This window comes from Myodes glareolus, chromosome 12 (genome assembly GCF_982192425.1).
Source record: "Myodes glareolus chromosome 12, mMyoGla1.1, whole genome shotgun sequence".
NCBI classification, from domain to species: domain Eukaryota; kingdom Metazoa; phylum Chordata; class Mammalia; order Rodentia; family Cricetidae; genus Myodes; species Myodes glareolus.
The window spans coordinates 31,249,243-31,301,254 of record NC_142037.1 but is presented as its reverse complement, the minus strand read 5'-3'; the positions used below and the strand labels follow the sequence as shown (position 1 = coordinate 31,301,254).

The 52,012-nt window shown below is 46.2% G+C and overlaps 1 protein-coding gene across 1 annotated transcript; it reads right to left on the bottom strand.

Moving 5' to 3' along the window:
• Positions 1 to 4,817: 4,817 nt before the first annotated feature.
• On the bottom strand, positions 4,818 to 51,686 carry Nuggc (nuclear GTPase, germinal center associated). The gene is given in 20 exon segments (XM_048422030.3): positions 4,818 to 5,090; positions 8,287 to 8,377; positions 11,402 to 11,538; positions 12,056 to 12,164; positions 13,318 to 13,456; positions 14,687 to 14,844; positions 18,191 to 18,355; positions 22,876 to 23,009; positions 23,799 to 23,904; positions 30,382 to 30,471; positions 31,152 to 31,170; positions 32,829 to 32,884; positions 32,886 to 33,005; positions 37,277 to 37,486; positions 39,755 to 39,985; positions 41,063 to 41,285; positions 41,994 to 42,102; positions 42,614 to 42,718; positions 46,622 to 46,710; positions 51,496 to 51,686. Coding segments are annotated over 19 exon segments (2,391 nt in total). The 5' UTR covers positions 46,665 to 46,710; positions 51,496 to 51,686; the 3' UTR covers positions 4,818 to 4,944.
• Between the last annotated feature and the right edge of the window lie 326 nt (positions 51,687 to 52,012).

Here is a 52,012-nt window from a genome sequence, read left to right as displayed (position 1 = left end):
AGGTTTGGGGTGGCCGATCCATGCAGGGCTGCCATGGGGAGAAGCTCTGAATTTCTCTGAATTATCTGCGGAGATTCAGAATGCTCTCCACATGCAAAAGCCTATATTAGTTGTTTCTCTGTTGTTATAATAAAATATCATGGCGAGAAGCAACTTACGGGATGACTTTATTTTAGCTTAGGGTTCCAGAGGGAGAGTCCACAATGGTAGGAAGGGCCAATGCCATTTCATCCACACACAGGAAGTAGGGCTATAAAACCACAAAGCCCACCTTACGTGACGGGCTTCCTCCCAGCAAGGTTCTATGCCCTAAAGGTTCCATACCCTCCCCAAACAGCACCATCAGTCAGGGACCCAAGTATTCAAATACATCAGTCTATATGGGGACATTCATCATTCAAACCACAGCATCCTGTTCAGCACTGAGTCACCTAGAACTGGCTGTCAGAACCAAAAATTCCCACTATGGACTTCACGTGATCACAGTCTGGGACTCTTTCCCCAACAGGATTACCACACCATGGGTCTCCTACATCATGTGCCTTGCTGGACCTAGTGACCTCTGATGCCTCCCTCCACTTCTAAAGGGAAATGTGATAAAGCCCCTCCATCGTGCTGAGCAGAGCTGATTTTGCCACTTAGCTTGCTCTGGTCAGGGAGAGAAAGGACACTCTGTGCATGCTTTCAGGAACAACTGAGAACCAGAAATGTGCTGCCCAGTTGGCACTACAAGCCCGACAGTGAAGACATCTCAGCACGTGTCATTCCAGGAAGAGTAGAGAAGGGAAAAAACAAAGGTTGAGAGAGAATTTTAAAAAAATTTTTTTAAAAAGGAGTTGGAATTGGTAGCATACAACTATAATCCCAGCCTGTGTGTGGGAGAAAGAGGTAGGTAGATCTCCGAGTTCAAGGCCAGCCTGGTCTACAGAGTGAGTTCCAGGACAGACAGAAAATCTGCAGTGAAAAACAAAAAAAATTAAGGAAGAGGGGGAAAAGAGTGATGAGTTAGTGTCTTTCTTTTCTCTCCTGAAGCAGAAGTTACAGTTGGTGCAAAATGGAAATTTCATTTTTATTTGGATTGTATATTTATCAAAGGAAGGCATGCAAGCACTCTGCGGTGTTTTTAAACAGTCAGATCTTTAAGGATTCCATAAGCAAGAGCTCCCTAAACTCTCAACTATCACATCAAAAACCTGTTTCCCATCGGCGTTCATTCCAGCCCTCACTCTTACTTTTTATAGTTATCTCTTGTATTTCTAAAAAGAAAGAGAAAAAAATTACAAATCAGGCTGGATTTGTAGTCTTTTGTCTTCTCTACATTCACAGAAATTGTTTTCAAATAGATCAGTAGGGAGGCTGGGGAGATTGCTCAGCAGTTAAGAGCATTTGCTGCCCTTGCAAAGGACCTGGGTTCTGCTCTTAGCTAGTACCCACACGGTGGTCCACAACTGTCTACAACCGCATGCCTAGGGGATCTGACAGCTTCTTCTGGCCTCTGCAGGTGCCAGGCACACAAATGGTACAGATATATACATGCCGGCTGTATTAGTTACCCTTCTATCGATGTGATGAAACACCATGAATAAGGCAACTTAAACAGGATGTGTTTAATTGGGCTTCAAGCTTCAGATAGTTAAAGTCCACGCTGGTAGAGCAGAGGCACGGTGGCAGGAACTGAGAGTTCACACCCCAGTCTGAAAGCAGAGGGCAGAGAGAGACACTGGGCATAGTGGCAGTCTTCTGAAACCTCAAAGCGTGTCACCATGGACACACCTCCTTGTAATCCTTCCCAAACAGTTCCACCATCTGGAGATCAAGCATTCACAAGTATGAGCCTATGGGGGTCATTCTAATTCAAACCTTCACAAAGGCAAGGCAGTCATGCACATAAAAATAAACAAATAGAAAGACAAAAGCTATCAGTAGACTCTCTAAGGAGACACGAGTCCTTGACAAAACAGTGCATTCATTCTCTTAGTTCTGGAAATAGAGGGCATTTTACCTACAGGGGATTCTTTGCACGGCTCCTTCTCTGAGGCATCCTAAAGCTGGGCCCAGAACCAACTGGTCTCCAAGCTGATGACAACATCCCAGCAGGCTCTGGGCACATTACAGAGGGCTGAAACCCCAGTATCTAGGGCTGATATTCCAAGCCCACACTGATGGCCACTCTGAGTCCTGCAGGCTTCCAGGGTCTCATAGTGCTACTATTCCAAGTCTCAGCTCAACGCAGGCAATCACACAGTCTCATATTACTGAAAGAGCCCGGCATTTGTTCAAAGACCACAGAGAGGCTCCCAAGCTCCCCTCCCAGCCCTCAAGCCTTCTTTATGCCCAATCCTTTATGATGAAGAGGTGACCACGCTGCCCAGGGATGGGGGTGGGGCTGTCCTTAGCTGGACGCTGGAGAATACTGAACCTTCAAGGACACTGCAGTTCACTCCCAGTGGGAACTCAGGAGTGGAAAGGTCCCCCAGGCAGCTCTGGGTCTGCTCAGCTGCATGAGTCCAAAGTGTTAACTGCCTTAGCATTTTCTGGAAATTGCTGGCCCCACAGTGACGCAAAGCCTCCGCCTGTTCTTTCCTCCCTATTCTTTGACCCAGCCCCACTCTCACCCCGAAAGAAAGTTCCTAGACTGCAGTGCGTTGCAGCTTGGTCTCTCAGAATGGGAGGCTATAGCTCGGAGAGGTCACTTGTCCAGGTGACCAGGCAGAGGATCTGAGGCACTGCATCTGAGACTCTGGACTCTGTCTCTTTGCTACCCGTATTAATCACTATGGTCATCGTTGTCGTCATCATCGCTTTTGCGATCAAATATCTAAGAAAGGGTTTATTTGGGCTCAAGGGTCAAGGGTACAGTCCACAAAAGTGGGGAGTCATGGTGGCCAGGGGAAGAAGCAGCTTGTCACACTGTGTCCACAGCTGGAAAAGGAGGCAGCTTGTCACATTGTGTCCACTGTTGGAAAAGGAGGCAGATTATCACACTGTGCCCACAGTTGGGAAGGGAGGCAGCTTGTCACATTGTATCCATGGTCTGGAAGCAGAGCTAGCTAAGATGAATGCCGAAGCTCAGCTCCCTGTCTCCTCCTTGCTCAGCCCAGAACCCCAGCCCGCGGAACGCTCTCCCCACATTTATGATAGCTCTTCCTTCTTCAGTTAACCCAGTCTAGAAACCCCTTCAAGGACACAGGCTTTCTCCTGTACAACTCTAGATTCTGTCACATTGACAGCCAGCATTACTAATCATCACACTGCCCGAAGATGCAGTGTGGAGACCTCGGACCTGCAGAGTTGGGAATCTGTCCGGATGCTGCATTTCCCTGTCCTGTCCAGACCTGCTGAGTCAGAACCCATCCTCAAACAAGACACCCCCCCCCCCGGACAAACAGCTTACCCATGCGGCTAAAGATTGGTGCATTAGTTTTTCTTCTCTTCTCTGCGGACAAGATACTAACAAGAAGCAATTACTAGAGCAGGGGTTTATTTTGCATTGTTATACAGTGGAAACTGGCTTGAAAGCAAACCTTTCGCTTCAAACAGCTGTCAGTATCTATGCCAATGAGGAGACGAGCCTTTGGGGGAAACCAAAACTGTATCAAATCTGTGCTCACTGCCATGAGCGTCACAGCTTCCCACCACTTCAGGCCTTTTCTGGAGACACTGGTGAAAGTATTAAGATCGTGACTTTGTGAGATTGTGTGATGAAAGGTGCCAACACTTAGAACATCTGCCTGATCCAGTGAACAACTATTTTCAAAATGCCTTATGCTAAAAAACCATGCAGCGGTTTCTAAAATGCATTCACATTATAGAAGATAATCTAGATGTGGTGTTGGACACATGCAATTCCAGAATTTCAGAGCCAAGGCAGGAGAATTTAGAAAAGAGAAAGGCCTGCTCTGTGTGTGTGTGTGTGTGTGTGTGTGTAAGACAACACAATGGATTTTAGTGTAACGAGACTTGAAAAGAAGTTCACTGATTCAGTTTCAGCTTTCATACTGCAGCCAGCCTTTAATAAAATACCACTCTTGGGTGCTGGGTGCTGGGGATATGACTCAGTGGTTAAGAGCACTGGCTGCTCTTGAAGAGGATCCAGGTTCGAGTCCTAGCACCTATATGGTGGCTCACAATCATCTGTGATTCTAATTCTAGGCAATCCAGTGACCCCTTCTGTCCTCCATGGGTGCACCCACATACAAGCAGGCAAATCATCCATATACATTAAAAAATAAAAAGAAATCTTTAAAAATAAACTACCATCTTTCAAGACCGTACAATCAAAGAACTACCCCACTGATAAATTAAAATACCTATTAAAAACATTTCCCTGTATTCCAGTTCTGTATTCTACGTGAAGTGGAATTTTCTTTAAGATCTCAATCAAAAAGACTGGAGCCCAAAAGGGATCTAACTGGCTTCTGTTTAGAAGGGAGGTGAGCACCGGTATTCATCCCCTGCATTTGGACCCCGGAGGATGTGAACAGAGCCTCTGACTCCCAGCCACGTGTTTCCTGCCATGGCGGATTAGTCCCCAGACTCCTGAGCCACCATAACTCTCCTTCTGTAAGTGGCTTTTGTCAGGGTATGCTATCACAGCCGCAGAATGGTAGCCAACACTGTTAAAGTGGGAACAATCTGGTACCCGAGGCCAAATTTTATAACGTTCTGCTTGACGGGTAAGCTTTCTAACGTGTAAATATCTGTCTTCTGTGAAGTGTAAGGTTCTTGTCTTTAGAGCTCAAGAATCCACTCAGGACTCCGGATGACAGATTTTCGGCTGTAAAAGAAAAGTATACCAAAAAATAATGATATTCTGGTTTTATGTTATATAGAAAGTTCAAAAGGTGAGAAATGATCTTTATTCTGTTTCAAAAACACATAATAATAATTCCGGTTATTTGGCTCCAGGCTTATTTTCATCTCTTCAGATTTAAGTCCCCCAAACTAAAGTGCTGTTCCACGGGGCCCTGCTTTGCTGGGGGACATTCGCAGGAGGAAATCTTGCATGCCCTTCCGCAGCTGCGCGTTCTCGGCAACCTCCCTCAGGCTTCTGTGGAGTTTCTCCATCTCCTTCTGCTCACTCCTGACGTCTAGGGAGAAACGGACACGCATGCGCAGTCAGAGACGCAGACACGCAGGCACCCAGTCAATGCTGCTTCAAGAACAGGCCTCTAGGCGAATCCCTCAGTAACCATCACTTAGAAGGATATAAGATCTGGAATAATCAGATAATCCTGTCTCCTTGTTTTATAAACATCCCAGTCAAGCCAGGGAGTCTCTTTGTTACCTGAAGACTTATCTCAGCATGGATCTTGGGGAGGTCACACTTAAAAAGAGCCCTGGGTGACTGGAGAGCTGGCTCAATGCTAAAGGGGCTTATTGCCCTTGCAGAGGATCTTAGCTCAGCATCCACATTGGGCAGTACACAACCTCCAGGGGAATCCCATCATGTATGTATGCACGCACCCCCCCCCCAAAAAAAACCAGTAAAATTAATCTTTAGGGAAAAAGTCCTGGGAACCTTCTGGGCGTTCTCTTAGGCCTCCTCAGAGCCTGGTGAAGGGAGACACAAGGCAGAGGACATGGTGGGACCTGCCCACATCCCCGCAGGCAGATCTCTGTCCCTGAGACCTCCTTCCTCGCCCAACCTCTATTCCCAGTGAACTTGCCTTGCTCTCTTTTGGCACTGAAGATGCTCATTTTCTACTCTGACTCTGATTATGTTCTCACTGTGGTTAGTTTGCTATTTGTTTTGTACGTGTCTTTTGTTTGGTTTTGGTTTTGATTTATTTGGTGAGTTGTGTGTTTTAACGTTTTTGTTTTGAAATAGGCTGTCATGATATAAGCCCAGGCAACCCTCGGGCCTCAGACTCCCAAGTGCAGGAATTGCCAGCATGTGCCATCAGGTCAGCTCTGAGGGTAATTTTATGGCAGTTTTCCAGCCCACGGCATCCAGACCCTCGGGGGATCTAGGCTGTCTGGGAACCTGGGGCACAGTCACTACCTCCCTTAGCGTGTCACGCCACCAGCTGAAGACTGCCCTCCCTCTGAGTAAGAAGGGATTCTCTGATCACCCTGGCCTTCACGTGGGCCATCAGTTCATGGTGCTGCAGAGACCACCTTTGGACTCCAACCGAAGCTCTTTAGAGTTGCCGGCCTGCTTTGCTCTTCCATCAAATGTCTGGCATGCATGACTTCCACAAGTGAACGGGCCAGTTCTTCAGATACAGCCCTCTCCACATGCACACACATTCTCTATGTTCTGGTCTTCTAGAGAACGCTGACCAACACAGTCCTCAGGGAAGAAACTTCAGATGAACTTTGGGTCTGACTCTAGCCATCATCGGCTCACCATGTGTGGATAAATTTGCCTGAGCCTGGCTTGCTATGAAATCCATGACCAGGAAGTGAGTAAAAACCCAAGGCTTCACCTTGATGCATGTCTGGAAGGCCTTCCTCCTCACTGCTCTACAATAGTCCTACATAGTCATAATTCAAAGCCACCCTCTAGAACTTAGCTAACACAGCTTCCCCAAGGTCCAGCCTCAACTAACACAGCTTCCCCAGGGTCCAGCCTCGGCTAACACAGTCCCCCCCCCCAGGTCCAGCCTCGGCTAACACAGCTTCCCTGGTGTCCAGCCTCAGTCAACACAGCTTCCCCGGTGTCTAGCCTCGTCTTACACAGCTTCCCTGGTGTCCAGCCTCGGCTAACACAGTTTTCCCAGTGTCCAGCCTTGAACTATCTCTGCTTCACAGCTATGCTAACCATCTGCTACTAGAGTGGACCCTCTCCTTCAGGTCTCAAGTGTCATTCCTCATGAGTCCCCACCTTGAGCACCTTCCCGGACCATATATTCTACTACTCACTGGTTTGTTCTTCCCTGTCTCTCTCTTGGGAGCCCCTGAAAGTGACTTCAATCTATTGTTAAGTGGGGAAAAAAAAATCTGGGCTCTTTAGTCTTGAAGGTTCCATTCTGACAAACCAGGCAATACTTGACTGCACAGTTTGCCACTCGATCCTCTTTATACCCTTGGCAACTGGCACAGTCTTCCTTCAAGGTATGCACTTGGTATTGGTGGGGGAGGGGAGGAGGAAGAAAACGCTTCATCTAGGCAGGCAGAACTTAGATCAAACTTGGGGTAGTTGTCTGCAGCCGGACAGTTGGAAGACCTTCAGCAAGTATGATTTCCTTAAAGGCAGTGACTATAAAAACTCAAGTCCCCCTGAGTCTTCCTCCACAAATGGCTATATATCACGCATGCTTTCCTGCATGCCTTCCTTCCTCTCCAACACCTGCTGGAGATTGCTTTGTACTGCTGTGTCCTGGGCTGAGGGGCTTCACGGTGTCCAGCTCCACTGCCACTAACCGCGTGTCTCCCATAATCTGTGCTGTGCTCATAGAGGCTTGCGTTGTCTTGCCTTGGGATACCACAGGTGCTGATGCTCTCGTAACTTTGTCTGTGCCATTTTGTGCACACCCGGGGCTGCTGAGAGGGCAAAATCCTAGATTCCCAGGATGTTGAGCCTCAAGACTGGGGAATTTTGGCTAGAATTTTCTCAATTACTTTTCTCCCCACTTGGTCACCATCTCATTTATACAAGGCAAGTTTGATGAAGCTCTGGGCAGGGAAGGGAGGCACAGTCACTTTCCCAGGAGAATCTTTTTCCTCTGTCACTAGGAGATGGAATCTTTTCTAAGGCAGCGTCTTGAAAAAGGGTTATGGAGACAGAGGGGGAGCTTGTGGGTTGCTGTTTGCCAGTGGCCAGCTATAGAAACTTGGGAGTAAGCCTGGCCTAGGCTGTCTCTTTTCTCTGCATATAAAAGACGGAGCAGTGGCTAGTATCTCTGAGACCTGGGGAGACTTACACACGACGACACCCACTGAGTCCAAGCACTTGTCTCTGTTGGGTCCTCTTCAGAGTAAGATAGTCAAAACCATCATCTGCAGAACTTGTTATAGAAATTCCAACCTTGATGTCTGTGCTTTTACATTTTTATTATTTATTTTCATTTGTATGTGTGTTTTGCCTGCATACTTGTGTGTGCATCGTATGTGTGCAGTACCCACAGGGGTCAAAAGAGGGCATCAGATCTCCTGGGACTAGAGATACAGAGAGCTCTGAGTCACCATGTGGGTGTGGCGAGTTGAACCCAAGTCCTCTGGAAAAGTAGTCAGTGCTCTTAACTGCTGAACTATTTCTCCAGTCCCACCCACTTTGATATCTTTGCATTCAACCAGGGGCAACCGCACAACTGCCCTCTGTTCAAACGTTTTTCTACTTACCTACAAGCTCCTTGTAGAGACCATCTCCCTGGGGGGCAGCAAGGGTCAGCATGGTCGTGATGCTTCCCTTGACCCGCTCAGTGATTCCATGCTACATGACAAGAACATCAGATCATTAGGATGGTGCAGTCTAAGGGAAAGCAGGTTATAAAGAATGAACCTCACTGGACCCCCCAGCTGGAGGTGACCCCAGAGGGCTATCAGCGGAAGGCATTCTCATCGGCTCCCTCCTGCCTCTGCAGCTCCCCCCTGCCTATGGGGATGCACAGCAGGCTGTCTTCTGAAGGCAGCCTGCTGATTCTGGTGCTAAAGAAGAGATGCAGCTTCAAACTCACAGTCCTCTCCTGCGTGAGTCCTGGATGGGTATCTATCACCATTGCCCCGTGCAGCGCACCTTGTTAGACAGGACCGACTCTTCTTCCCAAAGGCCTGAGGAATGTCTTTCTGCTGTTCTCAACCCTCTGAGCACCTAAACACCATTGTCTGCTCTCCTCTATTTCTTTTTTTTATTTAAAACTTTATTTAACTTTATTTCATGCATATTGGTATAATGATGTCAGATTCTCTTGAACTGGATTTACAGACAGCTGTGAGCTGCCATGTGGATGCTAGGAATTCAACCCAGGTCCTCTGGAGGAGCAGTCAGTGCTCTTAACCACTGAGCCATCTCACCAGCCCCTCTCCTCTATTTCTTATATCTCCTGTGGCAAATGCCAAGATTCCTTCCTCCAATCTGGTGGACTCTAGTCTTGAAATCAAAACTCCTCACTTCCTAGCCTTATACTTCTTCAATGTCAGAACAAGGGCCCCTGCCTTGAGCTAGTAAATTCAGTTCACAGGGCCTCAGCATCCTTGTCTATAAGATCAGGGAGAGGGAGAGCTATAGCTCTCTAAACCAGATAGAGTTACCTCACTAGGGTAACAGCAAATCAGCAAGCCGCATGTGGTATTTTGAATGAAAATGGCTTCCATAGGCTCATAGTGAGTGGCACTGTTAGGAGGTGTGGCCCTGTTGGAGGAAGTATGTCACTGGGGGTGGGCTTTGAGGTTTAATAATGCTCAAGACAAGCCCAGTGTCACTCTCTTCCTACTGCCTGAGGATCAAGATGTAGAACTCTCAGCTTCCTCTCCAGCACCATGTCTGCCTGTGTGCCACCATGCTTCCTGTCATGATGATAATGGATTAGACCTCTGAGCTGTAAGCCAAACCCCATTAAATGTTTTCCTTTATAAGAGTTGCTGTGGTCATGGTGTCTCCTCACAACAATACAACCCTAACTAAGACACTGTACCACTGATCAGTTTAGCAGAGACTGATCAATACATTCAGTAGAATAGTCTTCTGCTCTTCAGCTTACGATAACATTTTAAAGGAATCCGCTTATTTTTATTCTTAGTTAGCTAGCTAGCTAGTTTATAGAGGGAGGAGGCACAGGCAATAGCACACAGACAGAATCAGAAGACTACGTGTGGGAATCAGTTCTCTCCTTTCACTATGTAGGTCCTGGGGATCGAACTCAGATTGCCAGGCTTGGCGACAAGTGCCTTTACTTGCTGATCCATCTCATCAGCCAAGAGGTCAGTTTAAAAACAGGAACATTCCTCACACTAAATATGTATAAAATAAAATTCCTTCCATTCGGCAGAACAAAAATATTTAAATAATTAAAAGTTGACTATTAGTCATATTATGCTTTTTTTCTTTTTCTTTTCTTGGTTTTTCAGGACAGGGTTTCTCCATTTAGTTCTTGCTGTCCTGAAATTTACTTTGTAGACCAGGCTGGTCTCGAACTCACAGAGATCTGTCTGCCTCTGCCTCCTGCTGAGTGCTGGGATTAAAGGTGTGTGCCACCAGCACTCAGCAAAAGTTGACTAATTCTTGATTTTGAAAAAGGTCGAAGGATGAAGTACAAGATGATCTTACCCATTCTTATCTATCTACATGTCTATGATTTAAGTTATACATGCACATGGTCAGTGTATTAGTTCCTTTTCAGTAGCATGTTTCATTGAGTAGCTTAATGAAACCATTTCTGCATACTCGGTGGAGATGGGCTCTATAGCGTTTGGTCAGTTTCCCACACGTATTTCTGTCTGTGGTACCATGCTAACTGAGTGGAATCAAACAGCTGCTAATGAACCAGATAGCTCTCACCTAGGTCACAGGAAGTTCCCTGCTTTAGACAACAGAGACTGGGTTTTCTGAAACAAACGGGGAAGATGGGAAGAAGCAGGAGAGACAGTCTCAAGGAGGTTAGTGAGGAACTGGCCTGATGCTGCCACAAGCTAGCTTCCTCTGTGGGTGGGATGGAGGTCAGCTAAGCCTGAATTGGGACAGAAGACTTTGGAGCCTCATGACCAGGGAGGGGCTAACGAGACCAAGATGAAGGTTTTCTGTTATTGGGAAGAAGGTAGCAAGCTAAGAAACCCAGCGCCAAGACATGTCCATCTGACACATAGAGATGACAGGATATTTAGATCTAAGAGGACTCTTAGGAATCTTATCAGAAACAGATGGACTAAAATTGAATCTGAGCCAGGTCCTTCTATTCACTGACCTCCGGATATATTCTGATCTTTTCTTACCAAAATTGTATGGAGCTGAGCCATCTTCCTTATTAAAAAATATTGTCGCTTTCCGATTATGCTACTGTTGGATACTGGCACCATGCCACCTGGTCCTGAACTCTCTACTTAGCTCTGCCTCCCGGTAGCTGTGACCTCTTGGCTCATCTCTTCTGCCTGTGTTTGTTAATACACAGAAGGGATACAGCGATAGTACCGCCTCCCAGACTTGCCGGGGATTAAGTGAGGGAATGCACGCCAAGACCCAAGCACCCACTTAACTATCATGGCCCCTGTCCTACGGATGACTTTGCAGAGAGGTGTGACAAGGGACAGAGCTGAAGGGGTTGTGTTTCTAAAGTCACAGCCCCATGATGTAGTCGACAGTAGTGCTTGGCAGGGAAGAAAGGATGCTGGGCACTGTGGGCACTGTCTAGGCCCAGGGCAGAGGGCATCTGGCTCTAGTTGGCCCAGGTATCTACTATTCTCCTGTACCCGCTCCCCATTTATGCTCCCCAGGACTGAACCATGCCCTGCAGAGGCAGAGTACCTTCAGTTGTTGAAACTGGTGCCACATCCTCTCTTGAGCCCTCTCAAACATGCCCTCAGCTACCTGCCGCTCCACCCCTCTTCGGATGACATCTTTCATTCTCTCACAGGCTTTCCGGCCAGCGATCTGAGCTGCCTCTGACCAAGAAAAAAAGAAAAAATAGCCACAGTCACATGATAGCAGGGACTTGCTGAGAAAGCTGTAGCATCAGAAGAAAAACCAGGCATGCAAGCAAGCAAGCAGAAAAAACACTATATATATATATATATTTATAACATACATCATGTAAAAAAAAAAACACCATCCAAGATTTAGATTATCATTCAGAAAATCCAATGACTGAGTTAAGCAGGTTGCAAAATCACTTCCTAAAACAAACTAAGAAGGGGCCTGAGAGTTGACCCACAAGCATTTAAAGAAGGCACAAGTGAACACTGTGTCCCAAGCTACAGGCAAAGGGCTGTAGCTTGTAGACAGAAAGACCCCTCAGTTCCTTTTCCTGCATCCTGCGATTGTCTCAGCGTGTAGGCTGAGAGCAGTACAAGAACTCGGGTTGGAGGGATGGGTTCTTAGAAAGCTGCCGGCAGAGCAGGAAGTTGATAGGAAATGGGATCCCAGAAAACTGAGAAGAGGAAGTGCCTCCCTGGGGGCCACCTTCATAGCAGGGCTTCAGGTCGTTTTGAATGGAGCTGGTGACAGACTCGTAGATCTTCCTCTTCCTCCGGAGGATGTGGCCCTCCAGGCCTCCCAGGATGGCACTTATCTGAGAAAGCATGTTAACAGATATTTGGGATGGTTCCTCTGACAGAGGGAGTCAGTTATGGCTATGATGTATATGCCACCCCATCCTCCTGCCTTCTGTTAGGACTGGCTATTGTGATTGATGACCAATATTGTCACCTTGATGGGATCTAGAATAACCAAGGAAACGAGCCTTTGCAGAGGTCTGTGAGGATTTTATAGATATGAGGTTAAAAAATCATACATCAAATATGGGTAACATCACTCCATCCAGTAGGGTCATGGACCAAAAGGAGAAAGCAAGGTAAGCCCCCATATTTATCACTCACTGCTTCCCGAATGTGGGTGTCATGTGAGCAGCTGCCACCATGATTTACCCTCAGTGGTGGACTGTACCCACAAACTGTGAGCCAAGACAAACCCTTCCTTCCTTCCTTAATTTGCTTTTGTCTGGATTTTACCGGAAAAGTAACTAACACAGTTGTCTGCACGCCGTCCCGACAGCTCGGCTGCCGGCTCCCCACAGGCAAGGACCCAATCCAGAATGTCATTATCCCCTAAAGGAGCCCCTGCACAGTACCTGGTACAAATCATACTCTACAAAGTGTGTACCGAGTAGAGCACAGACTCAGGGAAGGTCTCTGAGAGGCTAGGGGCACTGGCATCAGCCCTAGCATTGCCATGTGATTCCAGTTAGGCCTGGGGGAAAGTGAGTCACACACAAGAGCCTGGAGTTGTCAATTCTAGCAAATGACCTGAAATAATGATGATGATAATAGTGATAATAACAACAACGATGATGATGGTGATGATGGTGATGGCTGACTCCTCTAAGCTTGGCTTCTTTGGCTCATTCATAAAATTGGCAGAAATGATGGTGAGGTTGGTGCCAATCTTATTATGGGATGCACATTATCGCACATTTAAGTGTTCTGTGACTATCCCGGGGTCTGTGTCAACTTCACCAATTGAGATGCCCCCGTTAATTGCTTCTCCATGGAACAAAGCTCTCCTGAGTGTCCTACACCTCCATGGTGGTCTTAGGACCTCTTCTCTCACCTGCATCCTGCCATGTCTTATACCTCACAGGGCCCTGAAGAGATACATCCTGTCCCTAGACAGTCAGGGAGAAGAAAGCCAGGGCTCGTCTTTTCCACCCTCTCTGAGGAGCATACCTCCTGGATTAGGAGGCCTCTCTTGTAGCCATCGCATTTCCAGCCATTTCTTATCCCGATTTCTGCCATCCTCTCTTCTAGGGAATGCTTGAAAGCATCTATGTGCACCATCAGAGCAGGGCCAGTCGGCTTCCCATCCCTAAGGAAGAAAGTCATGGAACAGATTAAGAGACCATGGTGGTGACTCAGGGGACAAACAAGCATGAGACAAGTTGGCTGTCTTTTAATACTTTAAAGAAGAAAAACAAATGAACGGTAACAGCTGTCAGATCCCCCACAGTGTGCCAGACGCTGGGCTGCTCTAGGCCTTTGACTGCAAGGCCTATATGTCATTATGATGGTGCCTATTTTACAGATGAGAAAACTGAGATACAGAGGGAATGGTCGGCATGCACAAGATCACACAACTAGTAAGGGGCAGAGATCGGGCTCCAAACTGTGATTGCCAGTGCTTGTATTAGGGAGGACGGGACTTGAACCTTCAGACAGAGGTGAGATAGGAGGAAGTGAAATGGAGGAGGAGTTCTCTTCAGAATATCTGAGGAGGAAGAAGCAGCAGGCCACTAAGGAAGAGTATGAGCTTTGAATCCTGGGGTTCTTCCATGATCTGGGGTTCCTGGGAAAGTCTCACATTTCTTCATGGTCCACTTGTCCATGTGTAAAGGACCAGAGCCACTCTGGAGAGTCACAGGGAGCATTTGATGACTCACGCAGATGCTGATTAGCATGACAGATGCAGGTTGTACTGACTGATGCTCTACGTCTGTCCCACAGGGTGAGGTAGAAGATGGTATGGCGGGACCCAGTTGTGCTTAAAGAATGGTGGGGATAGAGAAGGGATACCTGGGACAGGCTGCTGCATTGGGGATCTGAAGAACCTCCTTCTGTTGATGGAGGAGAGTGAGAGGTCAGGGAACACAGCCCACAAGTCACGTTCATGAGCATGCACGCACCAAAGGCAGATAGCATCCCCCCTGAGCCATGTTTTCTTTTAACACTCAGGGAACGTTCCGAAGGCTTTGCGCTTGCTGTATTCCACATTCTCCAATCAAAATACCCTGTGCGGGGGCTCAGATCCCTAAGAAAACGAATCCCCTGCTGCACGTAGGAGATATTTGGAAAATAATGGCAATCATAATATTAGTCTGCAGCAACATCTCCATCTGTGCCCCGGGTCACCATGGGAAATTTTTAAGTAAACCAAACCAAGATGGCTTTTGTGTTGTGCCAGAAGCTAAGCTTTCCTTCTCAAATAACCAGCTACTCTTTACACTTTCAGAGCCAAGGAAATAAATTCTTAAATCCGAGACTCTGGGTTGATGTCCTGCAGATGTGTATTTATGAGAAAGCAAGATGAAAGATTCTTTACCTAAAAATGCCTCCAAACACAGGGTCGATCTGGTCATAGATAGGCTGAGAGAGGGCTCCGTTGAGGTCGATTCTGGCCAGAGTCCTGGAGGCATAGACACCATTTTTGAGGCAAACAGCTTTCAGGGTCTGGTGAAAACCTTGGTTTCCTCTGCTTCTCTAGACAATTAAACAATGAATTAGCAAGTCAGTGGGAAGTAACTAGAAAGTCACAGGGTCAGATTCTCACTGTTATTGGTCAAACTTCGTTACTGAAAAGTCTTAGGATGGAAATGAGACAACATGGTCTTTAAACATGCCCTCAAGGCATTAAACAATCGTGGTCACATCTCTAGGTTAACTGGGAGCCCCTGCCTGGACTTCCAAAGTGTCTCAGGTTCATGTCAATCACAAGCCTCTATGATGAATAATACTGATTGTCCATTTGACAGACTCTCAGATCACTTATTATACAAAATTCTGGGCAAGTTTAATCTAACTCTAGATTAAATTAACTGAGTTGGGAAGACCAAAACTAAATGTGAATGGCACCATTCTATCAACTCGGGTCCCAGAATGAATTCAAAGGAGAAAGCAAGCAAGACACTGGCATTCATCTCTCCCTGCTTCTGGGCTGCAGAGTCAATGTGACCAGCTGCCTCACACTCCTAAAGCCACGCCATAGCCGCCATGATGGACTATGCCCTCAAAGTGGGAGCCAGAAAGAGCCCGTCCTTCCTTAAGCTGTTTCTCACTGGGCATTTTGTCACCGATACACTAATTCGCCTTTCCAGACAATTTTTGGTTTGCCCGTCTCCTCACTTGTCAGTCTCTAATGCCAGAAAGTCAGATTGTTGAGCTCAGGCCCAACGTCTCACCCATCTTTATATAAGTTCACATCTGACAAGGACTCAAGAAGTGATTGACAGCTATTTGTTAAATGAGCAATTATGGGATAAATAAAAAAAGTGTACTACAGACTAACAGTAAGTATATGTCTTGGAATCCCTGAGGAACAGTATAAACTTTGTGGAATATTTAATGAAATACAATTGGAGTCACCACCCCGCCAGCCAGATTTTCTTTTCTTTTCTCTCCCAAGCCTACGTATATTTTTGAGCATACTGTAAACCATTTAGAGGGCTTTTTTTATTTGTTTTTCTCTTTTCCTGAATCTGTCTTTACTATATATCTCTATCTTTGACCACATGAGTTTTTAATCTGCTAAGTGTCATAGCTAGGATTAAGAGGTTTTGGTGGCTGGCTCTGCCCCGTTCCTTGGATTTCCTGAGAACCTACGTTCATGGCAGAGATACTAGGAGGAGCCACGTTATATTGCTACAACTCTGCAGTGTTTCTAGGTCCATGTCACCACTAAGAAGCAAGCCACTGGCTGCTCATAAACACCACTTAAGTGTTTGGTAGCAGGGCCTCTTAAAAGAACTGCTTTTGCTGCTAATGCTGAGTCACGAAGCCTCTCATAAAGGAGCCGCACCTCTGCTTGCCTCTAGATAACAGAGCCCACCCAAGAAAATGCTGCTACCAAGAAGTATAGGCCCGTAGTCTATATGGTATGGCAGCAAGGCTATCAAGCCATAGTTCCCACCTGAGGTGGTCACATGACCTTCCAGACAGGCTGCCACTAACTTAACAAAAGGTCAGGATGTTGTTTTGCTCCTTTCCTTTCTTTGTAATTTGGAGGATGCCCGATAGAGATGCTGATTCAAGCCTTCCTGATAAAGCCACATGAGTTGTGTGTGTCTTTATTCCCGCACCTCCATGCCGGTCCAGGGAGAGGTAGTTTATATTGGGGTCTGTTTCAGAGAGAAATAATTTATGGTCTGGGCTAGCACCAGACCCTGACAAAGAAGCCATGCTTGATTATGTTCTCTCATATCTAGAATCCCTTCCCAAGTTCTCTCAGTCTCTTGGGTTTTATGTGGATATAGCTACAAAATGTTGGGCGCCATTTGTTGACAGAAGTTTCTGTCTAACTTGGTCCTGCAGTCTTTCAGTCACAATTAAACACACAGAGTCTTGCATTAATTATAAACTGTTTGGCCTATTGCTCAGGCTTATTACTAACTAGCTCTTACAACTCAAATTAACCCATAATTCTTATCTATGTTTAACCACATGGCTTGGTAACTTTTTCCTAGCAAGGCATTCTCATCTTGCTTCCTCTGCAGCTGGCTTGCGATTCCTGATCCCACCCTTTCTCTTCCCAGAATTCTCTTAGTCTAGTCATCCTGCCTATTATTTCCTGCCTGGCTACTGGTCAATCCTCATTTTATTAATCCAATAGAAGTAACTTTTTGTTTGTTTGTTTGTTTTTGAGACAGGGTTTCTCTGTAGCTTTGAAGCCTGTCCTGGAACTAGCTCTTGTAGAACAGGCTGACCTTTGAACTCACAGAGATCTGCCTGCCTCTGTCTTGTGAGTGCTGGGATTAAAAGTGTGTGCCACCACCTCCCTGATACAAGTGACAAATCTTTATACTGTACAAGAGTGTTATACTATAGCAGAGACTTTTAAGGAGGTCATTAAGGGTAAGTGAGATCTCAAAGGTGGAGCCCAAATTCAATAGAATGGAAGTTCTTATAAGAGAGACACTAGTTATGCAGCTTGTACACACACACACACACACACACACACACACACATGCTCATGAAAAAAATATAAGGGGCACCATGAGCAGGTCACTGTCTCCATGTCAGGGAAATGGGTCTCAGCAAACACTGCCAACATCTGACTTTCCAGCCTCCTGAGCTTTGCCTGTTATTCAAGTCACTCTCTGTGCCTGTGACACCCTGTCATGACTGCTGAGCAAAATGACAGAACTCTCCTTTCACCCCTTAGTCTTAACAGAATTCCACCCCGCATTCACAGCTCCATCTTTGAGAAACCCCACACATCTGACTGATATATAAAACTATTTATGTCAAGCAAGTAGCTTGCAAGGTGTTCCTTCTGTCTAACATGACTGATAATGCTATCAGTGTCAGGAGATACTTAGGGCAGACACCTAGCAATCCCATTCTATGGAAGAGATGATCGAGAAATCTCTAAACGGTCTTAACATACTAAATGGTTTGTGCGTTACCCAGATGTTTACTGGAAATGACCCTCAAACTAAGAAATTCAAATCCTGAAGCCCAGTCTTTTGCTGCTGAACTGCAGGCTTAATTTTCCCCGCCACAGGTGAGCAACCATCTGTGTAGAGGATTTCTTACATAGAATTTTCATTCTTTCCCTACTGTTATTTGTTTTCTTGCTTTCTTGCTAGATTTTGACTAGGAGTTTTTGAGGTAGGAATTCACTCTGTAGTTCCCCCAGACTACTTGGGAACTTACTACAAAACCCAGGTTAACCTAAAACCCACAGCAATCCTCCAGAGTTAGGTAAAATTACAGGTGTGAGCAAGCCATGTCTTGCTTTCTTCTAGCTCCTTCTAGAAAGCAAGGTGATGGTATCAGAGGCATTTGGAGATCAAGTTGACCTTGCTAAAGAGAAGAAAAGGCCACTCACCACCAGGCATGTCCCGAGGATACGGCGGTAGGAAGCCCTGGCCACCTGGACTCCTGCCTGCAGGGGCTGCTCCATACAAGCAAAGCACTGCTCAATAGCCTTCTCCAGCAGCTCCATCTTCTCCTCCACAAACTGCCGCAGGCCACCCATGTTCAAGTGTTCAGTCTAGGGACCAGGTCACAAGGAACATCAGATTCCCTAAACTCTGTTCTACAAAAACCCATCACTAGCGCAAGCTTTAACTTGCAGTTCAATCAGAGGAGATTAATCCTTACTGTCTGCAGAAGGCATCCTCAGTGCACGGACATCCTTGGGTTTCTTAGCATGTAAGACAGAACAAAAATGCTGTCGCAACTTATTTGGGGTGTAAAATCCACAGCCTATTTGAGAAAGGAACTGGATAACCATCTATACTCTGGTTTTCTTCATATTGCAGAAATCTTTCATCTTTTACCATATGACAATTCAATTATTATGAACACAAAATTTGGGTACTGGCAAGAATCGAAATAAGACAAGACCAGGCACTGGGGTGAATATGATCAAAATACATTCTACACATGTATGAAAATGCCATAATAAAACTCATTCACATGGATGATTAATACATGTGAATATAAAATGCAACGAAAACTTTAAAAGAAAACAGATTTTCTCAATGCCATCTGAATTGACAAGCATTTCATGGTTTTTGGCTTTACACAAAGCCATTTTGAGGTCAGTGTTTCAATGTGCTCTCCACTTTAAAATCTGAAGGCCTAAGTTTCCGTGTTCCTAGTCAGCTGCTAAGTGAACAGGCCTGAACCTTCAGCCACACTTTGATAAGCAAAGCTGTAAGATCATAGAAACAAAGCCATGATCCCATCTTCCCAGAAGAATGTTGCTGACTGGGGAAAACAACACGCTCATGCATGCACTGTATGACTCTGTTGTCTGCAACAATGAACTGCATAGGTGGAGCGAACTCATGACTGGGTGACAATGTCCGGGCCTAGGGGTGTGGGAAGCATCCATCTGTATTCATGAGTAGACACACTGTGAGGATTACACAAAGATAAGGTTGGTAAGGCCGCAGTTCTCAGAACAAATCCCTGCCGTAAAGGGCTAGATATAGAACACAGAAAGAGGGGAAGCCGGAACTCTATGTGCATTAGGGCTCATTTGACATTGAAATGTCAGGACCAACTTCCTGTCAATCCAAACAATAATCACTTACTGAAAATCACTAACTATCCCCAGATCTAAACTTCTGGTTAGAAACACAATCTTGAGAAAAATGATGAAGAACACACGTTTTAGGGTTGATTTCTTTCTTTCTTTTTCAGGAATCCAAAGGCACTGACGGAACTCTTGTCTTCCAACTTTCCATCAAAGAATTAAGACCAACATCGGAGGCCAAGGAATTTTGAGGAAAGCTGCCGCAATTCCCTTAGACTTCCCTCGGCAACATTCTCATCAGCCTCTGCCCCTGTGTCTTTATGGTTTAGGTTTGGCGCGGTGGAGAGCCCCCAGGGCCTGCACTTCTGAGTAGGCAAAGAACAGCAAACAGGGACAGACACTTCCAGGCCTGGTCCCAAAATATCCTGTCCTTGTGCCTGTAAAACAAGCCGCCCACACACAGCATCATGTTTGATTTATTTTCCATCGGCACTTCCAAAAGCAATCTAGTGTTGGGCAAAAAGGCAGATTTCACCCCGCAGAACTTTTTCAGGGAACTGAAAGGTCAAACCCTTCCCCAACCATTTCAGAGGACAATAGTCAAATCAGAGATGGAAAAGAAAAGAAAAAAAAATCTCAGATGCCCAGAATTTTGCTTTGCTTTGTCTCATGCAGCTAAGCCAAAGCAAAACCTAAGGAGTGTGACAAACAGCTGTGTTTGATTCCCCCTTTATGGTCTTCCAAACCCTGCACTGGCCAACGCGCTGCCCTGCTTACTTTCACACTGAGGTCAGATCTCCTATTCTTGCCACCTGTCAGGCTTATGGCTGCCTTCCTTTCCCAGGCCACGATCAGCCCCAGGAACTCTTCCAAGAGCCCGCTTAGCCCCTCCCCTTCCCGGACTAGTCAATCACGTAGATCTGCTGGGCAAATCCAAGTGTGGAAGTAGACAAGGAGCAGCTGAGGCAGAAAGGCAAATGTTGTTTACTCGGAACCACCATTGCTTCAGTTTGGGGGGACAAGCCCCTGTGTGGTTGGTTCATTAGGGATTCAAAATTGGCTTCTGTGCCCGGTTAAAAGTTAGGGAAACTAGTCACCGAGGCCTGGCCAGTTGGAACTGTTGGCTACAGAAGTTGTTCAGCTTCCTGGATTGTGACTAGAGATGGCTATCTGATCTCCGGCCAGGCTTCAGACTTGGAGCCAGCAGGCTGGCTTCCTAACTGGGTGCAGAGGGTAGGGCGCTGGTTTGCTAGACACCTGGCAGTAGGGTATGAGTCTGGGCTCTGTTTTCACACACAGTCTGGTTGCTGTCTGAACACTCGGTCTCTTAGAAAGAAACAGTGCGGTTAGCGATTGCGGAAGGGGCTGATTTTTCTACCTACATCTCCAAGTTTCTCTTTTGGCAGCTAGCTCCCTTCTGTTAGGGCGGGGCCCTCTATCAGAAAGAAACCTGTCCATTTCTGTGACAAAACGTAATTTTTTACCTGGACAGTCCCAAGGTCTGCATTGGAGACTGTGAAATGTGCGGACTCTGGCTGACACCCCTCTTCTCCAGCCTCTTTCCTTTCAGAGCACCACTGCCCTTCCTGTTTGTTACATTCCAGTGAGACATGCCCCCCCCACCCCCACCCCAGGCCCACGCGATTCAGTCACTTATCCCCATCCGGTAGTGCTGTCTGGGGAGGCTGTGGAACCCTCTGGACATGGGGCCCAGCTGGCACACACAGGGCCCTAGGTCAGCAGAGGTGGACCTTAAGGTTATAGGGCAACCTCGCTTCTTCTCAGCACTCGCTGTTGCCTGTTTGGCCACCAAACTGTGAGCACGCTGCTCGTGGCCCACCACCATGGCAGACGGTTTCCCTTCAACTGTGAGCCACAGTAACCTTACTGCCGAAGGTCGGTGTTTTGGTTTTGCTTTGCTTTGTTTTCTGCCAGGTATTGTCTAACAGCGACTAGGAAAGTAACGCATGCAGACTGGGACTCTGAAGGCAAGTCGGTGAAAGAAGCCCCCAAGCGTCAGTTAAGGTTTACACAACATGACCCTGGTACGGATGTCCTGTATGAGTCACTAAAACATGGACATCCAAGGGGCTGAGAGTCAGTGCAAAACGGATGATGATGCCTGGATGTCTGGTAATCACAGAAGACAGATATATGAGCCGTTATATAACTGTTTGGGGCAGAGTTCCTCTTTTGTGTGTGTCCGCATGAATCTGACCTTGAAGTCAGAAGCCCAAGCCTTTGCCTTTGTCGGCCTGTGTTTGCCAGTCATTTACCTCCTCGTGGTCTATGAATCAATCTACACATAGGCCTGTGCCTGCCCTTACGTGACCCTTGTGTGCCTGCGCCTGCCCTTATGTGACCCTTGTGTGCCTGCGCCTGCCCTTACATGACCCTTGTGTGCCTGCACCTGCCCTTACATGACCCTTGTGTGCCTACGCCTGCCCTTACGTGACCCTTGTGTGCCTACGCCTGCCCTTACGTGACCCTTGTGTGCCTGCGCCTGCCCTTACGTGACCCTTGTGTGCCTACGCCTGCCCTTACGTGACTCTTGTGTGCCGGTACCCCGCCCATCTCTATGCGATCCTTGTGTGCCTGGGGCCCACCTCGCAGCCTTCATCTGATGGGAATCAAGAGTTCTTATCTACCTCTGTAGCCTCACACTCTCTTCACCCTCTGGAAGCCCTCCTGCTTTCCTGGCATGGGAGCATGGACCTCACAGCGTACCAGGACACAAAGGGAACCCACGGGCAGAGGAGCCATCTTTTAGACTGTATCATCTCCAATGCAATAAAGGATAGGGTGTCTATAAGCCAAGTCACCCAGCCATCATTTAAATACATCCCATCTTGTTGAGGTCTCAGGAAAAACGCCATGTATCCAAGTATTAGGACATGTTACCTTCAGTAAACCTGTCCAGATAAAACATCCCCTTCTCTTATACCCCAATGTTACGGGTTCACCCTTCAGTCATCATTTTCTCCTCCTAGACTCTAAAGGCATTGGAAATGATACAGTCTAAAAGATGGCTCCTCTGCCCGTGGTTCCCTTTGTGTCCTGGTATGCCCTACTGTTCCACTTTGCCATCTTCTGTTGTGATTGTGATAAACGCCATGACCAACTAGGTGAAGAAAGGGTTCCTTTATGTTAAGGGTTACAGCCCATGATAATGTAGGGAAGCCAAGGCAGGAGCTGAAGCAGAGAACTTAGAGGGACACTGAGCACTGGCTTGCTCCTTCTAGCTTACTCAGTTCTCTTTCTTATACAGCCCAGATCCACCTGCCTCGGAGGGGCAATGCCAATAGTAGGCTGGACCTCCCCACACCAAGAAAATGCCCACCAGACATGCCAATGGGTCAGTCTGACGAAGGCAGTTCCACAGCTGAGGCTTCCTCTTCCCGGGTGTGTCAAGTTCACAACTGAGCTAACTATGACACCTGCCCAAGGTGGTGTATAAAACAATCGAGGGGTCTTTCTAACTTACATCTGTTTGAGCAGAGTACAAGACAGCCCAGGGGTTTCCTTACCAGCAGGCTTTCCTCCGGGTTGAAAGTGTCAGTGAGGAGCAACAAACCAAAGGCTTCATTGACGTACTTGGTTACCAGCCTCCTCTTCTTGTCCAAGAGCCTTTTTCTAATATATTCTCTTAACTTGGGAACCTCTGGAATTCACAAGCAGCACAAATAATAGTAAAGAAAAGCCAAGGCATTTGTAACAACAGAATTCATAAAGGTAGCTCATGAAGCAGTTACCTGGCTTGGGGAACATGCCACACTTCTGCTCCCTAAACACCATGTATTCACCTGTGTCACACATCTCTTAAGACCTGTGTAGACATAATCCCAGTAGGCTCAGACTAAGACCCAGCTTGGTGAACCCTCACTTAGCTACCAAGAGCCCACGGGTGCACATGGACCTCAGAATCCTCTAGCCTTCCTTTGTGCTTATGGCCAGGGCCACCTAAGTTTGGCTTTCCCTTTCATCTTTGCACATGGATGATCATTGGCTCCGTATTTAGGCTCAAAATTATGCAAAGAAAGGAGCCGTGCCTTTGATTTTCCCTGCCTCACAGACAAACATGCAATGTGCATTCATTAACCACGTCTGATGCCTATAGCTGGGCAACTGAAGAACCACAAGCCATACACTACTTACACAGCCCACTGTTGTCTTGACTGTTACTAACTCTGGTATAATTTGGAAGAGAGAAGAATTTTGGTCTCAGATACACAACAACACAAGGAAGAAAAAAAACTGATTATACACACATAACACAGACAAACACATACATTCACACAGCACATAGTACATGCTAGTAGGCATAGAAGCTGTGGTACGTGGGAATAAAACTTGCCTGTGGCATGGAAAATTCTAGAGCAGGATGTGTAGAGTGTAAGCTTATTCTTTCGAATGTTAGTGGTTGAGGTTAAAAAAAAAAATTAGAAATTACCACTTTCGTCCTCAGTAAGGAAGGCCTGCTGCCAGTACTCGTGAGCGCTGACTGTGTACACCAGATCTGAGGCTTCCAGAACCTTGGAGTCAGCTGGCAGTTTTCTCTGCAGCAAGGGAGACATGCAGAGAGCACAACAGGTCAAGTGTGGGGAAGAAAGCACCAGAGGCCGCAGAGGAACTCTTGGCAACCTCAGCTTACCCACTTTCGGTTCTGCAAGAGTGCCTTGGGGAACAGACCTGAGGCGTGAGCATGCGCGCATGCGTGCGCGCTTCTGCACGCTGAGATCGGGGGCGATGTTAAGTATGTTTCTTAATTGCTTTCCACACTGTTATTACGGTTACAATTCCTATTATTACTATCAATTACTAATACTATTACCATTGCCATTACTGTCACTTGAGTCACAATCTCTCACTGAACCTGAAGCTCACAGCTTCAGAGAGAACGGCTGCCAGCATGCCTCAGGGCTCCTCATATCTCTGCTTCCCAGCACTAGAATTTCAGGCACTGGGGATCCAAAGCCAGGTCCTCCTGCTTTATCAAGCAAGTCGCCTCCCCTGCCAACATTATTCCTCTGTGAAGTTTTGCCAACTGTCCACTCTTAGCAGGGTCATAAGGAAGCTGATGTCTGGACGGAATTCTCTTAACTATGAAGTTAAAAATTTCAACTACAGCAGAAAATGCATAGAGAAAATGACTCAAACGTAAATGTGCCAAGGAGGATCCTGCTTAGGAAAATAAATGTTCTTAAGTACCATGGGGCTGGGGGCGAGGCTCAGCAGCGGAGTGTGTGCCTTAGCAATGTGTGAGGCCCTGGGTTAAGTCCCAGAACCAAACACAGAAAGCACAAAAATATGCACTGTTGGCCGAGGTAAGCCGAAACCACTGTATTCCCGCTTCTGAGGGCTGGTTGTCACGTGGCTTCCCACCTCTGCCTGAGTGGTACTGATGGATAGACTAGCAATGTTGGGGGTAGCCACAGCACAGGAGCTGGCACGCAGTGCAAATCAGAAGGGTCAGACGCCACTGTTTCGGTCCATTCTGTTTTAAGCAGATGGTTTTTAAACATTTCGCAGGATATGCCAGGCAAAGAAATGCCCTACAAAAACAAAACTTTCTTCATGTCCTGCAAAAGTTAAAGTTTCCTTTTAAGATAATTTTTTTTATAAATTCTTTGAGAATTTCAAAAATTTCATATAATGTTTTGTTTTGGTTTTGTGTTTTGGTTTTTCAAGACAGGGTTTTTCTGTGTAACAGCCCTGGCTGTCCTGGAACTCCCTTTGTAGACTAGGCTGGCCTCGAATTCACAAAGATCTGCATCTGCTTGCCTCTGCCTCTTGAGAGCTGAGATTAAAGGAAGGCATGCACCACCACTGCCCGGCCATACAATGTGTTTTGACCATATTTGCTCACAACTCCTAACTTCTCCCAGATCCAAACAAAAGTTTCTTGCTGAATAATCATACTCATTTCAATATGGAGTAATTTACTTTTAATCTTGAGATATGTACCTATATCCCTAGATTCCCTGAGATTTTATCATGAAGAAACGCTGGATTTTTTTTTTAAAAAAAAAAAAGACCTTTTCTGCATCTAGAGGGATGGTCATATGGTTTCTGCTTTTGAGTCTCCTAGGTGGGGCATGACAATATTGATTTACATTTGGATGAAGCGACTTAGTCTTGGATGATTTTTTTGATGTGTTCTTGATGTCAATTTGTAAGTATTATGAATATAGCTGCTAAATACTCAACAAAACATTCACAAACCAATTCTAAGAACACATTAAAAAGATCATTTCACCACAATTAAGTAGTCTTCATCACAGAGATACTGGGATATTTCAACATATGAAAATCTGTCAATGTAATCCACCATATAAATAAAATGAAAGAAAAACCACATGATCATCTCACTAGATGCTGAAAAGGCCTTTGATAAAACCCAGCACCTCTTCATGATAAAAGTCTAAGAGAGATCAGGGATACAAAGAACATACCTAAATATAATAAAAAACAATATATAGCAATTCGATAGCTAACATCAAATCAAATGGAGAGAAACTTTAAGCAATTCCACTAAAATCAGAAACAAGACAAGGCTACCCACTCTCCCTCTACCTATTCAATATAGCACCTATAGTTCCAGCTAGAGCAATAAGACAGCTAAAGGAGATCAAGGGGATATAAATTAGAAAGGAAGAAGTCAAAGTATTGTTATTTGCAGATGATATGACAGTATTGATAAGGAACACAAAAATTCTACCAGGGAACTCCTACAGCTGATAAACACCTTCATCGGAGTGCCTGGATACAAAAAAATCAGTAGCCATCCTCTATACAAATGACAAACGGTCTGAGAAAGAAATCAAGGAAACAACATCCTTCACAATAGCCAGAAATAATATAAAATATCTTGGTGTAATTCTAATCAAGCAAGTGAAAGACCTTTATGACAAGAGCTTCAAGTCTTCGAAGAAAGAAATTTGAGAAGATATTAGAAAATAAAAAGATCTCCCATGCTCATGGATCAGTAGGATTAATAGTAGTAATTAATTAATTACTTAAAGGATTAATTAATAGTAAAAATGGGCATCTTAACAAAAGCAATCTACAGATTCAATGCAATCTCTATCAAAATTCCATCACAATTCTTTACAGAGTTTGAAAGAACAATACTTATCTTCACATGGAAAAACAAAAACAACAACAACAACAAAACAGGAAAGGTAAAACATCCTATACAGTAAAAAAAAACTTTTGGAAGTATCACCATCCCTGATTTCAAGCTGAACTACAGAGCAATAGTAAGATAAACCACATGGTATTGGCATAAAAGCAGAGACATTGATCGATGGACTTGAATCAAAGACCTGGAAGTAAATCAACACACTTATAGGCACTTGCTTTTTGACAAAGAGACCAAAATTATACAAAGGAAAAAAAGAAAGCACTTTCAGCAAATGGTGTTGGTATGACTGGATGTTGGCACGTAAAAGACGGTAAACAGACCCATATCTTTCACCCTGCACAAAACTCAAATCCAAGTGGATCAAAGGCCTCAACATAAAACCAGATACACTGAATCTGATAGAAGAGAAAATGGGGAACAGCCTTGAACACATTGGCATGGAAGACAACTTCCTGAACAGAACACCAATCGCACAGGCATTGAGATCAGCTATTAATAAATGGGACCTCATGAAACTGAAATGCTTGTGTAAGGCAAAGGACACTGTCAAAAGGACAAAATGGCAGCCTATAAATGGGGCAAGATCTTCACTAAACCCGAGAGCTAATATTCAAAATTTATAAAGAACTCAAGAAACTAGACATCAAAAACAAAATAAACAAAAAACAAAACAAAAAATGGGGTACAGATCTAAACAGAGAATTCTCAACAGAGTAATCTCAAATGGCTAAGAACTTGAAGAAATGTCCAACATCCTTAGGCGTCATGGATATGCCAATCAGAACAACTCTGAGATTCCATTTTGCACCTGTCAGAATGACTAAGATCAAAAACACAAGTGATAGCTGGGTGGTGGAGTCACACACCTTTAATCCAGGCAGTCAAGAGGTAGAGGTAGGCAAATCTCTGTGAGTTTGAGGTCAGCCTGGTCTACAAGAGTTAGTTCCAGGACAGGCTCCAAAGCTACAGAGAAACCCTGTCTCAAAAAATCAAAACAAACAAAAACCCACAAGTGACAGCTCATGCTGGAGAGATTGTGGAACAAGGGGAATACTCCTCCATGCTGGTGGGAGTGTAAACTTTTATAGCCACTTTGGAAATCAATATGGTGGTTTCTCAGAAATTCAGGAGTTGATTTACCTCAATACCCAGCTATATCCCTCCTGGGCATATACCCAAAGGATCCTCAATTATACCACAAGGATACTTGCTCAAATATGTTCATAACAGCTTTATTTGATATGGGATGTCCTTCTGTATATGTGCTGCTTTTATTGGCTGATGACTAAAGCTATTTCAGTCAATGGCTTAGCAGAGTTAAGTCAGGCAGGAAATCTGATCACAGAGATATAGAGAGAGTAGGTGGAGTCAAAGAGATGCCATGTAGCCACCAAAGGAGAAAGATGCCAGAACATTATAGGTAAACCACAGCCTGGTAGTGATACATAGTTTAATAAAAATGGATTAATTTAAGATGTTAAGAGCTAGCTAGGAATATGCCTTAGCCATTGGCCCAACAGTGTTATAATTAATATAGTTTCTGTGTGATTATTCAGGTCTGGGTGGCAGGGAAAGGAAGGCGCGGTCTCTGTTTACATTTTCTCTTAAGTCTCAGAAGGGTTAGAGGGAGGAAGAAAGAAACTGAACATCTTACAAAGTACCCATTCTCCCCTTTCCCTCTAGCATTCCAGGAGTGTGCTACTTTAAACAGGAGGGAGGTGTGTGCACAATAGTGTGTGTGTGTGTGTGTGTGTGAGAGAGAGAGAGAGAGAGAGAGAGAGAGAGAGAGAGAGAGAGAGAGGAAGAGAAAGAATCCCTCCTCTTTTCTCAGCAGCCCAGTTTGAACAAGAGCTGGTGGATACACCACAGTCCTGTCTCTCTCACAATCTCTCCACTGTAGAACGCTCAAGGCAACCTTCTAACCTGTCCCTAGCAATTTTTTTGTCCTTAAAACTTCTGCCATGTTGAAAAAGTCGTATGTTCTTCTTTCCCAACCCTCTTCTCCCCAGCCCCTTCTCACTTCTCTCACTCTCTCCCAACACTCATTGCTAAGCCCTGCATCCTATCTTCTCTGGAGACTTTGCCTAACTTTTTTTTCTAATTCTGATTTCTCTAACTTAAAAGTTATTGGCCTGTAGCTATAAAAATGACTGCCTATTATTCAACTTCAGCCTCATATTTTCAAGGAGTAAAATGAAATCTGCCCCAAAGGCATCTAGTACAAATGTAGGTTTTACAAATGAGGGTTCAAAGTGGTTGGAGAACTAGTCCATCACTTTGCCATCAGTGGGGATCTCCGTGGATTGCAGACGCAAAAGAACTTGCACTCAACACCAAGGACCACAGCAACCCTGTACACTGGCACACTGCTGCCCAGATCCCAATGCATGCAAATCAATTTGCCACATTTGTTAGCAATAAACATAGCTGTGAATTGAGCAGCGAAGTACTATGCCTTTCCACTTCCCGAGATAATCTGACTAGGACCTCATAAAATGCATGTTTCTTTCCTGCCAGCAGGAACAGTGCAAGAGATTAAGAACAGCTTTGCCTACTTATCGGCTCATGGAAACTGGCATCCAGTTGTTCAGTGGAAGACTTCAGCTCATGCAGGAGGCCTGCTCATCCAGAGCTGGTAACATAAGCTTTGGCATCTCTGGTTCTACATGGCACAACATGCATTTTCTGCTTTTGTGCTGTGGAAGTCAAGACACACAAAGCTATTGACTAAACTGGACAGGAGCCAAGTGTTGCCGTTGACAGTGAAACTGAAGATGTCATTTGGGTGAACCCATGACACCTATGGCGGTCTACATCCTCTGGCCCATCACTTGTACCGCAGTGGTCAGATGCCATCTTCAAATAAATTTCCGTTTTACAGTTATATGAGACTACTGGGATAAGTTTATGCTTCACTATTTTATTGATAAAGTAGTAAAAATAATTATGTTTCCCATATGATAATTATCATGCCTCCAGCTTTACTGCATAATTTGTCAAACATGGCCACCTGTTACTATTGTGTTCTTGCCTCTACTCCGTGGACCCCTGTCCTAAAGACTATTGAGCTAGCGCTCTCTCTCTCTCTCTCTCTCTCTCTCTCTCTCTCTCTCTCTTGTGTGTGTGTGGTATATACACATATATGGGAGGTATGCTATCCCTCCATACATACATACATACAGTGCATATGTATATTGAGGCTGGAGGTTACCATGGACTTTCTTCTCTATTGCTCTCCACCTGTTTTTTAAGGCAGGGTCTCTCACTGAACCTGGAGATTACTGTCTCACCTAGACTAGCTGACCAGCAAGCCCCTGAGAGCTGCCTGTTTGGCCCACACTAGCGCCGTCTGCAGCCATAGCAACTTTGATATGGATGTCAGGGAGCCAAACTCAGTCTCCTCCTCAAGCTTGCAGAACTGTGTTTGACGACTGAGCCATATCTTCCCAGCCTAAGACTACTGGGTATTTTATTTTTCAGTTATTCCCAAGAATCTGGGAATTTTCCCCAAACCTTTCTCTAGCATCACCTCTTCCTACTGCCGATAGGACTTGGAAACTTGTTCCCATAGAGCTGGTTCCCTGGGAAACATCCACACACTATACTTGGCTGATTTTCCCGGGAGACAATATCTCTCTTCGTTTACTCATCCCAATAATCATGAGGGACACAGCACTAGCTCCCCATTTTATAGACAGGAAAGTAGAGGCACAAAGAGGTACTATAACATGCCTAAGGTCACAGAGGTATCAAGCAGCAGGACTTACTTTTGTCTAACTTGTCTACTCCAAAGCTTTTAATCTTGTTACCACAGAGGACCAAATGAACATCTGTTTCTCAGTATCTGAGGACAGAGAAGCAGAAAAATACAGCAAAACCGCAAACTCACCTTCAATTTCTCCTTGAGAATTCTAGTCCTTTGTAGTTTGATTATTTCATTTCTTTGCAAAACAGCCTCTCTCTGATCTTGAATAGCTTGCTGGATTAAGAAAAAATATATATATAGCAGCCAGAGGCTAGGGTTATGGGGCAGTGGTGAGGTAATCAGTGCTTGTTATTTTAGCTGTCTTCATTTGGCCCAGAAACTCAGGTATTCACATATGAGGATAATGTACTACCAATCACAAAGGCATTATTTAAAAAACACTATTGGTCCAGGCTGGGGCGGTGGTGGCGCACACCTTTAATCCCAGCACTCAGGAGGCAGAGGCAGGCGAATCTCTGTGAGTTCAAGACCAGCCTTTTCTACAGACTGAGTTCTTGCACAGCCAGTGCTACACAGAAAAATCCTGTCTCAAAAACAAAATAGTATCAACAAAATCACTGGTCCAGATGCTGAAGAGATAGATGTCTCAGTGCTGGAGAGCACCTGCTGTTCTTTCGGATGACCTGAGTGTGGTTCCTAGCATCTATTTCTGTGAACCACAACTGCCTGTAATTCCAGATCCTGGGATCAATCTCTCTTCCAGCCTCCACAGGCATCTTCTCTTACATAGCACATGCATGCACACTTGCACACATTCATACACACTCATACAACACACACATTCTCTCTCTCTCTCTCTCTCTCTCTCACACACACACACACACACACACATATACACACACACATAATTAATAACAAAAATAAATGTTTTTAAATGACTGGTCCATACTTACATTTTCCATCTTTCTTTCCCTGAAATGAAATAAGAAAAAAAGTCACAATGACTAAACTTTTATTTTGTATTCTCGAAATTTCCAACTTTGCCAGAAAGCAGCACAGACAAACAGACATGCCCTGTCTTTGTACAAACTCTTTTCAAGCTCTTTTTTGACTCAACCCTCCTTCCACTCCCACCCCTCCTCTTCCAGTATCTTGGAAAGAGGGCCTTTATTTCCCAGTGCTAAGCAATGTCCTGTAAACGCACTCCCTTTCTGAGGCAGAGGGTGGCCCTCTCAGTCTGAGTTCCCGTGGTACTGGGCTTGTCCCTCTTTTAGACAGTGGTCTTAGAAATGGGACAATCCTCAGTGCCCAGCAGATTTAATGATGCCCAGTTTCAATGTTGGTCCTGGAAAAAGTGAGCTTCAGATGTTCTGTGGTGGGGAGCAGGGCAGGACAAATTGTAAGGGTGAGGAATGAAGCTAGAATTCTGACCTAGACCATAAGAGGAAAAATTTTAGAGAAAAACAGCCAGGCTTGAGTTTTGGTGACCCTGGGAGGAATGTGGAGAAGACATGTGAAAAGTTCCAGAGACTGCAGAGAATTACCAACGACCCAGTGACATTGACATTGTATCTTGTGACCTCATACTGTGTGCTCAACACAGTCTGTATGTATTTGTTCTGCTGGTTCATTTTTCACTCAACGGTATCCCAAGGTGAAAGGGAAGTCCCACCTCTTCCTAGTAACTGGGGAACAGAGTCACATGGAAACAAAGTCGTCTATTAATTTCCACCAAGCTCTCCAACCTAGTATCTCTAATACAGATCTTTCATTCCTAGTCATAGATTGGTACTCTAAAACCTTTGGGCCAAATTCTTAAGTTTTAAGTTAAAAAAAAAACTTAAAAAAAAAAACCTTAAGTAAACAATACTGAAGCAAAACCTGACACTTGAAAGTTGCAGCAAACTGGATATGGTATGTTCCTCTGAGTAACGGGAAACGGACATTTCCATGTTCCTGGGGGCAGGAACACTCTTTCTATATCGTGCATGTGAGTGGTTGTAAAAGGAACAGCGGGCCGCTTCCCACCGCCTGCCCGGATAGCTTTACCCGAAATAATTACACGGAAACTGTATTCTTTTAAACACTGCCTGGCCCATTAGTTCTAGCCTCTTATTGGCTAAGTCTCACATCTTGATTAACCCATTTCTAATAATCTGTGTAGCACCACGAGGTGGTGGCTTACCGGGAAAGATCCTAACCTACATCGGTCTCAGGTCAGAGAATCATGGCATCTGCCTGACTCTGCTTCTTTCTCCCAGCATTCTGTTCTGTCTACTCCACCTATCTAAGCTGCTGTCCTATCAAAAGCCAAGGCAGTTTCTTTATTAACCAATGAAAGTAACATATAGACAGAAGACCCACCTACACCAAGTGGTACCTCAGAGTTTCTGTAGAGGACAGTGGTTTAGCACACAACAACTGCCCTAGGAGTGTCACATGGCTGAGACTTTTGAGCAAACCCACCCAGACATCTTGACATCGCCACAAGTCACACAGACTTCTCTTTCATCCCCAAGAGTCACTTGGTGAAGCCTGAGGTGAAGTTATGTTGTCATTTTCACAGCCAGGACCCAGGAAAGAAAGTCCAGGGCAGGATGAGCCACAGCCTTGCCAGCTCAGCACAATACCTGAGATACTCCCGCAAGTGGAGTTTGTCGGTCTTGGTGACCACCAGGGCAATGTCCCCTGCAGAAGCCACGCTGGCAGGCTTTGATGCTCTCGTTCAGAAGGTCCTCGTGGGCCTTTCCTCCGGAAACTCGCTCTACATCACTGATCACCCAGATCACAGAACACTTATCAACGGTCTGCAGGACAAGGGTCAGAAGGTGGACGGCATCTCAGTGGTAGAGCCTGCAGTTCAGAGTTGGAGCTTTCCTGCGGCCTTCTCCACCCTTGCCCCTCACTCAGGACTCCTACTCCACTCTCTGCACCTGCCAAAGAAGCAGCTTGTGGACACTCATGTGTGCAGAAGCCAGTCACTTAGCTGGGCCTCCATTTGTCTTGCAGGGCCTTGAACTGGATTAGCACCGATGAGCAGACCCCCTCTCCTGGACATCCTACACACCTCAGTTCTTTACCACAGCTCCTCTCAGACTGTTCAGGGCAGCTCTCTGTCACCTAGAGGGAAGGGGACCTCTGTGCCTTGCATCTTAGAGTCCACAGAACCTCGAGCACTTGGCCCACCAGAACTCCCAGCTTGCTGCAGAATGATTGACAGAGTTCTAAAGATGAGTGCTCTGGGCCCAGACCCATCGGGTCACATGTGTCGCCTCATAGGAGGGCTCTTTAAAACTACCTTTGCTCACCTAGCAAGAAGCTAAACGCCCGATAATTCATGTCTCAAAGGCCAACAAACATAACATCAGTAGCACCAACACTGCTTCCTTAAATGCTCATCTTTGCGTGACAATTATGTATGGCCCTGTGACATGATTCTCACTGTATTGTCTGCCTTATCTCTGTATATGCAAAATGCTGACTTGAATCAGAAACCAAGCTGACTCTCAGTTTTTCAACACAATAAGTTGCACATAAAGAAAGGGATGACTGTTTTGTGACTTGAGAACAATTAATCTCATTATTCTGACGCATACCAATTGTGTTAACCCCAGAGGATACATGCCTGGAAATACCTGAAGATATTTTTAAAGAATGTTTTTATTTGCATGCATGTATATGCACGTGTGTGTGTGTGTGTGTGTGTGTGTGTGTGTGTGTGTTGTGTGTACGGGTGCCTACAGAGGCAAGAGGAGAGTGTGCACTGCTCTGGAGCTGAACTTACAATCAGTTGTGACACAGGAGGCTGACAGCTGAATTCTGGTCCTCTGCAAAAGCAGCAGCAAGAGCTCATAGCCACTGAACCATCTCCCCAGCCCCTCTAAAGATATTTTTAATTGTTACAATTTGGGATACTTACAGATAAAGGCTAAATACCTTACAATGCCCAGGCAACCTTCCTATAACAAAGAATTATCTGGCTCCAAACGTTACAAGGTCCAGAGACCTTGAGTTAACAGCAGTGAGTTTCAAACCAGTTTTCTCTAAAGCCACACAGCTGATGAGTGGCAGAATTTGGGGTTAGGTCAATTTCCTAACTTGCCTGCTGTGGCCCCTATGCCCTGCACCCACTGGTCCAAGGCATCCCTTTGGTGAAACGGCAGCCCCAGCATCTTCCCCTTCTTTAGACTCTAGCTCATAGCAAATGCCTCTGAAGGGACCAGGGTGCTTGTTTAAACACAGAACTGCTCTGATTGCATCAGGAGGGAAGACCTGATGACATCAATTGCTTATGCCTCCCACCTCTCTCCGACCCTGATGTGGGATTCTCCTCTGTATGCTGTGAATACGATTGGTTAATAAAGAAAGCTGGCTTGAGCCTATGGCAGGGAGGAGCAGAGGTAGGCAAGGAAGATAAAACTGAATGCTGGGAGAAGGAAGGGCGGAGTCAGAGAGAAGCCATGTAGCCCCACCAGAGACAGACGCCAGAACTTTTAGCCAGTAAGACACAGCCACGTGGCCATACACAGATTAATAGAAATGGGTTAAATCAATATGTAAGAGTTAGCCAATAAGAAGCTAGAACCAACAGGCCAAGCTGTGTTTTAAATAATATAGTTTCTGTGTGGTTATTTGGTTCTGGGCAGCCCTTCAACATGACCCCAAGTCCTTTAGTTCCGTAGATCATAGTTTAAAGTATATGTGCCCTCCAAAGAGAAAAAACCAGGTCCAGAGAAGTAAAGGAGCTACACACATCTAGACCCTGACCCTCATCTCTTTGGAATGGACCCACACTTAGACACCAATATAAAAATGCTTGCTGCCTTCCCCTCCTGGTTCTTCCTAGGAAGAAAGGGCTGACAGTTACTTCCTGTGAGAGGCTGTCAAAAAACCTCAGGAATGCAGGGGAGAGGGGCCAGGCAGAGCACTCTAGGAACCAGCCTGTCCCTCTAGCCAGCCTCCTCAGAGCGTGATCCAGGCCACATGTGCTGGCTTTGATAAGCAGCCCAATATATCCAAACTGGCTGTAGCTGTGTTCCATCCAGGGGAAGAGCCAGCCCCTCCTTAGCTGTCATCCTCTGCTTGGCCTGAAACTAACTGAGGGTTCAGGGCTAAGACCAGAGAGAAACTCAAGTCCACATGGCCAGTCCTGAGCCACTGACCAGAGTGAAGGACATGGACTACCTCGTCCTAAAGGAGAGGGAAAAGGACGGGGATGGGGAGGAGAGAGCCCCTGGGTCAGCTAAGAAACCTGATTACCACTGAATCTTGTCACCAGCTAGCCTTGCACAAGGGGCTCTGTCACCGGCTAGCCTTGGACAAGGGACTCTGTCCCCGGCTAGCATTAGACAAGGGACTCTGTCACCGGCTAGCCTTGGACAAGGGACTCTGTCACCGGCTAGCCTTGGACAAGGGATTCTGTCACCGGTTAGCCTTGGACAAGGGACTCTGTCACTGGCTAGCCTTGGACAAGGGACTTTGTCACCGGCTAGCCTTAGACAAGGGACTTTGTTTTCTGAACTTTCATTGCTTCAACTGTAGAGTCTGGCTCTATGTTCACTTAGTGTACACTAGCAGAGCTGTAAGAATTGTTCATAATAGTTGCTCTGCTACTAACAGTAACAAGACATCATCCATCCCTGTCCCCATCTATCTGGGGTCCTGCGTTCCTCCATCCCTATCTAGCTGAAGTCCTGTGTTCCTCCATCCCTGTCCCCGTCTAGCTGGGGTCATGCGTTCCCCATCCCTGTCCCTGACTAGCTGGGGTCCTGTGTTCCCCATCCCTGGCCCTGTCTAGCTGGGGTCCTCTGTTCCCCCATCCCTGTCCCTGACTAGCTGGGGTCCTGTTTTCCTCCATCCCCGTCTAGCTGGGGTCCTGTGTTCCCCATCCCTGTCCCTGACTAGCTGGGGTCCTGTGTTCCCCCATCCCTGTCCCTGACTAGCTGGGGTCCTGTGTTCCCCCATCCCTGTCCCTGACTAGCTGGGGTCCTGTGTTCCCCCATCCCTGTCCCTGACTAGCTGAAGTCCTGTGTTCCTCCATCCCCGTCTAGCTGAAGTCCTGTGTTCCTCCATCCCTGCCCCATCTATCTGGTCCTATGTTCCACACCTCCCCCCCCCCACACACACACACTTTCTCTTTCTTTAGAGAATGATCTGGCTGTTCTTTTCCTTCTGGTTTCTTGAAAAGCCTAACCCAGAGGCAGCAGGACGAAGGCAGACAGCTCCGGGTGTCCTTTCTGCCATTTCCCTCCTCCACACCCACCATGATCCTCCCTCTGCCACCAAGGAGCATCATCCATCCCTGCCTTGCCAATACAGAGGCAGACTCTTGGTTCTTGAGTGACTGACTTCTGTACCTTGCACCCCTGCCCTGCTATGATTTGGATGGGAAATGACTCCCACAGGCTGATGTGTTTGAACGCTTGGTTCCCAGCTGGTAGTGCTGTTTGGGAGAAGTCAGGGAACCTTTCTGAGAGCTCAGCCCCACCTTCTGCTCTCTCTCTCTCTCTCTCTCTCTCTCTCTCTCTCTCTCTCACACACACACACACACACACACACATACACACACATGTCCACATGTCTGCATATCTCTGTCTCTCTTTCCTAAGTGAGGACTAAATGAGATCACTCTGCTTCCTGATTGTCATGCAGACCCTGTGCCCTGGCCACCATCCTTTCTCCACCATGGTGGGCTGTACCACCTCTGAAACCATAGCCAACAAAACAAGTCCTTTTCCCCCTAAGTTGCTCTTTGTCAGGACACTCTATTACAGCAGCAGAAAAGTAACATGGCCTCCTTTGTGCTCGCAGTCTCCTTGTCCCCTTTCTCTGCTTCCCTAGGCCTCTCTGTTGCTGCCCTTCTTGTCCATCATACACTCTTATCCCGGCTACACACACCCCTGCAATCCCTGCTTCCCCGGTTTCTGTGGCTATCCACATACAGCCCCTGCCCTGTTCAACACCAGAATACAGAGAAATGAAGGAATTTAATGTCAACAAGTTCACAAAATCCCAACTTGTTTCTCTGAAGGGTGAGGGAATAGAGAGAAGGGGGATAAACCCCGTGGGAAACAGTCACCTTTTTCCACATCTCATCCCTCTTGCTGTTGAAGTCGCCTGTGCCTGGAATGTCCACCAGGACAACCCCTTCCGGAATCAGTGCAGATTTGGGAAGAATCACTTCCACGTATTTGATCAAGGGCCAGATTTGTGTTTCAGCTGATCCTCCATCCCAGTCGCTCCTCTGAGTCCGGATGTAAGGGTCCAGCTTGACAGATAGCTCTCCTGCCTGAAGAGAAATGACAGGTTGCACGGACCAAGCACGCTGAGGGCTCTTTAACCTGCCTGTGATGCAGAGTCGTTGAAGGAAGGAATGCTGAGGGACAGTAAGAAGTCCTCAGACAACAGACACCAGGAAGCACAGAATGGTCTCTTCAAGGACCTGCGAGCCTGTGAAGACTCCAGAGACCACCAAGTTCAAGCTCCTTAACATAGTTGGGGCTAGAGAGGTGGCTCAGTGGATAAGAACACTTTCTACCCAACCAGAGTCCCAGATTTCAGATCCCAGCATCCACACTGAGCTGCCCGTAACTCCAACTCCAAGGAGTCTTTCTCTCGGTGTCTCTATTTCTCTCTCTCTCTCTCTCTCTCTCTCTCTCTCTCTCTCTCTCTCTCTCTCTTTCTCTCTCATACACATACACACACAAACATGCACACACCATAGAGAAAGACACACACAAATAAAATAAAATAAGTAAATATTTAGAACTGGGGCTGGGAATGTAGCTCAACTTATAGAGTGCTGGCCTAGCGAGCAGAAAGTCCTAGGTTTGGTCGCAGCACTGCATAGACTGAGCGTGGTGGGGCATGCTTACAGGAGACAGGAGGACCAAGGGTTCAAGACCATCTTTGGCTACACAGTGAGTTTCAGGCAGTTCAGAATATAAGAAAGCTCCCTAACTTTCAGATGATGCAGCCCAACACAACCCGAAGAAGACTCCAGAAAAGTTGTAGGGATGCTAAATTTATCTCCCAGATTCCATTTGCTTCTAAAATTGATGCAGTTTTCTAAATTTTGCTTAGAGCATATTTTCTCCACATGGCAAAAGGCAACTGCGAAGAATTTAGTTCCTGGAAGTTTCATGTATAATTATAGAAAATCAATCATGACCTAATGATCATATTTTACAGATTAAAGATTGATCAGAAATTTGATCTTTAAGAATTTTTTAAAAAAATTTCCAAGTAGATATACATAAATATATATATAAATAAATCCTTCCTCCCCACCCCCATATGTGTGTGTTTGTGTGCATGCTTGATATGTGTGCTTTTCCAGAATATTTCAATAACAGTGAGTGGGATTGGGGGAAGAGGGGGTTTCCAATCTACTGTTCCTACTTATATACATCTGGGAACAAAGACAGGACAGTAATTCTCAACTGGACACTTCAGAGAGCAGAAAAGCTACAATCCATGGTGGTCATTGTTGATCAATGTCTATAGAAAGGTCCAGAAAGAAAGCAATAGAGAATGACATATACATGTAAGTTCACACATATGCATGCCTCAGGGCACATGTGGAAGTCAGAGGACAACTTGCAGGAACCAATTCTATTCTTGCACCCTGTGGGTCTCAGGATCAAATTCAGGCTGTCAGGCTTGACAGTCAGTACCTTCACCTGCTGAGCCATGTCCCTTGGCCCACCATGGGAAACCTAGGTTCTTTAATGTGCAATGTTTATAAGTTGAGTGTTGGTTTCACAGAGAGTTTGTCTCAATAAAGATTCTGAATCTCAGCATAATAGAACGCATGCCGGTTCTGAAACTGGATGGGCATCCCAGGCTTCATCAAGCCAGCCTGGATGTCCTTCTGTTTGGGGAGCCAAGGGAGTGAGGTTGATCTAATAATCAGGGCAAATCAGATTGTTGCCTTTTATAGCTAAGAAGAGCCACTCAGCCAGTTCTGAACAATGAAATCCACACGCAAAGTTAACAATGGTGTTTCTGGGAACGCTTCCACTTCCTGAAATGGGAGATGTGTTTGTTGCCAACATGCATCTACTTCTTTCCATGAGACGAGCTGCGACAGCAGGTATCTCAGCAGCAACCTTATGACGAAGAGGCAGCAAGCATCACGGAAGGCCAAGGAGACCACAGAGATGTTGAATTGGACACGGCTGAGTCACTAAACCCTCCTAATTGCCTCCTAATGAATAAACTTCATTTGCTTAAGCCTTTATATATATTTATAGTATGCTATGCATGATATAATATAATATATAATGAATACATATATACTCATTTTCACTCAAAGCCGTCCCAAATTAATTCTCATCTGACTGTAGTCTTTTCGAGCATAAAAAACTTCATTTGGAAATCAAGGTTTACCATCTATAGGCATAAAGAAAGAAAGATAACTTGGATGGTAGCTAATTCCGATTTGGGTAACAGTTTATTTTTCGATAAAAAACACTGTACCTTCGACAATTCCCCTTGACTTATTCCACTGTTATGTTTAAGACTAACAATAAAGAAAAATAAATCTTGACATTACCTCCTCTGCCTTAAGAGTGATGGTTCTGCAGGTGGGAATCCTTGCTCTGGGCTTCGTCCTTAGCAAATCCTCATAGGGCCTCCGTTCTGCCCCACGGCCGTACAGCATCTGTAGCTTCTGGGCTGCTTCTTCTGCTGCGTCGTCCCTGGCCCACATATCTGCGTCTTCTTCCCTGGGCCCGTCCGCCCTGTGCAGGAGCATAGTCAGGTCCTTCAGCTCCGCCTTCCACTCCTGCCAAGGCAGAGCATGCCACACTGCTCATGACAGACTCGGGGGAGGGGATGGTAACAAGGGGAAGAGCAGGGGCCCAGGGCCCCGAGGGGGGTCAGAAGTTGAAAACAGAACCCTAAGTCAGCTACCCTAAACCCCTTGTCCAGTAAATGGTTGTCTTCATCAACTTGATACAGCCTGGGGTAATCTGAGACAAGGTCAAAGGAGGAACCGTCTCACTCAGGTCGGTCTGTGGCCATGTCTGTGAGGTACTGTCTTGATTTTCTGAATGACAGAAGGGAGTCAAGTCCACTGTGTGTGATGCCATTTCAGGGCAAATGGTCCTGAGCTATACAAAAAGCAAGCTGAGGATGAGCGTGGGAACCAGCCAGGGAGCGAGCCAACAGGCGGCAGTGCTCCAAGGCTTCTGTCTTTGAGTTCCCGCCCTGACTTCCCTCAATGACAGACTGTGACCTGGAAGCACAAGCCAAATAAACCCTTTCCTCCCCTCAGTTCGTCTTTGTCATGGTATTCGTCACGGAAACAGAAAGGAAACAAAAACAATGGGGACGCAGGGGCTTAAAGAGGGGCATGGCTGACCCAAGGACCTGGGCCAGAACCCCCATCTCACCCTGCAGAATATTTTCACCGAAATAGGTTTCGTAAGATGAACGTTCTATAGTAATCTCTGTGTGTGTGCATACACATGTGTGAAGGCAGGGGTTGACATCAGATGTTCTCCTCAATCACTTCACCGTATTTATTTATGTGTTTGTCTGTTTGAGACAGCATCTCTCACTGAACTGGGAGCTCACCAGTTCAGCTGGCTGGCAAGTGCCAGCCGTTACCTCTGTCCCCCCAGGGACAGACTCACCTTGCTTTTTACTCTCCACAGATGTTGAAGGTCCAAACTTAAGTGTTCATGTTTACCCGGCAAGCACTTTACCAACTGAGCTATCTCCCCAGTCCCTGTGCGGCATTTATAATGATAGAATTGTAATCTCTGGTGGTGTAGAGAGGAAAACGTCATGGAAGAGAGGAAAAGAAGAAGAGACATGAGAGACGATAAAAGATCAAAGGGAAGATCTGCTGGCCTACCTGATCAGACAGAAGGTGGATTTTGGCCTCATACTGTTCACAGCAGCCAGAGCTCACTTGGACGATGCATGACGTGCAAATGCTTTCTCCAGACACGGGCAGAAACATCGCTTGCTGGATGAGGGCATTGATCAGAGAGCTCTTGCCGGCTCCCGTGCTTCCCAGGAACCCTACGTAGATCGGCTCCAGCGGCGGTTTCTCAATCAAGGCGAGAAGCCGGTTTCTGCATCCGTTTCAGAGTGCACAGGAGTATGAGCAGAAGAACACCAGAACAGAATGCAAAGAAACTAAGGTCCGATCCTGGGCAACCCCCTATATCCTTCCTTTCTTTGATGAAGGGATAAGACTGCTCCCTACTTTCTACATAGACGTGGGCTGGGGAGCAAACAGGACTAGCTAAACATGCTTGGTAAGGAGAATTCTCCACAATGTTATACTGTCCACATAGATGTGAGACATCCTTGTTTGTGTCCCATGTTCTCGTCTCTAATAAAACTCACGCAGAAAAGTCTGAGGAGCAATCCGGAGTCCTGTGAGCAAGGTCAACTATGTCATTGACTCGACTGAGGTTGTTTGAGCCAACTCTGCACGGACAGTTGATTAACTCAGTGACACATAGTTTGGCTGGGTTTGGAGCGTTTCCCCTTATCCACAGTGTGACTTTGCTCCATGGCTTGGTCTCTCTGAGCATCAGTTTCAGTAAAAATGGGACAATCACAGGAGAGTAGCTGACAACGGTGGTCACACAACAAATGGCTACTGTCAGTGCTTAAAAACAAACAAACAAAACCCCAAACAAAATAGCCTGAAAGAAAGCCTCCAGCCATAGGAATTTTTTTCCTGTCCTTCTGTGCTGTTTCTAACTGAGAGCACTTTGTTTCTCCTGGTGGGGGTGTGGCATCGGATTGGAGGGTGCAGGTTCCAGACTCACATGAGATACTTAAGTCCACTGGGAATGCTCTCCTCCAGGAAGACAGACTGAATCATTTTCTGATAAGTGTTGCTCAAAATCCTCCTGGTCCGAGACTCCAGTTTTTCATCTGGTATCAATAGAAATGGGTTATCTGAGAGTGTACCTGGCAGAGAAAGAATGCCAGGACCCCAGAGGAGGCTACTGAATCTTGCAGAAAAGGAAGAGAACTCAGCAAAACGAGACGTCAGTTAAACCAGCGAGCGAGCTATCTGCTGCTGGAGGTAAGTGCTCGTCAACAGGCTGTGTTGATTCTGATCACCTCCCTCCAGAGACTGGCGCACTCTGCACTCCCTTCACACTTTCTAGAGCCTTCTCTCCTGCGGATTCTGTATAAATATCCACCAAAGCACCTAGCTAACCATCTATCAACTGTCTTCTCATTCAGAAAAGGTTATTTTGAAAACAGAACAGCCTGGATATAAAGGTTACATATCTCTGCGGAGATACTAAGGAGCAGGTGCTTGCGGAGATGCTCCCTTGCCTTCGGAACTTTCCATCTTTCCCTCCGAGTGTCTGCACCTGTCTGTGAAAGGCAGCGTCATGTTGCCACAGCCACACCAGCCTTTCCCAACACTCACATTCCTTAAGAGCACTTTGCTCCGCAGAGGGAAATGCTTGGAATTGCTGGTCTCGATGTGACCTGCGTCTCTTCTTCATGGGTTCTTTAAACAGATCACAGTCAACTAGGATAAACAGAGGACATAGAGAATTACAGACTGAGGGCGGGCAGAGGATCCTGGCCTCACCTCTGCCAGTGCACACAAGTTGAAGGCCTCAGAGCACCCTGGCTAGCTCTGCCTGCTCTGAGGGGTTGTCTCAATTTAGAACCTAATTCTCAGGGTCACTGCACCTGTTGTACCTTAGATCGGTTACTTTTGTGTTATCTGTGATAAAATCCTGACAAAAAGCACCCAAGGAAGGAAGGATTTATTTTGGCTCATGTGACAGGAGCACAAGGCAACTGGTCACACAGTATCAGCAGTCAGGACGTAGGGAGTAATGTATACACAGCTCACTTCTGTCATCGTATTCAGTCCGGGACCTGGCATATGGACTGGTGCCTCCCACATTAGGTTGGGTCTCACCTCGTATTCAGCCCAGAACCCTGGCATATGGACTGGTGCCTCCCACATTAGGGGGGGGTCTCACCTCAACCCAATCTAGGAGCCACTCACAGACACGCTCTTAGACTTGTCTCCATGTGATTCTGGGTCCTGGAAAGCTCTCTCTCTCTCTCTCTCTCTCTCTCTCTCTCTCTCTCTCTCACACACACACACACACACACACACACACACACACACACACCATCACACATCTGGTTCCAACATTCCTCTCCACATGCAAACTGCTATTGCATATATATTCTCAGAAACCAAAGTATCTAGATACTGTCCACCAAGTTTAAGCCTTAGGAAATCCGCAGGGATCAGACAGGCCTTTCAGACTTCCACCAGAAACAGAACAGAGGGGAAAGCAAACAGGTAACCACGGCAAGTGTCTTCTGCTAAGCCTCTGAGTCCTTCCTCATCTGTAAACCAAGAGGCTGGTCAATTAGAAGCACTGACACAGTGTGAGGGGTTCCCTATACAATGGATGCCTTCCAGCTGGGCCTGGGGTACATGACTGTACCCCCAGCCACTCAGGAGGCTGAGGCAGGGAGATCGTGGCATCTAGACCAGTCTGGGACACCTACTAAGAGTTTATCTCAAAATGAAAGGTTAAAATCAGGATTGGGAAGTGGTCTAGCAAGTAAAGTGCTTATGGCACAGCATGAGGACCGGAGCCCAGTTGCCAACACCTACGTAAAAATTATGCTGGGCCAGCTTTAATCCCAGCATGACGGAGGCAGAGACAGGCCGATCTCTGGAGCTCCATGACTCTAACCCAGTGCTCCTAGGGCTTGCTGGTTACCAGCCTAGCTTAGCTGATAAGTTCCAGGTTCAGTGAGAGACTCTGTCTCAAAAAAAAAAAGGTGGACTACAATCACAATACATTATATGTGTGTATGAAATTAAAGATAACAATGTTCTAAAGTAGAAAGTGACGATGATGTCACAGGCCTTTGAAAATGCTGGAATAAAGTCTGTTAAATGGTACAAACAGGCAAATTGTATTCTGTGTAAATTTTTTGTCGATAAAGATTTTTATAAAACTTAAAAAAAGGTGAACAGCAGCCGAGGAAAACAGCCTACATTTAACTCTGACTTCCAAATGTATATTCAAACATGTGCACACCCACCCACAAGCACATGTGCACACATATAAATACACACCCACATGAACACATGCAAACACATACACTGTTCCTACATACACAAGTTGAAAATTAAAAAGGGGGATGGGAATATAGCTCAGTGGTACTGATTGCTTAACTAGCGTGCTTGAAGTCCTGGGTTCAACATCAATACCACAAAAGGATAAAATAAAATATAATATTATAAAGTAAAAGATGCCCTTTGGTTAATAAATTGGAGAATCACCCCCTGCCCCAGGCTTCTTCCCCTACAGATATTAGCAGCTGCTTCCTTAAGCAGGAGAAAATAGAAAGCAGGAGATCTTTGAAGTCTTCAGGAGTCATTCACTCACCTACATGATGACTTGATTATGAGGTGGAAGGCTGGTAGGGGCCCTAAACCTAAGGAAGGCTGTGCTTTAGATTTGGAGAACACACCTCATTAGTGTTGCCTGGCTAGAAAGGGGGAATAGCTTGGTCTCTGGGGCAAAAGTTTCTGGAAGTGATCCTAACCCAGTGCTCCTAGGGTTTGCTGGTTACCAGGGAAAGAGCCATGGAGTGATCTGGAACACCTGGTCCCAGGAGATGCCACTCTGAACTCATGTAAAGAGCGAATACAAGGCCCCAGTGCTGAGTATGGTCTAAGAAGGTCAGGCTCACTGATGGGCTGTTGAGACACTTCAGTGGGGACCTAGGGTAGCAGCCTAAACAGAAGCCCCAGCTTGCATCACTGGGCTCCAGATGTGAGCCTCCCACACGTCACGCACAGCCTTCCACCACCACCTCTTCAGTCTTGCATCTCCCAGAGCAGATTCTGCTGCCTTCTGGAGACAGCTCATACGCCACAGAAGGTTCCAGTGCAGAGCCACACATGTGCCAAAGCTTGAACGGCTGACACCTCATGCTTCTGCTGTGACAGATGAAAAGCTGTTCACTACATCCTTCTGTCCCAGGAAGTGACTGATCTAACTGCAAGCATGCATCCTGGCTCAGCTTCAGGACTGCAGAACTAAATACCAAGTAGTTGCTGGCTCTGTGGCTTCAGTCAGAGAGCAAGAGGCAGAAAAGAAAAAAATATGCTATTCAAAAGCCTGGGACAGTTGTAGGCCAAACACTAAAGACAAGTAAGCAGCTCGGAATGCCAGGATGCATGCACAGTCATCTGCAAAATAATATAGAAGGATGTCTACTTTGTAACTCAGGTATTCTTGTGTCAACAATGTTCGGGCAGTCTCTTAACCATACGCATCAAACAAGGAACAAACCCATCTATCGAGAGCCCTCATTTCAACTTTATAAGACTCGGCAATTAATCTGGTATGAGTGGGAGCTTGGGGTAAGAATTTAAATAAAATAACAGGATTACAATTCTTTTCTCAGTTCCAAAAATGGAAAACCACCTGGAAAGGATAAAATATTCCATCTTGGATTCACACCATGAATGGGTCTATTAACCTGTAGCTGGAGTGAACTGGCCTGAACATGGACCATGGTTCTTATCCCCTACAATGGCTTGGCCGTCCCCTTGTCCTGTTCCAGCTCCATTGAATTATTCTAGTAAAGAGCAAGAGGGATGGATGGAAGGAAGCAGGCAGGGGGTGTCGCTTTTGAAAACTGATCCTCGAAAGACGCAGCTCTACAGTCAATGTGAACCATTGCTAAAGCAAAGGATCCCCTCTTGAGCTCTGAGCTCAGCCCAAGGGACCCAGAAGTTGCAGAGATTTTTGCTTGTGTGTCCTGTCAGATTTCATGTGATGGCTGCTATCCACACAGAGCTGGAAATATTGGTTCCCCTTCTCTTAAGGGAGCTGTTTCCATAGTGACGAGGAGGATTTTGCTCCTCGGTTCTGAAAACAAGGATGATTTGATATACCCTTGTTCCAGTACCTGGGAGCTGCCCCCTCTGCTTCCTCAAAGAGGCACTTGCTGTGGCCCAAGAGATCTTCCACCAGCCCACTGAGGCAGGAAGCTTGTCCACACTGACTCCAATGGACTCGTCCTTCAATAAGACTCTTCCTAGGCGCATCTCTCCCGTTCTGAGAAGAGCCACCTGTTAGTATTCCAAGGGCCTCACCTTGCCACCTTAGATTTCAGAGAGTCCTAGCTTGTGTTCTAGAAACTATTTTTAAGGTAGGAAGCCTCACACACACAACTGATCATCAAGCAGCTCGCTTTGTTATGAACAGACTACTTTAGTTACTGTTTTTAAAAACTGACAGCCGGTTCCTACTAACTTGCCATTAGAAAACAGCATCCAACTAAAGAGCAAGGAACGCCAGCTGTGGGCACAGTCTCAGTGTTTGAACAGACAACAGTAGCCAGGCCCTATTTAGGGTCATTTCAGGAGTGTTACCTGAGTGTGGCATCACACCTGCTGAAGCCTCCATTTCTGCCATTTCCTGCTAAGTCAGTTGCTCCTTCTGTGTGCTTAGGAATACCAGCCTGAAAGGATAAAGAGAGGAAGGATGCACGCATTAAAGGTACAAAAAGCAGCCGGGTGGAGTAACAATCCCACTTCTTGAAAGACTGAAACAAGATAATCACAAGTTCAAGGCCGGCCTAGGCTCCACAGCAAGACCCTGTGTCTCATTAAAGAATAAAAGCACACGCCTCCAAAAGTGAGAATACATAAATATGCTTGTGTTTTATGTCTTCCACTAACTTCCAGAGAGCAGGGAGTCTTCTCACCTCTCTTTGAAACCCTCCCCATGCCTCACGCATCACCCATTGATAATAGATGCGACAAAGATCAGTGTCTGATCATTGGTTCTCCATCACACACGTTATCTGGGGAGGTTTAATTTGATATTGCCTGAGATCTTTAGAACAACTCATTCTGAAATGAGAATAAGCCTCTGGTGACCAGAGCTACGGACGTCAAGTTCTACACACTGGCTGCTTTGGGCAAGGTCAGTGCCCCAGGCAGGTGAACTTGAACTTGTGCCAATGACATATATTTCCAGCAAGAGTCAGCCTGAAGCTGGGGTGTCTCCATGCTGTTTCTCGGGACTGGAGCTGAGTGGCTGGATACTGAGCAGGGAAGGAGATGTCTAGAGACTCGGTCTTATGAACCTTACTCACCCCACTTCAACAGGAAGACACTGACTGGGGGCTGATTAAATGCAGCCCTGAAGCATGGGGTATCCACAGGGGGAACAACAGTATGAAAGCATCCTAAGGGAGTGTCAGAGCTGGCCTGTGTCTAGGTCACTGGCAGACAAGGCAGGATCATGTGCATGAAGAACATTCAGGGCCCTAGGGAGACTCCGAATGAAGAACACTACAGAGCCGAACATACGTCAGCCCCTGGAGCCCTTCTCTTTGCCCACACAGATGAGAACCCAGGGAATGCTGGGGGTGTACCCAGAGCCCTTACTCTCCACAGCCACTGTTTCTGTGGGGGAACACTCGGCTGTGCATCTCAAAGCCAGAGCCACCAGCCCCTCTGAAATATGCAAAACCTTCCTGAGGTGCTGGTCTCCACTAGTCTCCTGGGCCCTAGTCAGACAGACTCACCAAATAAGGCAGCCTGCACCTCATTTGCACATGACCCCCAAATTAAAATCACAGCTCATCAGTTAAAATGATCTATTCTTAGTTCAGCTTACAGATCTGACGTGACTAACCGGCTTTCATGGTTGGTACACGCTGGTTGGATGGGAAGGGATGCTGATTGCATGCAAGGTTGGAAGAACGTTAGCTCTCCATTCCTTCTCTCAGGCCCTTCACAACCTCCATGGTTCTCCAGGGAAGAAGTCCGGGTGGATGTCCACAAACCTGGCACACTAGAATGCCCTGACCCTTTTCTTCCCTGTGAACGCCTACCCTTTAATCAAGAGTGTGTTCCTGTAATTTTTTTCTCTAATAAGGTGTCTGAATTCCTAATAATTCCCTTCTCAGGTTCCTGCTGTTCTGTAAATGGCCCAATTATGATGACTTTTCTTTCTTTTCTCTCTCTCCCTTTCTCTTTCTCCCCCACCCTTTTCCACAGTCTCTTTCTACGCAGCTTAGGCCCAGATAAGCCTCCAACTCACGACTCTCTTTCCTCAAACTCTGGAGTGCTGGAATTACAGGTAAGTACCACTATGCTCAGCTCAGAAACCATGGTTTATATTTCCTCCTCCCTACTGAACTATGAGTTCTTCAAGGTTTTCTGATACTAGAGAAGTCTGAAAAATGGCACCTATGTGTATGACCAGCTGGTAATAGACTCGTCTTCAAATGCTGAGATTCTGAGTTCTCATTTAAAGTGCACAGCAGAAACGCCGGGAGGGGGAATGCTCAAAGTCACATCCCATGAGAGCCACAGCGACTTCTGATTTGAAATACTTGGAACTGGAGGGATGGCTCGGCGGTTAAGAGCACTGGCTGTTCTTACAGAGGACTGAGGTGGATTCCTACCACTCACATGGTAACTCACAACCATCTGGTCCCAGCAGATGCAACACCCTCTTTTGTCTTTTGTTTGTAGTGGGCACACACACACACAGTACACAGGCATGTACATAGGCAAAACACCCACACACATGAAAATAAATAAATAATGTAAAAATCACTGTTACAAACACTAAACAGACCAAACCACACCAGGACCGGAATGAGTAAGGACAGAAAAGGCGATGCCCCACAGCATGGCCACTCTTCAGCGAGGCCTGTCTGACTCCCAGTACAAAAGGAGGAAATAACGGAGAGCCTTGCTGCTTTCTAAAGAAGGGTGGGGCAGTGAGCCATCGCCACGCAGAACGCTAGCCGTTATTTTGATTCCGTGAATACTGCAGACCAAAGGAAACGTATGATCCCACTGCTGGACAAAATCCTGTGGTTTGCCAGGACAATCAGTATTCTAGAATGCAGATTCCAGGAGGAGGAGGACAAGTGGGTCCAAACAAAACCCCAAAGAACAACTGGACCATAGCAAAAGCATCATTACCACACTGACACCGGGCAACATGAACATGTCGCAAGCTCTTAGACTTGAAGGTGCCTTGAGATTTATCTCAAGATGAAGGACCTTCACTTTCAGAGGGACGCGGGACGAAGCACATTTTTAAAAGCACACAGAGCGAAGGGAAGAAGCGGGCCTGCTCACTGGATACTGGAATACCAGCAGTGGTTTGGGCTTTTTTCAGGGTCAGGGGAATGTTCAACTGACTTCTTTTACTACATCAACAACACATGATGTCCAGAAAAATCTGTTGGCACATATATGTCCAGGGTTAGACTGAGTTTAACTGCATCAGAGCAGACACCAACCCATGAGCCTCTCACCAAAACAGCAGCCACGGCACCAGTTCACAAGGAGTTTGTGACTGACTTCTAACCGACATGTGGAGATAACGGGAATTACTTGAAATGGAGTTATAGAGATTTAGGTTTCAGATTCCTACTGCCAAATTCAAAGACTGTGAGGAAGGGGCCATTTGGTTGACAATCTGAGGCACTAGAAAATGGACAGAAATACTCTATAAGGAAAGCGAAAGGAAAGCCTCTAAGAGGCTAGCGCATCAATATGGAGCTGAACGCTGTAGTGGCAGAGGCCCCTCTGCTTCTCGTTCTGCTACCAAACAAAGCTGTGGGACGTCCACTGGTCACCTTGCCACTCTGGGCCTTGGGTTTCCCATCTGTGAGCAGAAGGTGTGTTCTCTGGTGTGAACAGATGCTGAAAAGATGACACCCCTCATCTTGAAACCCCACCAGCAGGGTAACAGCAATTAGGGCTCCCGAGGGGTGGAGCAGCACGGCCGAGACGGCCTCAGCGCTGAGTTCATGCTCTTAAAAACAGCCGTCCTCAGCCAATGGCAGGAAACACTGCCCCGCAGAGGGAGGTGATAAGGATGGGAAAATCGGGCCGGTGTCTGTGAAGAACCAATCCAGAGCAGTCCAATTTACAGACCTGTGCGAGCGCAGCCCATTGCAGTTGGGTTTCAGCTGCATGGCCAGCCCTCGTGGTTTGCTTTTGGGGCTTATTTACATTCGCATGCCCTGAGCCCAAGAATGGCATCTTTCAAATGATGCTCTACAGGTAATGCTAGACACGGGACGGCAGCCCGGGGCTGGTTTCCTGTTAAATAACTGACTGCTGGCAGCTGTTCTTGCCTCGCTCACCCTTCCTTTCTCTGGTTTGTCCTTGCTTACGGCCTCTTTATAAACGGACAGTGAGAGAAGTGATACAAGCTCTTTGTCCCTACCAGAGCGCAGTCGTGGCGAGTGGAATTGGAGACTTTCAGTCCTGGCTTTCAGTTTACAGACATGTACTCTGAAGCACAGAGAGGGGAAGGAACTTGCCCACAGTCACCCAGTAAAGTAATGGTCACCTGACAGCAAGGTCAAGAGTAATTAAATACCATATGAGCTCTCAAGCCCAACCTTCAAATACCTGGAGGAGAAAAGGTGGCTGTCACCTAACCACCAGTGTGTCCAATGTTACATGCCTGCCAGAGGCAGAAAAGGCATGGGGTGACATGTTTATCTGCCAATGTTTCCCCCTAGGTGAATTCCCATTCACCTAGGAGTTAAGCAGATATCATCCAATTCTGACAAAACTAAAGGAAAACCATCCTCATGGGCAGAAACACAATGCCCTACTCCTTGGGGTCATTCTGTGTACCGACTTCCCTCTGAGGAGTATAATATAGAAATCGGAGAGGAAGGAGTAATTCGCCCAGTACCACCCCAGCCAGGTGATCCAGATCAGCACCAATAGTGACAGCTCACGGAGATGCTGTTTATTCTCCCCAAGGTGGATGAGAAAGGCTCTGTGGTCTTCTTCCCCCAACCCCTAATTCTAATCTAACAGAAAATGCCAATATCAGAGACTCTCACAAAGTACGAGATCAAGACCCTTCAAAATGAGCACTATCATCAAACACAGGAAAGCTCTCAGGTGACAGCCAAGAAGAACCTTTAGAGACAGAACGGCCAAGTGTGGCATGGTATCCTAGATGGGGTCTGATAGAATCTGGACCCTGGACATAAACTTGGAACATTCATTCACTAAGACATAGAATTTTCTTAGCATTCATGCTTATCCATGAATATGTGCTCATTCGTGACCGTGAACTCATTCATAACTAATATACCACTCCAGGATGATCAAGGTAATTAAGGGCAGGTTACACAAACTATTTTCTCAAGCTTTCTGTACATCTCAAGCTATCCATTTTAAAGGCTCTATTATTTAAAAATTCCACAAATCATATCACAGAATAGAGAAGAAGAACAACTTACCAGATGTTGCTGAACTGAAAATAAAAATCAAAAAGATTTTCTTTTTAAAAAAAATCCCAATCAGTGTTGCTTCAGTCCCAGACGTCCACAAGTGAAGCAGTAGCGAATAGAGACACATCGATACAGATGGTGCAGACACCAGGGACCCGCTAGACAGGGCCCTCGGTGGTCACAGTCAAAGCCACATCTGTAAACACAGCGGAAGTGAAACCAACCACATTAGGCTATTTACCCCAACTTCCTCCCTCGATATGGAGATGTGCTGTGTTCTATTTTCTATTTATCCCAACTTCCTCCCTCAGTGTGAAGATACGCTGTTTCCTATTTTCATTTAAACTTCAATTGCATGTGAACTGGGGATCGTGTGCCCTTCCCTGCTGTCTTCCCACAATCAGGCAGGACTTGACCACTTTTCCTTCCCTAACAGATTTTAGCATCCTGCCACAGCACCCTTTCTCTGAGGGCAACTGCTGTCCAGACGGAGCTGGGGCAGAGAAACAAAGAGCTAGTTCCCAGA